The sequence below is a fragment of the Taudactylus pleione genome, unplaced genomic scaffold, assembly GCF_031769625.1.
Source record: "Taudactylus pleione unplaced genomic scaffold, aTauple2 ptg000061l, whole genome shotgun sequence".
NCBI lineage: Eukaryota > Metazoa > Chordata > Amphibia > Anura > Myobatrachidae > Taudactylus > Taudactylus pleione.
Genome location: NW_028284463.1, coordinates 1,398,564 through 1,470,652, shown reverse-complemented (window position 1 = coordinate 1,470,652; position 72,089 = coordinate 1,398,564). Strand labels below are relative to the sequence as shown.

The 72,089-nt window shown below is 48.5% G+C and overlaps 2 protein-coding genes across 4 annotated transcripts; one reads left to right on the top strand and one right to left on the bottom strand.

Moving 5' to 3' along the window:
* Positions 1 to 22,553: 22,553 nt before the first annotated feature.
* Positions 22,554 to 36,415, top strand: ANTKMT (adenine nucleotide translocase lysine methyltransferase). 3 transcript variants are annotated; one of them, XM_088464516.1, is made up of 6 exons: positions 22,554 to 22,615; positions 24,983 to 25,197; positions 25,615 to 25,719; positions 25,800 to 25,940; positions 34,634 to 34,684; positions 34,976 to 36,415. In XM_088464516.1, exons 2-6 carry the CDS (start codon positions 25,036 to 25,038, stop codon positions 35,162 to 35,164), a joined length of 648 nt encoding a protein of 215 aa, XP_088320642.1. In that variant the 5' UTR covers positions 22,554 to 22,615; positions 24,983 to 25,035; the 3' UTR covers positions 35,165 to 36,415. The 3 variants fall into 3 exon arrangements, with proteins under 3 accessions (XP_088320642.1, XP_088320643.1, XP_088320644.1); XM_088464517.1 differs by lacking the exon at positions 22,554 to 22,615 and adding an exon at positions 22,716 to 22,791; XM_088464518.1 differs by lacking the exon at positions 22,554 to 22,615 and adding an exon at positions 22,722 to 22,765.
* A 3,186-nt stretch (positions 36,416 to 39,601) lies between these two features.
* On the bottom strand, positions 39,602 to 63,602 carry CCDC78 (coiled-coil domain containing 78). Its single transcript, XM_088464515.1, has 15 exons — positions 63,495 to 63,602; positions 59,031 to 59,162; positions 58,163 to 58,249; positions 57,650 to 57,829; positions 56,911 to 57,069; positions 47,339 to 47,389; positions 46,736 to 46,824; positions 46,134 to 46,212; positions 45,043 to 45,168; positions 44,339 to 44,538; positions 42,659 to 42,833; positions 42,016 to 42,050; positions 40,573 to 40,654; positions 40,212 to 40,312; positions 39,602 to 39,886 (listed from the first exon to the last, which is right to left on the bottom strand). The coding sequence occupies exons 1-15, from the start codon at positions 63,558 to 63,560 to the stop codon at positions 39,763 to 39,765; spliced, it is 1,686 nt and encodes a 561-aa protein (XP_088320641.1). The 5' UTR covers positions 63,561 to 63,602; the 3' UTR covers positions 39,602 to 39,762.
* Between the last annotated feature and the right edge of the window lie 8,487 nt (positions 63,603 to 72,089).

Here is a 72,089-nt window from a genome sequence, read left to right as displayed (position 1 = left end):
GGACAGAGCATCCACCAGAGACGCCCCTTCGTCTCTTGTGCGAGACCCGTACACCGGCAACTTGTTGTTGTGCCGGGACGCCATGAGGTCGATTTCTGGAAGACCCCACCTGTCCACCAGTAGTTGAAAAACGTCCGTGTGCAGGGACCATTCCCCCGGATGAACGTCCTGGCGACTTAGAAAGTCCGCCTCCCAATTGAGCACTCCCGGGATGAAGACCGCTGATATGGCCGGAAGATTGCGCTCCGCCCAAACCAGGATCCGAGAGACCTCTACGAGAGCCGCCCGACTGCGAGTTCCTCCTTGCCTGTTTATGTAGGCCACGGTGGTAGCGTTGTCCGACTGGACCTGCACCGGGCGACCCTGGAGAAACCGCTGTGCCTGCTGGAGAGCATTGAAGACCGCACGGAGTTCCAAGATATTTATTGGAAGCTCCGCTTCTGTCGGCGTCCACCTGCCCTGGAACAAGTGTGGACCCGAAACTGCTCCCCAGCCCCGAAGACTGGCGTCCGTTGTCAACAGGACCCAATTTGGAACCCAGAACGGACGTCCCTTGTTGAGGTGGGTCGTCTGTAACCACCACGTAAGGGACAGGCGAACCTCCTGGGTGAGCACAATCGTCTGGGACTTCAGAGACTGAGTCAGCCCGTTCCACTTGGACAGGATCAGGTGCTGCAGAGGTCTGGAGTGAAACTGGGCGTATTCCACCATGTCGAACACCGACACCATGGAGCCCAGTAACCTCATCGCCGAGTGTAAGGACACCCGGCGGCTGTGCAGACAACTGCGCACCCTTGACTGTAAAGCAGAGATCTTGTCCTCCGTCACGAAGATCCTTTGCTGTCCCGAGTCCAATAAGGCTCCAAGATGCAGAATCCTCCGAGACGGGATTAGAGTGGACTTCTGCCAGTTGATTAGCCAGCCGTGCCGTTGCAGCAGTGCAATGGTCAGGTCCAAGTGGCGTAACAGGAGCTCTGGAGATCCTGCCACCAATAACAGGTCGTCCAAATACGGCAACATGCGGACTCCCTGCAGCCGCAGAGAAGCCGCCATGACCGCCATCACCTTGGTGAAAACACGTGGTGCTGTTGCCAGGCCAAAAGGTAACGCCCGAAACTGGAAGTGGTCGCTGCTGATTGCAAACCTGAGGAACTGTTGATGGCGCCAAAGAATAGGGACATGCAGGTAAGCGTCCTGTATGTCCAATGACACCAAGTAGTCCCCAGGTTCCAGCGCCAGAATGATGGACCGTAGGGTCTCCATCCGAAACTTCGGGACCCGCAAAGACTTGTTGAGTGCTTTGAGGTTGAGAATCGGACGATATGACCCATTGGGTTTCTGTACCAAAAATAGATTTGAATAGAAACCCTGGCCCCTCTGGGAGAATGGAACCGCCACTATAACTCCAGCCTGGAGCATAGTGTGCAATACCTTCCGCAGCTCCGTAGCCTTGTTCCGGTCTGATGGGAGACCCGTGGTGAAGAAGCGAGCCGGGGGTCTGTGCCGGAAGGAGAGGGCGTATCCGTGGGAAACCACCTCCAGAACCCAAGTGTCTGTCGTAGTGGTCGACCAACACTGGGCGAACTGTAGCAGGCGGCCTCCCACCCTGGGATCCCCCAAAGGGAGGCCCGGACCGTCAGGCCGCAGGCTTGCCATCTGGCTTGGGGGCCGGACGTCTGGTACTCCATGCCTGCTTCCGGGGCTTGACCGATTTCTTAGGGCCAGCCTGTCGAGGAAACGACTGTGGTTTGGGCCTGCCCTGGGCCCTAGATGACCGAAAGGACGATGGTCCCGAACCAGAAGGAGCAGCGGCCGACGGGAGACAGGCAGATTTGGCTGCCGCCAGCGTGGCCACAATCTTATCCAGATCCGGACCGAAGAGAACTTCTCCGGTAAACGGCAACGCTTCCAGACCTTTCTTGGAATCTGCGTCCGCCTTCCAGGATCGCAGCCACAAGGTGCGACGAGCAGCTACCGCTGCTGAAGAAATTCTAGACACCAGAGTACTAATGTCTAGAGCCGCCTCGTTGATGTAGGTGGCCGAATCACGGAGATTGCCAATCAACTCCGCCTGATCGGCCGGACAGTCGGATTCAAAAGAAGCCTCTAATGAATCCGCCCAGCGCTCCATCGCTCTGGCAACCCAGCAAATGGCCATAGCCGGCCGTGCTGCCCCCCCAGCAAGGGAATAAGCGGACTTCAGGCAGATTTCTACCTTGCGGTCCGTAGCATCCTTAAGGGAGGACATGGATGGCATCGGCAATGTGGCACTACGGACAAGACGGGTCACGTGAGAATCCACCTGTGGAGGGGATTCCCACTTCGCAAAATAATTATCCGCGAACGGATAAGCCACCGCCAGGCGTCTCTGCGGCTGGTATCTTTTGCCAGGTTGTTTCCACGCCTCCTCTAAATGGTCCACCAACTGACCCGAAAGAGGAAAGACTGTGGCATCGCCCTTCACATCTTTGAAAAAGGCATACTTAGATTTAGCCGCTGGGGGAACTTCGTCCTCAATCACCAAGGCTGTGCGGACCGCCCGAATAAGTCCAGGAATATATACTTTGGACTTAGCATCAGCGTCCTTAGTATGGAGAGGTTCCTGATCGTAAGGATCTAGAATCTCCCCATCATCAGACGTCCCTTCGTCATCCTCATAAGGAGCGGACAGAGACGCCACCGGCCTTTTATGAGACCGCATCACAGACTCCCCTTGCAACACATCCGACAAGTGCTGTACAGAACTCGTCAGGGAGTTCACCCACGCTGGCTCCTGAGAACCCGGGAGCGGGGAAATAGGGAGACTGTGGGGTACCACCAATTGTCGTGGGAACCCCTGCATGGGTGACGACACCACAGACTGCTGGGACAAACCCATCGGAGTAAACGCGGGCTGCGGAGCTAACTGGCCCACTAAAGCTGTTAACGCCTGAGCGAAACAAGCCCAGGGCGGCTCCTGTACCGGTGCTGTAACCGTAATAGGCCGCGCCATGGACAAACACTGCCGGCAAAGGCCCTCCGCGCTACCCTCCCCCTCCGCTAACGGTACTTTGCACGTGGTACACTGTAGCCGGAGGGGAAAATCACTTTCAGACATGATGGCACCACGTATGTGACCTCTCTCACCAATTAAGTATTAAATAGGCGAGAGACCACCCTGCAGCACCGCACCGCAAGGGCTTTAGCAGAAAGAACAGGGACAGTAATAAAGCTGACAGTTTAGAGAAGAAAAGATTACAGGCAGCAGCGCTAGCACAGTCACATACAATGCAGAAAAATAACAATTCCTGCACTAACAGCGCTGATCACTCAACTACACAGACACAGGGCCTGGTAGGACACAGCGCTGCATACACAGACCTGACCACAGCGGAGGAGAGGTATGCGGGGGGACCCAGACCACGATGCTTCCGTCCAGCGCTTCCAGCAGCGTTCACCATGCGTTCTGGAGAAGATGGCCGCCGAGGAGCAGAGAGGAGGCTGGCCTGGGGGAGGAGCGCTGCCACAGGACCAGTCGGCAGCATGCAGAGAGGGCTGTGTGCAGCGGGGGAGGCGCCGGCTGTGAGACAGGGAAGGCGCGCTCCCCTGGCATGCATTTAACCCCTGGGACGCCGCAGCGCTACCGCTCTGCTGCGGTCCGCTGTCCCAGGGGGTAGTGGAAGCGCAGGTTGGTCGCCTGGCTCCACGCTGCAGCCAGTCCCCAGGGAGCCCCCTGCCTGGGGACTTAGGACCATGTGATCAGCGGGGACCCACCGCGGGACCCCGCTGCTTACCTCTGTCCCCCTTGAATCCGGCCATGGTCCGGAGCATCTGGGGTCACCGCTAGCTGTGACCCCAGACGCCCACCAGCATCCCCGGATCAGTACCGGCGTTCTGGTACCGGCGGGGTGTAGGGAAGACAGCATGGACGTCAGGACTGACTGTCCATGCTGTACATCCAGATGTGCAGCCACAGCTGCATGAAGAATAAGCTTCAGGGGCTCTTCTAGCCCCCACTCCAACAGGTGCACCCGACTCCGGCCGGGCACCAAACTAAACTGAGGTGCCTTGGCCCGGGGGCGGGGTATAGGAGGGGGACCTAGTGCATCCTGGGAGGCTGAAAGCTTAACTCTTTGGTGCCCTGCGACTGACGTCACACCTATACCCAAGGTATCCTGTGGATACCCTATGGACCCTGAAGTAGAAATATATATATATATATATAAAATTCATTGGTCCATTTGTTTGTGTGTCTGTCCGGTTATGTATTCGGACACCCCTGCATCGATTGGGGTGAAACCAACACAAGGTGGTCCAGTTGGATCCAGGGCGGGTACGCTGGGCAGAACTTTGACTTGGTGAGCCTGTGCTGAGCCTTCCACTGGATAGATGTGGATGAAAGCTTCAGAGTGGTAACATTGAATCCCAGAAGACCACTGTACATGATCATAATACACTTCTATTACACTCTATACAGACATAGGGCACTACGCCCCCAACATGACCTGACCACTGTACATGACCATAATACACATCTATTACACTGTATACAGACATAGGACACTACGCCCCCAACATGACCTGATCACTGTACATGATCATAATACACATCTTTTACACCGTATACAGACATAGGACATTACGCCCCCAACATGACCTGACCACTGTATATGATCATAATACACATCTATTACACCGTATACAGACATAGGACACTACGCCCCCAACATGACCTGACCACTGTACATGAGCATAATACACTTCTATTACACCGTATACAGACATAGGACACTACACCCCCAACATGACCTGACCACTGTACATGACCATAATACACATCTATTACACACTATACAGACATAGGACATTACACCCACAACATGACCTGACCACTGTACATGACCATAATACACATCTATTACACACTATACAGACATAGGACATTACACCCACAACATGACCTGACCGCTGTACATGACCATAATACACATCTATTACACCGTATACAGACATAGGACACTACGCCCCCAACATGACCTGATCACTGTACATGATCATAATACACATCTATTACACACTATACAGACATAGGACACTACATCCCTAACATGACCTGACCACTGTACATGACCATAATACACATCTATTACACTGTATACAGACATCGGACATTACACCCACAACATGACCTGACCACTGTACATGACCATAATACACATCTATTACACACTATACAGACATAGGACATTACACCCACAACATGACCTGACCACTGTACATGACCATAATACACATCTATTACACACTATACAGACATAGGACATTACACCCACAACATGACCTGACCGCTGTACATGACCATAATACACATCTATTACACCGTATACAGACATAGGACACTACACCCCCAACATGACCTGACCACTGTACATGACCATAATACACATCTATTACACACTATACAGACATAGGACATTACACCCACAACATGACCTGACCGCTGTACATGACCATAATACACATCTATTACACCGTATACAGACATAGGACACTACGCCCCCAACATGACCTGATCACTGTACATGACCATAATACACATCTATTACACTGTATACAGACATCGGACATTACACCTCCAACATGACCTGACCACTGTACATGACCATAATACACATCTATTACACACTATACAGACATAGGACATTACACCCACAACATGACCTGACCACTGTACATGACCATAATACACATCTATTACACTGTATACAGACATATTACACACTATACAGACATAGGACACTACATCCCCAACATGTCCTGACCACTGTACATGACCATAATACACATCTATTACACTGTATACAGACATAGGACACTACATCCCCAACATGACCTGATCACTGTACATGAGCATAATACACATCTATTACACTGTATACAGACATAGGACACTACACCCCCAACATGACCTGATCACTGTACATGATCATAATACACATCTATTACACCGTATACAGACATAGGACACTACGCCCCCAACATGACCTGACCACTGTACATGACCATTATACATCTATTACACTGTATACAGACATAGGACACTACATCCCCAACATGACCTGATCACTGTACATGATCATAATACACATCTATTACACTGTATACAGACATAGGACACTACACCCCCAACATGACCTGACCACTGTACATGGCCATAATACACATCTATTACACTGTATACAGACATAGGACACTACATCCCCAACATGACCTGACCACTGTACATGATCATAATACACATCTATTACACCGTATACAGACATAGGACATTACGCCCCCAACATGACCTGACCACTGTACATGGCCATAATACACATCTATTACACTGCATACAGACATAGGACACTACATCCCCAACATGACCTGACCACTGTACATGACCATAATACACATCTATTACACTGTATACAGACATAGGACACTACACCCCCAACATGACCTGACCACTGTACATGATCATAATACACATCTATTACACTGTATACAGACATAGGACACTACGCCCCCAACATGACCTGACCACTGTACATGAGCATAATACACTTCTATTACACTCTATACAGACATAGGACACTACACCCCCAACATGACCTGACCACTGTACATGACCATAATACACATCTATTACACTGTATACAGACATATTACACACTATACAGACATAGGACACTACATCCCCAACATGTCCTGACCACTGTACATGACCATAATACACATCTATTACACTGTATACAGACATAGGACACTACATCCCCAACATGACCTGATCACTGTACATGAGCATAATACACATCTATTACACTGTATACAGACATAGGACACTACACCCCCAACATGACCTGATCACTGTACATGATCATAATACACATCTATTACACCGTATACAGACATAGGACACTACGCCCCCAACATGACCTGACCACTGTACATGACCATTATACATCTATTACACTGTATACAGACATAGGACACTACATCCCCAACATGACCTGACCACTGTACATGATCATAATACACATCTATTACACTGTATACAGACATAGGACACTACATCCCCAACATGACCTGATCACTGTACATGAGCATAATACACATCTATTACACTGTATACAGACATAGGACACTACATCCCCAACATGTCCTGACCACTGTACATGACCATAATACACATCTATTACACTGTATACAGACATAGGACACTACACCCCCAACATGACCTGATCACTGTACATGATCATAATACACATCTATTACACCGTATACAGACATAGGACACTACGCCCCCAACATGACCTGACCACTGTACATGACCATTATACATCTATTACACTGTATACAGACATAGGACACTACATCCCCAACATGACCTGATCACTGTACATGATCATAATACACATCTATTACACTGTATACAGACATAGGACACTACACCCCCAACATGACCTGACCACTGTACATGGCCATAATACACATCTATTACACTGTATACAGACATAGGACACTACATCCCCAACATGACCTGATCACTGTACATGAGCATAATACACATCTATTACACTGTATACAGACATAGGACACTACATCCCCAACATGACCTGATCACTGTACATGACCATAATACACATCTATTACACTGTATACAGACATAGGACACTACACCCCCAACATGACCTGACCACTGTACATGACCGTAATACACATCTATTACACTGTATACAGACATAGGACACTACACCCCTAACATGACCTGACCACTGTACATGACCATAATACACATCTATTACACCGTATACAGACATAGGACACTACATCCCCAACATGTCCTGACCACTGTACATGACCATAATACACATCTATTACACCGTATACAGACATAGGACATTACACCCCCAACATGACCTGACCACTGTACATGACCATAATACACATCTATTACACACTATACAGACATAGGACACTACGCCCCGAACATGACCTGACCACTGTACATGACCATAATACACATCTATTACACACTATACAGACATAGGACACTACACCCCCAACATGACCTGACCACTGTACATGACCGTAATACACATCTATTACACTGTATACAGACATAGGACACTACACCGCCAACATGACCTGACCACTGTACATGACCATAATACACATCTATTACACTGTATACAGACATAGGACACTACATCCCCAACTTCTGTCTTCTCTCACCTGCAGGTAAATGACTACAGCTCCCAGCATACTATTGCTGCATTGTATTTGTATGTCCCAGCCTCAGCTGTATTAGGTAAATGATTACAGCTCTGAACAATTAACTTAGAAGTAATGTTACCTTATGTAGTTTATCACTACAGATAGTAGCTGATGGTTTTGAATATAGTTTTTTGTGTTTTTGTTTTCTTTGTTAGCTTCTAGAATACTTGGGTCTTCAACCTTTGGCCCTCCAGCTGCTGTGGAACTACACATCCCAGCAAGCCGTGCCACCGTTTTGATATAATAGCATGCTAAAACTGTGGCAGGGCATCCTGGGATCTGTAGTTCCACAGCAGCTGGAGGGTCAAAGGTTGAAGACCCAATCTAGAAATGTAGACCCAGATGTTAGCTTAATTATTTATTACCAGTTATTTATATAGCGCACACACATTCCGCAGCGCTTTACAGAGCATATTTGGCCACTCACATCAGTCCCTGCCCCAGTGGAGCTTACAATCTACATTAATGGTATGTGCTATTTGTTTGTTTAAGGTAATTTATTGCTGGCAGTATTAGTGGGAGTGTTTTGGGGTAGTTAGCAATCAGTGGCTTCACATGCCAGGTCTCCTATGTAAGGTTCATTAGAAGGCTGGATAGCCTTGGCTGGTGTGCCCTATCTCATAAGTGCCCTATTTAAAAGTGGCAATTACATTTTAAGTCGATTATTGGCGTTATATCAGCGTAAAACAGAAGGAAACCCACCAATCTACAAACAACTCAAATTTTAAGTGGACAAAGTGGAATGAACAATTGTGAGTTCACAGTCTCCATACTACAAGATCCTGTGGACTATATAACCAGGACAATCATCACTGAACTCCCTGTTTGGTGGCTACATAAACCCGATGCCTCCTTTGCTACTATTTGTTCTGGCTCTGTGCTTTACATATAATCCTAATGCATACTTATCTGTGTTATGTCAGTTTACCTCTATAATAATGTACTTTTACCTTAGCTCTTTTTCTTTTTCTAAGTCTTATATCATCTAGCTCCAACCACTGTCTATTTTATTATTTAATTTCAGCTACTACCAAATCTCCACAAACTTTTGTTTTACTGACACATTCCTCCCACACTGTACTATTACTTGCATTTCTGGAAATCTGACTCTCTTACATTCTTTCTTCATTCCTACTTTTTCATCCCCTATTTACATCATCCTTACCATTACCATGTTTTCTTCAACTCCCACCCTCACTCAGTGTCTACCTAATCTTTTGTTCTGCAACTTGCTTCCACCTTTATCCTTTCCCCCCTGTCTCTTCCATTTCCTCTTCTCCTTATCTCCTCTCCATTTGCTTGATCTGGTCTTCACTCACCGTTGTGATATTTCTGATCACTCCAATTCCCCATTCCCACTCTCTGACCATCACCTCTCTTTTAACCTGTCCCTCTCTCCTTTCCCCTCCTCTACCTCCAAAAGCCACCATCACTAAGCGTAACATTGACGCTATCGACAGTTTCCTTTTCTTCCCTGCTTGACACTTCTCTCTCCTATCCTCTCTCTCTCCTGCCCTGACCAAGCCACTTCCCAATACAATGCCTCCCTTACTTCTGCTCTGGACTCTGTTGCTCCGGCGATCACTACTCACACTCACAGATCTACTCCTCAACCCTGCCATTCCAAATGCACCAGATACCTGCAAAAGTGTTCACGAACCGCCGAGCGACAGTGGAGAAGATCACGCTCTAAGGCAGATTTTCTCCATTTCAAATTTATGCTCTCATCCTATAGTGCTGCTCTCTCCCTCTCTAAACAGTCATATTTCAAGATCCTCATCTCCTCTCAGTCCTCTAATCCCCAGCGTCTCTTCACCACTTTCAACTCCCTCCTTCACCCAACCCCTCCTCGTCTCCCCTACTTGCTCTCTGCCCTTGACTTTGCTACCTACTTTACATCTACAATTGATTCCATAAGTCACGACATCATATCCAACCAGTCCCCCAGCTCTCCACCTCCTCCTTTCCCAGAACACCCCTCCCCATCAACTTTACCAACTCTAACATCCTTCTCCCCTGTATCTGGAGAGGAAGTCATGACCCTCATCCGGTCCTCCCCCGCTTCCACCTCCCCCCTTGATCCTATCCTCTCCCGCCTCCTCCACTTCCTCTCTCTTTCTGCCTGCTCCCATCTTGCCCACCTCATTAACCTCTCCCTCTCTTCAGGCACTGTTTCTTCTGCATTCAAGCATGCCCTTGTCTCCCCCCATTCTTAAAAAACCTACCCTTGATCCTAACCTTCTTTCTAACTACCGACCCATCTCTCTCCTCCCTTTTGCCTCCAAACTCCTTGAGCGGATTATCTACAACTGCCTTATCGCTTTTCTTTCCTCCCACTCCCTCCTTGACCCTTTTCAGTCCAGCTTCCGTTCTCTCCACTCCAGTGAAACTGCCCTCACGAAAGTCAGCAACGACCTCCTTGCTGCCAATCCAAAGGCCACTACTCTCTTCTTATTCTCCTTGATCTCTCTGCTGCTTTTGACACTGTGGACCACCCTCTCCTGCTGCATATCTTTCACTCCCTTGGTCTACGTGACACTGCCCTCTCCAGGCTGTCGTCCTACCTCTCTGACCGATCTTTCTCAGTTTCCTCTCATGACTCCTTTTCCCTCTTACAGTAGGTGTTCTCCAAGGTTCTGTTCTTGGACCTCTCCTATTCTCCCTCTATACTTCCTCATCAGCTCTCTTGACCTCCATTATCATCTCTATGCTGATGATACTCAAATCTACCTTTCCTCCCCTGATCTCTCCCCCTTTCTTCTGACTCGTATCTCCAACTGTCTCTCTATCTCTTCCTGGATGTCCCAGTGATTTCTTAAACTTAATATGTCTAAGACAGAGCTGATCGTCTTCCCACCCTCCCACATCACCTCACTTCCTAATATTTCTTTATCAATTGATGGAATAACTATCACATCTAGTCCCAAGGTGCGTTGTCTTGGAGTTATCCTGGATTAATCCCTCTCCTTCAAACCACATATCCAGAACCTTTCACAGTCCTGTTGTTTCCATCTCAAAAATATTTCTAAGATCAGACCCCATCTCACCCAGGATGTTACTAAAACCCTCATACACTCACTGGTCATCTCCAGATTACACTACTGTAACCTCCTCCTATCTGGCCTCCCCAAATCCCATCTCTCTCCTCTCCAATCTACCCTCAATGCTGCTTGGCTCATCTTCCTCTCCAAACGCTCTACATCTACCTCCCCTCTCCTACAAACCCTCCACTGGCTCCCCTTCCCTTTTAGAACCATTTTAAGGTTCTCATACTCGCTTACAAAGCCCACACCCAACCTTCTCCCATATACATCTCTGATCTCATCTCCCTTCACGCTCCTCTCCGCCCTCTTCACTCAACTAATGCACGCTACCTTTCATACCAACTGATTACTTCCTCCCACTCCCACCTCCAAGATTTTGTCCGCACTGCTCCCCACCACTGGAACTCTCTCCCTCTCCCCATCAGACTCTCCACCTCTCTACAATCCTTCAAACGGGCTCTCAAGACTCGCTACTTCATCAAAGCCTTCAGCTATCATTCTAACTCCCTGCTACATGCTCCTTCCTCCCCATCTACGTCACCCCTGTTTGTCTTCCCCCACCTTTTACAATGTAAGCTCTTACGAGCAGGGCCCTCTACCCTCTTGTGCTTCTCCCTACTTTAGATTCATCTACTTCTTACTTCCCACTAGGGCACCTAACACTTGTTTGCTTATGCTCTGTTGCTTATCTGGGTGTTATGGTCACTAATGTAGCAATATATATTATCCATGTCCTGGTCCTGTATTGTATTGTATTGTTCTATAGGTTGCTTGTCTACAATTTGTTTATGTACTTTGTAAGGCACTGCGGAACACTTGTGGCGCCATATAAATAAATGATAATAAAAACATGACCTGACCACTGTACATGACCATAATACAATTCTATTACACTCTATACAGACATAGGACACTACATCCTCAACATGACCTGACCACTGAACATAATACACTTCTATTACAATCTATGCACACATGACATAATATATAGATAATGTATAAGGCAATGGTTCCCAAACTGTTTTGAATCATGGCGCCTTAGAGTATCAACATTGTTTTCACGGCACCCTTAAGCCAAAAGTTTGTTATTGAGAAATTCAGAAAAAATGTAGTGAAGTAGTACAGTGAAGTAAATTGCGCTGACCTGGTTTGGTTATATAGTGGTGGACAGGTTTGTGCTTCTGTTTGTGCACATATTTACATTATATTGACCACAAAGAATTTGATTTGATGCTGGACCACCAACCTGGGGCACCCCTGCAAGTGTCCCGCGGCGCACAGTTTGGGAACCACTGGTAACTATAAAGCATTATTACAGATTATATAATAGGTGTAATATTTGGTCTTCATCGCCACCCAGTGGTCATACTCATGAATTGCAATATTATTACAAAAAAGCAGTGTTCTCCGATTCTCTAACAGAACTTAGAATGCATGCTTTAAATGAAGTTAAAGTAATAATGGGCCTGATCCCTTACCGATCGCGACTGCAATTACGCACGCAGAAGGCCAATTGTAATGGCTACACAGGCCTATCGCAGAGTGATGGACAGGAAGTGGACAATTTGGGGGGGTGTTAAAGAGGGGGGCGAAACGCAGGTGTGCCAGTGCGTTTGAATGCCGTTACAGGGGTGTGCTTAAATTAGCAACTGCGATGCCATGCGCAGCTCGGGCATTCACTGCATGCGATGAGGTTAGCAGTGAGAAAGGTCCAATGTGCAGATATATTCTGGTGAAACAATCATACTAAGAAGCGGAATATCACAGACATTATGTGTACATATACCATATAAAGTGCAACTTTACCATTTAAACACAAGTTTACTCAATGGGCGATATTCAATTGTTGTAGAGCACCCGATCTCGCGTCTAAACTGATGGGAGGTCGCACGGCGCTATTCAAATGATGCCAATCTTTGCGTCGATCACGGCCAAAAAGGTCGGGTTTAGCCGTGTAAAACAGCTACACCCGACCAAAGTGCTGGGCGCGATTGCGAAAAGAGCTGTTTGCCAACCCAAACGGGTGACTTTTCGCGCATTTCAGCACGTATGTGCTGGCAGATGATCGCACCAGCCAGGAGCAATAATTGAATGGCTCCGTCGGGCACGATGGGGGGGGGGGGGGGGGGGGGGTTTGAAACAAATGAACTCCGCCCAATGAGTTACTGGCTGATGTTCCACAGTTTGTGTCAATACTTTGCGCTATATAACAAGTGACGCACAACAATGTGACCGCACTGCGAAAAGTAACTAACATCGAACCTAAACAGGTCATAAAGTCATTAGTGATGGCCGGACAGCTGGACATCACAGTCTTCACCCTAGGCAATGGTCAGACATGTCCTTACTTGTCTCCTCTCGCTGGACAGATGCTTCATGTGAAGTGAAGTCATTACCTCTTTCAGATGTTAATGTCCTTTAGATGTGGTGGTCTTCCGAGCTCATATTGTCACGTCATTATTAGATGTTCCAATGAAATGCACCCAGTTACATAATATGACTAAAACTGGGCATCCACTATACAATTATCTGTCCAATCTGGCTGGTTAGAATGACAACCTGGTAATGTATGGGAGTAAATGACAGGTGATCATATGGTTTTAAACACTGGAAAATGGACAAAAAACAATTGTTCAAATTGGTTACATTTGTGTGTTTTACCCAATTTGTCTGATCAACCACTTTTGTCTGTTTTCCAGTGTTTGTGAGCAAATGGACGATTGTCATTTGCTCCCATACATTACCAGGTCTTCAGTCCAACCAGCCAGATTGGACAGATATCGAAAAGCTAATTGTATAGTGGATGGCCAGCTTTAGTAACGAAATGTTGTGAACTCATTGGGGTAAGTTTCAATTATCTCTCCCCCCCCTTCCGCGAGTAAGTGCGGCTATATACTGCACTAATAGCTCCCGGATATCTGAGTGGATGAGTTCGGCTGCCGTTGCCGTAGTTTATAGGTCATTGGAACCCACACATATTAAGTTTTCCCCTAATGTACTAAGGATCCCCAGTGTTTATTCTAGCACCCTGCACCTGTCACACTCTGTGCAGTTCCCCTTTCTTGCCTTGGGTGTCGCTCTGGTGCTTCTAGCACACTCTGGTTTGTAGCTCAGCAGTTTGTTGCATTAGCTGAGGGTGCTAGAAGCACCAGAGCAGAGAGTGACACCCCAGGCAGGAAAGAGGAACTGCACGGATTGTGACAGGTGCTAGCATGAACCCTCTTAGTTATCTAGGGAGCTGAAGTTCTGCAAATGGCGGTATCCTATAGTAACCTATGGGCTACTATTGCACAAAAATATCCGGGAGAGCGTTCTCCATGGCAATGGCGGCTGCACATATGTGGTCAGTAGACTGCGCATGGGTAGGTGCCCCGGCACAGGAGTGTAGAGAACGCTGATGCGGTCACTTCACTACGACCACACTGCTGGGTCAGTCTCTTTTCGGAGCCCCTGTCCCTGCGAGTGAATATTGATACATTTGGGTGGTAATTCATTTCTTATTGACAGCGATAGGAAAGTACAACGATTGGGTCTAAAACTCGATAATTTATAAATATGCCTCATAGTAATCTACCGTAACAAAGTTTGCGATCTTAATTTTTATGATTTAAAGTAGGGGTGAGCGGGTTCGGTTCTACTCGGTTCCGTTCGGGTGTTTTTACCGAATCTTATTGGCTATCCAAAACTCGTGACACCTGAAACCCAATAAGATTCGGTAAAAACACCCGAACGGAACCGAGTAGAACCGAACCCGCTCACCCCTAATTTAAAGCAGGTGTATAAGGGGAATAAACAGTGTGAATTATGTTTTGCGCGTGCATTTACCTGGCATTCCGCCTTTAAGTGCGACTCCATTTTCTCTTGTTCAGGTATTACAATGCCCACACCCATAATGATCATGAAATGCCCGGGCATGTGGCTGCGGCGGGTTGGAGCTTGGCAGCCTGACAATGTGCTCAGTGGTCTTTGGCACATTATTGGGGCTGATACAGTGTTGAGCGCAGCCCGTTTTCCAGAGCGCTTGCTCCGGGCCCAGGTGTATGCGAGTGCAGGCGATGTACAGTTGTGCGCATTTTAAGCAGATCTCAACCTAGGAGGCGCTGTGCTTAATCTGCGACTTTATACCCACTCCATAGCTACCAAAATATTAATCCTAAGCGCCCAGGACACTATGGGCTATATCCATTTAGCTGTGTTAACCCGCTAACAAGCTAAATGCAAAGTTTTCTGTTTCTGCAGATCTTTTCTTACAGCCCCAAGCAGGTGCAATGTCGTGAAAAACGCTATTTAAAGGTAAAAATGTCTGGACATGGATCAGAACCCCAGGGACATCCTCCTAATGATTAATTGTTTTTATTTTAGCTTAAATTTGGCTAATAATTACGTGTCATTTCTGGGGTGATATACTGGAAACTGCAGGTGAGGGACAGGTATATGGGGTGCTGTATGGATGGGACAGGTATATGGGGGTGCTGTATGGATAGGACAGGTATATGGGGGTGCTGTATGGATGGGACAGGTATATACGGGTGCTGTATGGATGGGACAGGTATATACGGGTGCTGTATGGATGGGACAGGCATATACGGGTGCTGTATGGATGGGACAGGCATATACGGGTGCTGTATGGATGGGAGGCATATGGGGGTGCTGTATGGATGGGACAGGTATATGGGGGTACTGTATGGATGGGACAGGTATATGGGGGTACTGTATGGATGGGACAGGTATATGGGGGTGCTGTGTGAATGGGACAGGTATATGGGGGTGCTGTGTGGATGGGACAGGTATGTGGGGGTGCTGTGTGGATGGGACAGGTATGTGGGGGTGCTGTGTGGATGGGACAGGTATGTGGGGGTGCAGTGTGGATGGGACAGGTATGTGGGGGTGCTGTGTGGATGGGACAGGTATATGGGGTGCTGTGTGGATGGGACAGGTATATTGGGGGGCTGTGTGGATGGGACAGGTATATGGGGGGGCTGTGTGGGACAGGTATATGGGGGTGCTGTATGGGTCAGGTATATGGGGGTGCTGTATGGATCGAACAGGTATATACGGGAGCTGTATGGATGGGACAGGTATATGGATGGGACAGGTATAAGGGGGTGCTGTATGGATGGGACAGGTATAAGGGGGTGCTGTATGGATGGGACAGGTATATGGGGGTGCTGTATGGATGGGACAGGTATAAGGGGGTGCTGTATGGCTGGGACAGGCATATGGGGGTGCTGTATGAGGGGGACAGGTATGTGCGGGTGCTGTATGGATGGACAGGTATATGGGGGTGTTGTATGAGGACAGGTATATGGGGGTGCCGTATGGATGGGACAGGTATATGGGGGTGCCGTATGGATGGGACAGGTATATGGGGGTGCCGTATGGATGGGACAGGTATATGGGGGTGCCGTATGGATGGGACAGGTATATGGGGGTGCCTTATGGATGGGACAGGTATATGGGGGTGCCTTATGGATGGGACAGGTATATGGGGGTGCCGTATGGATGGGACAGGTATATGAGGGTGCTGTATGTATGGGACAGGTATATGGGGGTGCTGTATGTGTGGGACAGGTATATGGGGGTGCTGTATGGGACAGGTATATGGGGGTGCTGTATGGGACAGGTATATGGGGTGCTGTATGGATCGAACAGGTATATACGGGAGCTGTATGGATGGGACAGGTATATGGATGGGACAGGTATATGGATGGGACAGGTATAAGGGGGTGCTGTATGGATGGGACAGGTATATGGGGGTGCTGTATGGATGGGACAGGTATAAGGGGGTGCTGTATGGCTGAGACAGGCATATGGGGGTGCTGTATGAGGGGGACAGGTATGTGCGGGTGCTGTATGGATGGACAGGTATATGGGGGTGTTGTATGAGGACAGGTATATGGGGGTGCTGTATGGATGAGACAGGTATATGGGGTGCCGTATGGATGGGACAGGTATATGAGGGTGCTGTATGGATGGGACAGGTATATGAGGGTGCTGTATGGATGGGACAGGTATATGAGGGTGCTGTATGTATGGGACAGGTATATGGGGGTGCTGTATGGGACAGGTATATGGGGGTGCTGTATGGGACAGGTATATGGGGGTGCTGTATGGGACAGGTATATGGGGTGCTGTATGGATCGAACAGGTATATACGGGAGCTGTATGGATGGGACAGGTATATGGATGGGACAGGTATAAGGGGGTGCTGTATGGATGGGACAGGTATATGGGGGTGCTGTATGGATGGGACAGGTATATGGGGGTGCTGTATGGATGGGACAGACATATGGGGGTGCTGTATGAGGGGGGACAAATGTGCAGGTGCTGTATGGATGGGACAGGTATATGGGGAGCTGTATGGATGGGACAGGTATATGGGGCTGCTGTATGGATGGGACAGGTATAAGGGGGTGCTGTATGGATGGGACAGGTATAAGGGGGTGCTGTATGGATGGGACAGGTATAAGGGGGTGCTGTATGGATGGGACAGGTATATGGGGTGCCGTATGGATGGGACAGGTATATGGGGTGCCGTATGGATGGGACAGGTATATGAGGGTGCTGTATGGATGGGACAGGTATATGAGGGTGCTGTATGGATGGGACAGGTATATGAGGGTGCTGTATGGATGGGACAGGTATATACGGGAGCTGTATGGATGGGACAGGTATATGGGGGTGCTGTATGGATGGGACAGGTATATAGGGGTGCTGTATGGATGGGACAGGTATATGGGGGTGCTGTATGGATGGGACAGGTATATGGGGTGCTGTATGGATGGGACAAGTATATACGGGAGCTGTATGGATGGGACAGGCATACGGGGGGTGTTGTATGGATGGGACAGGTATATGGGGTGCTGTATGGATGGGACAGGTATATGGGGTGCTGTGTGGATGGGACAGGTATATGGGAGTGCTGTATGGATGGGACAGGTATGTGGGGGTGCTGTGTGGATGGGACAGGTATGTGGGGGTGCTGTGTGGATGGGACAGGTATGTGGGGGTGCTGTGTGGATGGGACAGGTATGTGGGGTGCTGTGTGGATGGGACAGGTATGTGGGGTGCTGTGTGGATGGGACAGGTATATGGGGGTGCTGTATGGGACAGGTATATGGGGTGCTGTATGGATCGAACAGGTATATACGGGAGCTGTATGGATGGGACAGGTATATGGATGGGACAGGTATATGGGGGTGCTGCATGAATGGGACAGGTATATGGGAGTGCTGTATGGATGGGACAGGTATATGAGGGTGCTGTATGGATGGGACAGGTATATGGGAGTGCTGTATGGATGGGACAGGTATATGGGAGTGCTGTATGGATGGGACAGGTATATGGGAGTGCTGTATGGATGGGACAGGTATATACGGGAGCTGTATGGATGGGACAGGTATATACGGGAGCTGTATGGATGGGACAGGTATATACGGGACAGGTATATAGGAGTGCTGTATGTATGGGACAGGTATATGGGGTGCTGTATGGATGTGACAGGTATATGGGGGTGCTGTATGGATGGGACAGGTATATAGGAGTGCTGTATGTATGGGACAGGTATATGGGGTGCTGTATGGATGGGACAGGTATATGGGGGTGCCGTATAGATGGGACAGGTATATGGGGTGCCGTATGGATGGGACAGGTATATGGGAGTGCTGCATGAATGGGACAGGTATATGGGACTGCTGTATGGATGAGACAGGTATATGGGGGTGCTGTATGGATGGGACAGGTATATGGGAGTGCTGTATGGATGGGACAGGTATATAGGGGTGCTGTATGAATGTGTATGAGTGGGACTGGAATTTTAGGTGGGAGTTACCGGTGTTTTTAACCACATTTTTTGGCTTAAAATCACTAATTAACAAGAGTATTTAAATTTAATTGCTGAAAAAAAAAAAAACTTGCTTTCTATCTTGTTTCCACCGTTGGTAAAAAATGGAAAAATCAGCCATTAGAAACCTTTTAAGAGCCCCAAATACTTTGCTTTTACCCTGTAATTGAATATAATAATGTTACCCAATATTATTTGCATGTCTTTTAGGGTACAGGCTGATTTATCAAATTTTCAACATAATTAGCATGGCTATTAACAGCAAATATTGCCGAGCGAATCGTTTTTTTGTCAATTGGATGGCGTGAAAATCGGGAGCACGCATAGCCGCGTTAATCAGAAATTGGGCGTGATAGGCACGTCAATTTTAGCCGCAATTCAACAGAGATGCTAAATTAAAAATGAAATAGGAAAGTGCGGAAGTCGTTATCCATGGTGGAGCACTTCAATCGAGCCATGTGTTTCACACCATGGCGCAAAACAGATAAGTGCAGGACACATCTGGACTACATATTCAATGACATTGCATTGTAATTGCCAAATGAACAATAAATATAATTTGCTGGTATAATGCACTCTTTGGTGCTCAATGAATTCCAAGTGACCTCTGACATCCACGATAATTTAGTAATTATATCAGGGGTTGGAGATATGTGCCAGACTTTCCCAGCAAGATGTCATAGTGCGCTGAGCAACAATTTAATTGCTTTTAAGTATATAGAGCTCTTCTGACTAAAGGTGCCCATACACGGTGCGATATAGCAGCCGATCCGACAGATTGGTACGATTTGGCTGCTATATCATACCGTGTATGGGTATGATATCGGCCAGCGTGCACACCCGTGGGGCCGTACATCGCACCTCCAGATCTTACTGCCGGTTCAGTTGATCCGGGGATGCGACGTGCGATCTTATGCTGCGCTATACAGGGGGGGGGGTTGCCTGATCGTACCGTGAGTGGGTACCGCCCGATACGACGGCCGTCGGAACCCCGTCGCATCGTAAGGTGCATATCGCACAGTGAATGGGCAGCTTAACAGAAGGGGCAACATAGAATTACAATGCAAAATCCTGTACTACACAGGAAAATATTTCTGTGGGTTCAGCTACACTTTCATATCACCCATTCATAATTTTTAGGTTAAATCTTAAATTGCTTTCCCCCTTCAGCGTCACCACGGAACTTGCTGGTAAATATCCATCAATTGCAACCTCAAAAAACAATGTTGGACAAATAAACAACAGGTATATTAAAGGTTAAAAGGGGGAATATTTTCACAGATCTTATTTCCTTTTAAGTGACATTCTTAGTTAAGTATTAACACCCGAGCTGACCCTCCAGGGTGAAGTTGGGCGATACAATTTAATAGCGGACGTTTTTAAGGTACATAGGGACATCTGTGGGTGACAAGTCCCAACAAATCCCTACGTCTTTCCCTAGTTCATCCCTCAGGTTAAACAGCTCTACCCATTGTCACAGAAATCCCTTCATTGTACATCCCTGTATTTCTTCAAGGCAGAAGGATTAAGGTAAAGAGTTGTTAATTAACAAAGTAATTTGTCATTAGAACTTTGTGGCAGATTATTTAAACCCAGGAATGACAATGAAATAATAGAACCGAAAAGAAGAAGAAGAGATTTATTTATGGAGAGGATAAAGAAAAGACTTTGATGGTATATTCAATAATACGGTGACTATTGTGCATACAATTAATGATACATTTTATCTGTTCAGCTGGTTCTCAATGAGCTTCAGCAATGGCCATGTTACATAAACCAAATCCTAGCAATAAGCAATGATAAAATTAAGATATGGCTTACCTGGATTCAGTCTCAGCAGATACTGTAATAATAATCCTCTACTCTGAGAACCTAATTTAGTCTACTCTAAATTCCAGGCAGTGCAGACACTTTCACACAGAACTGAAGTTAACACAACACAGACCCACACTTGCCTACTTTTGTAAAAGCATTTCAGGGAGACTATAAAAGTAACACCTATGAGCGCGGCAGTAAAGTGGACTGTACTGCTACATCTGAGAGGCGTTCCATAAAACGTACTTCTATCCAGATGTAAATGAGCCCCATAGCAGTTAGTAATGCTAGGTACACACTAGGCGATATGCAGATATGTCACCTGATCCAGCGGACCCCAAAGCCCCGACACAGACCACAAATATCTGACGGTGACACTACACAGACCACACATTCCCAAAGGTGACACAATGCAGGCCCTCACATCCCAGACAGTAACACGACGCAGACCACAGAGCCACGACGCAGAACCCACAGCTCTGACGGTGACACGACACAGACCCCACAGCCCTGACGGTGACACGATGCAGACCCCATATCCCAAGCAGTGAAACAACATAGACCAAAGATCCCCGACGGTAACACAACGCAAACCACAAATCCCCAATGGTGACAGATCCCACAGAGACACAAAGCAGACCACACATCCCTGACGGTGACACGACGCAGACCCCACAGCCCTGACGGTGACACGACGCAGACCCCACAGCCCTGACGGTGACACGACGCAGACCCCACAGCCCTGACGGTGACACGACGCAGACCCCACATCCCCGGCGGTCTCACAATGCAGACCCCCACATCCCCGGCGGTCTCACAATGCAGACCCCCACATCCCTGACGGTGACACGACGCAGACCCCACAGCCCTGACGGTGACACGACGCAGACCCCACAGCCCTGACGGTGACACGACGCAGACCCCACAGGCCTGACGGTGACATGACGCAGACCCCACAGCCCTGACGGTGACACGACGCAGACCCCACAGCCCTGACGGTGACACGACGCAGATCCCACAGCCCTGACGGTGACACGACGCAGATCCCACAGCCCTGACGGTGACACGACGCAGATCCCACAGCCCTGACGGTGACACGACGCAGACCCCACAGCCCCGTCGGTCTCACAATGCAGACCCCCACATCCCCGGCGGTCTCACAATGCAGACCCCCACATCCCCGGCGGTCTCACAATGCAGACCCTGATGGTCACAGACCACACATCCCATCTCTAAAGCTGACATGAAGCACTTTGGAAAGATGGATACATATTTACCCAACTAACCATAGCGTCTTAGCAAATTGTAAAAGAGACATAAGTAGCCTGCTGTGGAATCCCAGTCTGGCTAGCAGGGCATGCTGGACATTGTAGTACCACAAAAGCTGGAGAGCCACACAAATCCTGCAAATTCATCATATATACTGTGTATAAAACATAATGCAGAAACCACAACGGATTATATGACATGAGACATTATTCAATCGCATGGTTAGATCCCTGTCCCATGTGTGTAGTATGTGTGCTGTGCACCGTGATGTACTTTCGTTTGCGGAACACGGGACACACGTCTCCAATTTCCTGCCGGACTGAATTGTGTGAGCGCACTTCCGGCCCAGGTAAGCCTCTGCTCTGCCCCTCTCTCTGGTTGTCATTGATAAGTATATAGGGCATAGATAACGGGCGGGGGGATAGAGCGGTCGCTGTCGGTCTGAGCGCGGAGGATTCTGGGATAGCATAGTGGTGAAGATGGGCTGTGGCGGTATAAAGTGACCCCATAGGCTTCTATAGAGAGGTGTAATGTTATGTATAGAGGTGCATGGGGCATGTCCTGTACACCTGTCCCCATGTGTCATGGCCAGAAAAGTCATTATAAATATTAGCACAGGTCATGGGGAATGGTACAGGGTTGGTTCATTAATATGTAATCATCTAAAATGTTTAAATAAATGAGTTGTTGGCTGTTATTGCAATAAGCATTATTAGTTCACATATAAAGCTCTCTGTTTTAGTATTGTTTGTTTTTATACTCCATGGGGTACATTTACTAAAGTGAGAGTTTTTAGAAGTGGAGATGTTGCCCATAGCAACCAATCAGACTAGCTGTTATCGAAGGTGCTAGTTAAATGTTAAGGAGAATCTGGTTGCTATGGGCAACATCTCTACTTCTAAAAACTCTCACTGCCCCCATGAATGTACCTGACTCTCCCACTCTTGGGAGGCGCGGAGGGCAGGTTTTCTCTTCTAGTCGGCGGGGCCACATGTGTGATTACATTAACTGCGTCATCACGTCTCCGCCCACTAATTATTCAGTGTGTATTTGACAACTTTTGAATCCTCAATTTAATCGAGGGGCGTATTTATAATGGGTGCAGGTTGTGTGGTTCACACGGGCCCCTGGGTCCAGGTGGGCCCGCACCTCACACCCAGTATCCATATTATACTTACCTCTCTGAAGTCCCACGTCGGCGCCGTTGCCATCGCGGCCATTTCTCCGTCGTTTTGTGCCTGTGCAGTACAGGGAAAATGGCGGCAGCAGCCATTTTCCTGGTGACCTGCGCATGTGCCATAAAGTCTGGGCACACTCTAGTGCTCAGAGTCTATCAGTGCGCTGCCGGCCGCCGAATAGAGAGGAGGGGGCCCGTGGCGGAGACTGCACACAGGCCCCCTCCTCTCTTGAAACGCCCCAGGATTAATCCAAGAGGGAGTTTCACAATTGCTCCATCACGGCTTCGCTCCCTTCGTATGGTGCCACAATTTGCTATGGCGAAGCGGCGGGCTATTATGAAGCTGTTATATAAATAAAAAACAGATATATACATTCAAATGGGATCATTAGTATCATTTCCCTGCATTGGGTATAAGGCACAATGATCCCTATGGCTACATGCATTTTTTGATAAGTATCAGGGTGTTTTCATCAACATGTAGATCTTGCTAACTGCTTTAGGGCTCATTTACATTTGGATGTAAGTCAGTTATATGTAAAAGAAGAAAATAAAATGTAGCAGAATGGCACTTTTTTATCATGTCTAAAAAAAAAAAAAAAAAAGATTTTTGGAAAAAGGAATCTTGCGAGTCGTATCAGCCACACAAAGTGAATGCAGCAAAGTGCCAGGAAGTGTTTTACTAAGACTAACCATGGGACAATTAATTCTGTTATAAGAACCTATTTAATGTGGACTATGACAGGATGGAAAACGATAAACAGTATATATATATAAATATATATATGTGTACATAGCAATGTGGGACTAGCTATCAAAATGGAACCTATCAGCCCCTCAGATGTAGCAGTACACGTCCACTTTACCGCCGCGCTCATAGGTGCTGCTTTCACAATATCCCTGAAATGATTTTGGGGGGTGTCACCAGCTAGCAGTGTCATCGCCGGTGGTAACCCTTTAATGTACAGGTCTAAACGAAAAATAAAAACACTTTCTTTTAAACTAGTGTCATTAAATTCTATAGTGCCAGAGAGTGGCTGTGCCTATTATCAGAGACAAACTCATATAGACCCACATGGCCATCAACAGTCCCGCTTTTCACAGGACAGTCCCAATTTTCTGAAATCAGATGGAGCACGCACAGTATGGCTTCGGTATATTATGTATCCAGTCACAATGTCGTCATTGTCGTTATACGTATCACCATTGACCACGTTGGCATTCAGCTTGTCGACACTGGTGTTATGTTGATATTGTTGAAATGTCGACAGTGTGATCCTATCCTTACGCCTAACTTAACATTAAGCTTTGATGGTGACCCTAAGTGTAATACAGATGTCGGCAGTCTGTCATTGTCATTTTTCAGGTGTCAACATTTTAACCGTGTGAATGTCATAAATGTCGGTGCCGACATTGTCACTGGGTGACTGTATCGCAGATAGAGAAGTCAGGCTGGGAGCGCTGCTGAGGTTGTGACCGTACCCTGCGCAGAAAAAGCGCTTGGCTAATAATGTCCTGGTTGTTTATTATTATTCCCAGGAATGTCGAGAGGAACGACGATGTACACTAACCGCTGATTTTTCATTGCGAGAATGGATGACGATGGGCCCCAGGAGGTGGCGTCAGAGTTAGAGGGGAGGAAGATAGGAGGCTGGGGGCTTCTACAGATAGCAGGATGTACCGGACTAACGGTCTATTCGGTTTGGGCATTTGTACTAATGCCTGGCTTCAGGAAGGTGCCTCTAAAGTTACAGGTAAACACCTCTCTTACCATATAAATGACATTATATAGCACGTTAACCAATCCATTATTGTAATGATACGCAGAATAAATGCGTGTTTGCGCCAGATGCCGGCCAACTGAGAACGAAGGTAAGTCAATCATAGAACATAGAAATAATCAGCGACTTAAAGTGCTCTTGTCACGACACACTGTGGGGGCAGCCATTTTCTGAGCTGAACCAATATTCATGAGAAGTCACCAGGGATCACTGAGGCCTCAGGCACAAACCTCAGTGACGTCACAGCTTCCTGGTGTATTGATCTCAGGGATAGTACAGGCCATAAAATGGCTGCCTCCTCTGTGCGTTGATGACGCGTAGACTTTACTCTGTTACCTGGCATGTATTGTTTGATGAACCCGTATGACAACAGCTCTCTCTTATTCCCAGGTGCCTTATATGCCAGCCAGTGCCAAGCAGGTGAAGAACGTAATGACGCTGCTGAGAGGGCGCTCTGGAAAGATGGTGGATCTTGGCTCTGGTGATGGCAGAATAGTGAGATACTTAGTTCATACCATATTATCAGACCAGCGTCGTCTCATTTGGTGACATCTGTCTCTATAATTGCCCTGCAGGTCCTGGAGGCTGCCAGGCGGGGATTCAGTCCTGCGGTGGGGTACGAGCTGCACCCCTGGCTTGTGCGTCTGGCTTACTTCTACGCCTGGAGGTCCGGCTACCATCGCCGGGTGTCTTATCTGCGTGAGGATCTGTGGAAGGTAAAAGTACTGGGTCCTCACAAAAGTGTTCCTGTTGTGCTTGTACAATGGAAGGAAATGTACAGTTTGCTGTAATCTCTATAGGGCCATATTCAATTTGAGGCGAAAAGTCCATATCGATGACGTCATTTTCGCCTGTTTCAATTATCCCCGTATTCAATTTCAAAGACTTTTCGCCGGTGTGAAAAGTCTTTGTTAAAAATCGGGGATAAGTTTTCTCCGTGTAATACATGGCGAAAAAAAGTTCAGAATTGGGGTTTAGGGGTGCAGGCTTAAAAAATATATCTGCATCCCTGGGAATGTCTCCTAAAAGTAATGTGTGTCGAAGGAAAAAAAATTAATCAGGACACACCAAAAAATGTACTTTAATTTTGGGGGTAAAAAAAAAAATAGGGGACAAACTTCTAAAATAGCGAAATTGATTCCAGAGGGGTTCCCAAGTATGCGGCAGGTGTTTTCTTCATTGCGGGTGGTAGTGGCAGGTGCATTTTTGAAGAATTTTGAAAAAACATTTTAGGGACTTAAAAATATGCTTGCATCCATTTTCATGTACCCCAAATTTGATGGGCATAGTTATTTTCCCCCCCAAAAAAAGCTAAATGCTATTCTTCATCGGTTCTTCAAAGCCGCATTTATGCACCTGCCGCGGCTACTGTATTAAAAACCCGACTTCCCTTCAGCAGGTAAAAACGGGGGTACCCATAGTGATCCCCCATGTCAGGACATCTTTAGGGGGCTGCCAGGATGATTTCCCAAAAATTGACAGGACTTTTCGCCTGTTCCAGTTTTGCTGGGTCCCGTTTTCGTGTCCTTAGAATTTGAATACGGGGATAAGCGGGGACGCGCCCGATACTTTCTACTTCAGGGTCCATAGGGTATCCACAGGATACCTTGGGGTATAGGTGATGATGTCAGTCATCGGGCACCATAGAGTTAAGCTTTCAGCCTCCCAGGATGCACAAGGTCCCCCTCCTATACCCCGCCCCCGACCCAAGGCACCTCAGTTTAGTTTGGTGCCCGGCCGGAGTCGGGTGCACCTGTTGGAGTGGGGGCTAAGAAGAGCCCCTGAAGTTTTCCTGCATGCAGCTGTGGCTGCACATCTGGATGTACAGCATGGACAGTCAGTCCTGACGTCCATGCTGTCTTCCCTACACCCCCGCCGGTACCAGAACGCCGGTACCGATCCGGGGATGCTGGTGAGCATCTGGGGTCACAGCTAGCGGTGCCCCCAGATGTTCCGGACCATGGCCGGAATCAAGGGGGACAGCAAGGTAAGCGGCGGGGTCCCGCGGTGGGTCCCCGCTGTTACATGGTCCAAAGTCCCCAGGCAGGGGGCTCCCTGGGGACTGGCTGCAGCGTGGAGCCAGGTATATAACCTGCGCTTCCACTACCCCCCTGGGACAGCGGACCGCAGCAGAGCGGTAGCGCTGCGGCGTCCCCGGGGGTTAAATGCATGCCAAGGGAGCGCGCCTTCCCTGTCTCACAGCCGGCGCCTCCCCCGCTGCACACAGCCCTCTCTGCAACACGCCGACTGGCCCTGTGGCAGCGCTCCTCCCCCAGGCCAGCCTCCTCTCTGCTCCTCGGCGGCCATCTTCCTGAACGCATGGTGAACGCTGCTGGAAGCCTGGACGGAGGCATCGTGGTCTGGGTCCCCCTGCATACCTCTCCTCCGCTGTGGTCAGGTCTGTGTATGCAGCGCTGTGTCCTACCAGGCCCTGTGTCTGTGTAGTTGATTTATCAGCGCTGGTTAGTGCAGGAATTGATTTTCTTTGCATTGTATGTGACTGTGCTAGTGCTGCTGCCTGTAACTTTTCTCTAAACTGTCAGCTTTATTACTGTCCCTGTCCTTTCTGCTAAGTCCTTGCGGTGCGGTGCTGCAGGGTGGTCTCTCGCCTATTTAATATATAATTGGTGAGAGGGGTCACATACGTGGTGCCATCATGTCTGAAAGTGATTTTCCCCTCCGGCTACAGTGTACCACGTGTAAAGTACCGTTAGCGGAGGGGGAGGGTAGTGCGGAGGGCCTTTGCCGGCAGTGTTTGTCCATGGCGCGGCCTATTACGGTTACAGCACCGGTACAGGAGCCGCCCTGGGCTTGTTTTGCTCAGGCGCTTACAACCTTAGTGGGCCAGTTAGCTCCGCAGCCCGCGTTTACGCAGATGGGTTTGTCCCAGCAGTCAGTGTTGTCGTCACCCATGCAGGGTTTCCCAAGACAATTGGTGGTACCCCGCAGTCTCCCTATTTCCCCTCTCCCGGTTCCTCAGGAGCCGGCATGGGTTAACTCCCTGACGAGTTCTGTACAGCACTTGTCGGATGTGTTGCAGGGGGAGGCTGTGATGCGGCCACATAAACGGCCGGTGGCGTCTCTGTCGGCTCCTTATGAGGATGACGAAGGGACGTCCGATGATGGGGAGATTCTGGATCCTTACGATCAGGAACCTCTCCATACTAAGGACGCTGACGCTAGGTCCAAGGTGTATATTCCTGGACTTATTCGGGCAGTCCGCACAGCCTTGGTGATTGAGGACGAAGTTCCCCCAGCGGCTAAATCCAAGTATGCCTTTTTTAAGGATGTGAAGGGTGACGCCACAGTCTTTCCTCTTTCGGGTCAGTTGGTGGACCATTTAGAGGAGGCGTGGAAACAGCCTGGCAAGCGATACCAGCCGCAGAGGCGCCTGGCGGTGGCTTATCCATTCACGGATAATTATTTTGCTAAGTGGGAATCCCCTCCGCAGGTGGATTCTCATGTGACACGTCTTGTCCGTAGTGCCCCATTGCCGATGCCATCCATGTCCTCCCTTAAGGATGCTACGGACCGCAAGGTGGAGATCTGCCTGAAGTCCGCTTATTCCCTTGCGGGGGGGGTAGCGCGGCCGGCTATGGCCATTTGCTGGGTTGCCAGAGCGATGGAGCGCTGGGCGGATTCATTGGAGGCGTCCTTTGATTCCGACTGTCCGGCCGATCAGGCGGAGTTGATTGGTAATCTCCGTGATTCGGCCACTTATATCAACGAGGCGGCCTTAGACATTAGTACCCTGGTGTCTCGAATTTCTTCAGCAGCGGTGGCTGCTCGTCGCACCTTGTGGTTTGCGATCCTGGAAGGTGGACGCTGATTCCAAAAAGGGTTTGGAGGCGTTGCCCTTTAACGGAGAAGTTCTCTTCGGTCCAGATCTGGACAAGATTGTGGCCACGCTGGCGGCAGCCAAATCGGCATGTATCCCGTCGGCCGCTGTTCCTTCTGGTTCAGGACGATCGTCCTTTTGGTCTTATAGGGCCCAGGGCAGGCCCAAACCACAGTCTTTTCCCCGACAGGCTGGTCCCAAGAAATCGGATAAGCCCCGGAAGCAGGCATGGAGTACCAGACGTCCGGCCCCTGAGCCAGATGACAAGCCTGCGGCCTGACGGTCCCGGCCTCCCTTTGGGGGATCCCAAAGTGGGAGGCCGCCTGCTGCAGTTCGCCCAGTGTTGGTCGGTCACCACGACAGACACTTGGGTTCTCGAGGTGGTCTCCCACGGGTACGCCCTCTCTTTCCGGATTTTTCACCACGGGTCTGCCATCAGACCGGAACAAGGCCACGGAGCTGCGGAAGGTCTTGCACACTATGCTCCAGGCTGGAGTTATAGTGCCTGTTCCATTCTCCCAGAGGGGCCAGGGTTTCTATTCCAATCTCTTTTTGGTGCAGAAACCCAATGGGTCGTATCGTCCGATTCTCAACCTCAAAGCTCTCAACAAGTCTTTGCGGGTGCCGAAGTTTCGGATGGAGACCCTACGGTCCATCATTCTGGCGCTGGAACCTGGGGACTACATGGTGTCATTGGACATACAGGACGCTTACCTGCATGTCCCTATTCTTTTGCGCCATCAACAGTTCCTCAGGTTTGCAATCCGCAGCGACCACTTTCAGTTTCGGGCGTTGTCTTTAGGCCTGGCGACAGCACCGCGTGTGTTCACCAAGGTGATGGCGGTCATGGCGGCTTCTCTGCGGCTGCAGGGAGTCCGCATGTTGCCGTACTTGGACGACCTTTTATTAGTGGCAGGATCTCCGGAGCTCCTTCTGCGCCACTTGGACCTGACCATTGCGCTACTGCAACGGCACGGCTGGTTAATAAACTGGCAGAAGTCCACTCTAATCCCGTCTCGGCGGATTCTGCACCTCGGAGCCTTATTGGACTCGGGACAGCAAAGGATCTTTGTGACGGGGGAAAAGATCTCTGCTTTATAGTCGAGGGTGCGCAGTTGTCTGCACAGCCGCCGGGTGTCTCTACACTTGGCGATGAAGTTACTGGGCTCCATGGTGTCGGTGTTCGACATGGTGGAATATGCCCAGTTTCACTCCAGACCTCTGCAGCACCTGGTCCTGTCCAAGTGGAACGGGCTACCTCAGTCTCTAAAGTCCCAGACGATGGTGCTCACCCCGGAGGTTCACCTGTCCCTTGCCTGGTGGTTACAGACGACCCATCTCAGCAAGGGACGTCCGTTCTGGGTACCAAATTGGGTCCTGTTGACAACGGACGCCAGTCTTCGGGGCTGGGGAGCAGTTTCGGGTCCACACTTGTTCCAGGGCAGGTGGACTCCGACAGAAGCGGAGCTTCCAATAAATATCTTGGAACTCCGTGTGGTCTTCAATGCCCTCCAGCAGGCACATCGGGTTCTCCAGGGTCGCCCAGTGCAGGTCCAGTCGGACAACGCTACCACCGTGGCCTACATAAACCGGCAAGGAGGAACCCGAAGTCGGGCGGCTCTCGTAGAGGTGTCTCGGATCCTGGTATGGGCGGAGTGCAATCTTCCGGCCATATCAGCTGTCTTCATCCCGGGAGTGCTAAATTGGGAGGCGGACTTTCTAAGTCGCCAGGACGTTCATCCAGGGGAATGGTCCCTGCACCCGGACGTTTTTCAACTACTGGTGGACAAGTGGGGTCTTCCAGAGATCGACCTCATGACATCCCGGCACAACAACTAGTTGCCGGTGTACGGGTCTCGCACAAGAGACGAAGAGGCGTCTCTGGTGGATGCTCTGTCCGTCCGGTGGACGTTCCGGTTCGCTTACCTGTTTCCTCCGGTTTCCCTTCTTCCACGGGTAATCCGGAAATTCAAACAGGAAGGAGGGACGCTTCTGTTGATAGCTCCCGCGTGGCCCAGACGGCACTGGTTCTCAGACCTTCAGGGTCTGTCCGTGGACAGTCCTCTGCGGTTGCCGCTACGACCGGACCTTCTGTCGCAGGGTCCTTGTCTTCACCCGGACCCGACTCCGCTTTCTTTGACGGCGTGGCTGTTGAGACAGCCATGTTGAGGTCCAGGGGTTTTTCCAGCTCTGTAGTGCGTACCATGTTACGAGCTCGGAAACCGTCTTCCGCGAGGATATACCATCGTGTGTGGCATACGTTCTTCCAGTGGTGTCGACCGAGAGGTTATGCACCGCGGGAGTTTCGTCTGTCTCGGATACTCGCCTTCCTACAAGCGGGACTAGACCATGGGCTTCGCCTTGCTTCTTTGAAGGTACAGGTTTCGGCCCTGTCTGTCTGGTTTCACCGTAGGATTGCTACAATCCCCGATGTGCGCACCTTTATGCAAGGTGTTCTACGCATTCAGTCGCCCTTTGTTCCACCTGTGGCGCCTTGGGATTTGGCTGTGGTCCTGAGGGCTCTCCAGGGACCACCGTTTGAACCACTGGGCTCAGTGGATCTTAAATGGCTAACAGCTAAGACTGTTTTCCTTCTGGCCATTGCTTCGGTCAGACGTGTTTCTGATTTAGGGGCTCTTTCTTGCAGACCCCCTTTCTTGATTTTTCATGGGAACAGGGCAGTGCTCCGCACTCAGCCTGAATTTCTTCCCAAAGTTGTTTCCCAGTTTCATGTTAACGAGGAAATAGTTGTTCCGGCTTTTAACTCACCTGGCCTTTCAGTGAGTGAGGCCACTTTGGATGTTGTGCGGGCCTTAAGGACTTATGTTGACCGCACTTCTTCGTTTAGGAAGTCGGACGCCTTGTTTGTCCTCTATGGCTTCCGTTAAAAGGGTTGGCCTGCTTCAAAGCAAACTTTGGCAGCCTGGATCCGTATGGCTATTTCTGAAGCTTATCTTCATGAAGGTCTGCCGGCTCCTCCTTCTTTGAAGGCTCATTCCACTAGGTCTGTGGGTCCTTCGTGGGCAGCTCGACGTGGTGCCTCTGCAGTCCAGATCTGCAAGGCTGCTACGTGGTCCTCTGTCCATACCTTCGTGAGGTATTACAGGTTTGACACCTTCGCCTCTCAGGATGCTTCCTTCGGGTGGCGGATTCTCCTTTCAGCACAGGAGCGTTCCCACCCTTAAAGGATACTGCTTTGGGACATCCCCAAGGTATCCTGTGGATACCCTATGGACCCTGAAGTAGAAAATATGAGATATGGTAAGAACTTACCTTTGTTATCTCTATTTCTACGAAGTCCATAGGGTTCCACAGGACTCCCGCCCTGTCGCACCTGTGCTGCAGATGGGCTTTATTCTGGTCAACGGTTTTCCCGTCTCCCTCTGGTGAGAATGTGATTCTTGTGTGTATCCAGATCTTCTTTCTCTCTCTTCCTTCTCCTCCTCCGGCCTATGGCTTGGTAACTAACTGAGGTGCCTTGGCTCGGGGGCGGGGTATAGGAGGGGGACCCTAGTGCATCCTGGGAGGCTGAAAGCTTAACTCTATGGTGCCCGATGACTGACGTCACACCTATACCCCAAAGTATCCTGTGGAACCCTATGGACTTCGTAGAAATAGAGATAACAAAGGTAAGTTCTTACCATATCTCATATTTTTCCGCCTGCAAAGGAGGCGAAAAGACCGGCAGGCGAAAATACCAGACTTTTCGCCTCAAATTGAATACGGGCCATAGTGTTCACTCTAGCACCCTGCACCTATCACAACCCATACAGTTCCTTAATCCAGCCTGGGGTGTCGCTCTCTGCTCTGGTGCTTCTAGCACACTCTGATCTATATCACAGCAGTTTGTTGCATCAGCTGAGTGTGCTAGAAGCACCAGAGCAGAGAGAGCGACACCCCAGGCAGGAAAGAGGAACTGCACGGGGTGTGACAGGTGCACGGTGCTAGAATGAACACTAGCTCTATCTCAAGGAGCAATAACTCCGCTTATCTGAATGTTTTTGGCTATTGTGCATTAAGGGCCTAATTTAGCACGGATCGCAGATGCGATTACCCACGCGGACGGCCGATTGTTGTGTTGTGTGCATGCGTATGCATCGCAGTGCCCGAAGGTACCGCTGCCAGTGCGTTTGGACGCCGTTACAGGGGCGTGCATATATCAGCGGCTGCGATGGCATACACGGCCTGAGCTCTCACTGCGTGCAGGAAGGTTAGCGATATCTGAGTAAGGCCAGACCTTGTGTAATTGGGCGTGAGGCTCCGATGTTACTCGCAGACGTGCAAGGTATTACGGATGTGAGTAAGGGGAAGTGAGCGTCTTTATACTGGGCTGCGACGGCACTGCGATAGCGGTCATTAGCATATTTTCGCAGCAGAACTGCGTGAGCTATTGCGACCGCGACCAGTGCTGAATCAGTCCCTAAGTCTGCAAATGGCTAGACGTGGCCGTACATTCTGTCATTGTCGACAACATGAATGTCGGCATTCTCGTGTGACCATTCCGAATATTGCCAAATTCGTATACCAGATGATGACCGTGTATAGACCAATCTTTCACTGGTTGTACAGAGCTCTCAGATCACATGGTCCATGGCCTGTTTAGGATGACTTAGGATGCAGCTTCCGAGTTGCATTGAGACGCACACTGTCTGCTGCTTTAATAGCAAGGAAGTATTTAATCCAATATTTATATATATATTTGTAGGTCTGCAGTCCCCTCCCCAACATTGCCAGTGGCTGTACTCTCGTGTGTACAGACTTTGACAGACTTCCAGACACACATAATTATATAAAAAAAAAAAACTCTGCTTACTACAGTATACTCCACTACAGTCTCTGTACATCACACTGCAGTAAAGCATAAGGGGCGAATGCGAATATGAACGTAGGAACCAGGCAGTCCCTTGGAAAACATTGAAGGAAACTAATCATGCAGCTCTTTATACTACACCCAAAAAAGGGCAATTTAGAAGAGTAGGACAGAGGGATACTGGTCCTGAAGTGTGACCTCTGGGAGGTGGTTACTAGCTACAGTGGACTGGCCTCTCTTTATAACACCAGCTTAAATTGGTAGAAGTGACTGAGTTTATGAGGGTGCCGGTATCTGGTCTAGGTACCATGATTGGATGGGTGAGGTAACTGGGTGGTCCTTCATGGTCTTAGAGCTGTGTAACACCTGAAGCATTGCAGTCTGTGTGCTGAAGTGTTTACGGCGTACCTAGACTAGACAGAGACGGGGCGGTATGTAGTCTTCTCCAGTTTCCGCTCAACCTTTTCAGGACACCAAAGAAAACACTGAGATGAGCAGAACTGAGGACTGAGGTGGTTTACGGTCATCGTCAAATGACATTTATAAAAAGCTCCTGCCATCCAGAGGCTAACTCTTCAGCAGCCAGGGTCCACTAAGTGATAAGAGGGATTCAGCTGATCCCTAGGTTGTGTTACCCATGTCCTTTATTACATCTAAGGTGACCCTATTAAGTGGTGGTTTGTGGAAGTAACTTTGGATCTACAAACTGGATCTTGGTTGCTTTACATTGCAGATCTAAACTACTTGATTTCCACATACAGGTGAAACTACAAAACTGCAGGAACATATCCATATTCCTGGCCCCAAGTGTGGTGAGTACCAAGTTCCTTCTGTCACATGTAAGATAGATGTCTCCTCACCTCTGTATTGAAAGGTCCATCAGATGCCTTCACAAGTTCACAGCCAACCCTATGACTTTCTCACCTCACCCATATTCCTGTGCGTCCCAAATAAAATTCTGTGGACCTGATAGACCTCAAAAGGGCAGACACTCAGATTAATCCTATAAACGCCAGATCATTTTCCTGTAGACCGTGCAAGGAGGGACAACTTGTATGGCGATATAATTTGCACATGGCTTGAAGTTCTGTCTCTCCTCACAGCTGGCGTTGCTGGAGACAAAGATGCTGTCGGAGCTTCCCGATGATGCCCGGGTGGTGACTGGTCGCTTTCCTCTCCCAACATGGGTACCCAGCGACATCATTGGAGAGGGCACAGACAGGGCCTGGGCTTATGATCTCAGGGCTGTACGGCATTCTGTACAGACCAAACTGGTTGGGACTGAGGTGTGACTACGTTTCATGCTGGTTAATACTACCTCCATGGGTCAGGAGAAAGGTGCTGATAGCTTAACTCGGAGGTTCTCAAACTCGGCCCTCAGGACCCCCACACAGTTCACGTTTACCATGTCACCCAGCAGGTGCACAGGTGTAGTCATTACTCACTGACACGTTTTGAAAGATCCACAGTTTCAGCTAACTATTTCACTAGTAATTATGTGAGGAGTTCTGCAAAACATGCACTGTTTGGGGTCCTGAGGACCGAGTTTGAGAACCTGTGGCTTAAATCATTGTCAAACCCTGGAAAAAGCTACATGTTTGGGTGACTTCTGATGGATATCATTGGTGATTGTGCCTTTATACTTTATATACTGTATATAGCCATGTGAGTAGATGGCTTCGGTGGATGTGCTTTTATCATTTATTTATTTAACCGTGTGAGGACGTGGCATCGGTGGATGTGCTTTTATACTTTAGATAACCGTGTGAGAAGGTGGCATCGGTGGATATGCTTTTATACTTTATTCACATAACTGCGTGAGGACGTGGCACCTGTGGATGGCCGAGTCCTGCTGAGCTGACGTTTTGGTCCAGCAGACCCACTGATCTGACAAGATGGTGACACTTTCATGGACATTTCTGATAGTTGTTCTGCAGGGAGCTGTGCAGAAAAAGTGATGTTGTCTATAGCAACCAATGAGATTGTCATTCTTCTAGTACAGTTGGAGAAATGAAACCAAACATCTGATTGGTCACTAAGGACGGTACCACCTTCCCGGCATAGTTCCTAATAAGACAGCTTTCACAAATGTCTCCTTCATGGAGACCAACGCCCAGTGATATGCTGTAATCCATAGCGACCCATCAGATATCTTTCAGCAGCCGAGTGGTGTGGACCAGTTTTGAAACTAGTTGTGATGGGTTACAGCACATGTCTTACTTTTACGAGCAGCGATGTCACTAGTTTATAGAGAATTGCAAGGCTTCGGTTCTTCCACAAAATGGCCGCCTCAACCGTGTGTCATCAATGGGAGTACTTACCGTCACTGGTACACCTGCAGGATTCCCGCACAGTGCCCAAAACACAACACACATAAATACTGTACATATATATTTATCCAATGTGTAATGTCTTAATTTCCTTTTAAATAATAATATTAATATATGCATGAATGATTTTATCATTTTAAATTCTATTCTAAAATACCTATTTCAACAAGAGAGGACATTTATATTTAAGCCACCAATAAATCTGAAAGTTTAGATCTGTCTCGGTCTCATTTGTTACTCTGTACTTGAAGAAAATACAATAATAGGTTATCTAGTCAACTATTCGACATTCGGAAAGTCACCCAAACATGACAGACTCTGAATGTCGACAGTCGGAGTGTCCACACGGTCAATAGGTAATGGATTTACGTTGATGCATCCAGACTGTCAAAATGTAACATGTCGACACTAAAATGTCAACTATGTTTTTTTTGTTGATTTTTAGGGTTAGGATTACACTTCGTTTAAAGGTTAGGCTAATATAAGCAAATAACCATATGTCAACATTTTGGTGTCGACATGTTAAATGACGTCTTTCAGAAAGGGTCAACATTTTAACCTTGTCTACCTACATACACGTCGACATTTTGGTTGTCGACCTATTGACCACAGGGCCAGATTAACAATGGGGCGGATGGAGCTACAGCTCCAGGCCTCCACATAAAAATAGGCCCATTGTCATGACAACATGATGTTGACTGGTCATCTGCGCTCCACACGGTCAGCCATAAATCATAAAGTAGTAAAATTGTATTTCTATTTACCTCACAAAATTAAGCATTTTTTTTCTTTTACATATTAGGGAGATATTTGGGCTGGGAGTATAGCGGTGTACACGCCCACATGGCACTGGCCACACCCACACGGCACTGGTCACGCCTCCTCTGCTTCTCATAATAGGCCCTTTGTCATTTTCAGCTCCAGGCCCATGTGGCCCTCAATCCGGCCCTGATTGACCACGTCAACATCCTGAAAGTCGACCTACTGAGTGTAGACTAGTCATGTCACACCCGGTGGCAGAGTTGGGATCAGTATTAGGTGATGAGATTCACCTAATACTAATACTCAGTAATTCTGGATAAAACACAATAAGCCTATAAGACTGGATTAGGGCACATTTGTGATCCCTGGTTCACAGGCAAATGTATTAAATTAGTGTTTTTAGGTGCAAATCTTAATAACATATCCTATTGCTCGGGTAGGTTTGAGAAATACCGGTACTTAGATTGCCAGACTAGACTGATGAAAACAAAAGCTGCCATCAGTAACAGCGCATTTCGCTATTGGTACATTGTTCTAGCCTTCTGTAATTCTGGTTCCATAATACCATGCAGCGAGGCGAGTCTGTGATCATGATGCATCTGGAATAGTCACCTGGAAGCCGCACCTTGTATGTACTTTTGTTTGTTTTTGATACTTTGTTTTTGTTTGAAATTAATATTTTGGGAACAACACATTGGGGACACTAAAGAGATTTTGGGGTTAATCCAATTTAGAACCAGTGAGTACGAAGTGCTATATGCCGCACTTACGGTACCTCCGGACTCACCCATAGGGCTGCGAGCACAAATGTGTGAATCCGGGGCGAGATCGGGCCCCGGGGGGGGCCGATTGCAGTGCCGTCACGGCTAAGTGGATTGACCCCTTTGATTTTATTCATTCAACCTTCAACACTCTGATGAATTTAAACTGTATGGTGCCTCAGAAGTCTGTGATTAAGTTTTCATATGGTGTGAAATGCGTTAGAACAGTGTATCCATCCCTATTCCCAACTTTTCTGCATGTCGAATTATCCTGGAGTAAGGTGCTTTCAATTGCATCGGACATCCACATCGTCACAATTGTTACTTACTGTATATGTGAGGTTGTCACTTACTGACGGACACTACGTATTCCCTAATATTCCCCAGGTGAATATTGGCGCAGAGTAGACCTCTCCCTGATCCCTCCCTTCCCATCTCGCTCATGCACCCCTGAGGCTGGTCTGCTTATTTGTTCCTGAAATAAAGCGATTGATGTGATTATTATTACATTAAGTCTGTTCACACATTACTGGTAAGTGCAGCACAGAGTAAGACTGCACCAATGCTACCTCACTGTAACAGGATGTAAGGGTTTCCCTGATCTGTGGTGCAGACATGACACGCTGCGTTACTCTGTCATTTGATAAGTACTCCTATGAGATACCAGCGCTGTAAAGTATTTGTTTTCAAAGCTGAATAAGGGCCTGATTCAGACCAGCTCGCGTGCGCATATCGCTTGCAAGCGGGTCGATGGTCGGCCAGTGTGCACGCGCGGCATGTGCAAGCCCCGAAGCGACCGAGAACTTCACTCGCTCCGGGGGTCGCTACAAAACGGGGCGGCTGTCGATGTTGATCGACAGCTCGCCCCGTTTTGTAGGCGGGGAGGGGGGGTGGCTGGACAAACGGAGGCGTTCCCGAAGGAACGCCTGCCGTTTGTGGGCGGCCCTACTGGCATCATTCGTGATGTCAGTAGTGAACTTCCTGCTCTGTTAGAGCAGGAAGTTCACTTGGGCTTGCGGGAACCGAGACCCTACCACAAGGATCTCGTCACAAGCCCGATGGTCGCGATAATCGTGACCATCGCCAGGCCGCTCGCAAAAGCTGTGGGTGGTCACCCACAGCTATACAAGCGGCCTGGAGGCGGATTTAAAAAAAAAAAAATCTGCCTTGATTCAAAGCTCTAAGGGTCTGATTCAGACCCGCTCACTATCTGCGTAGGCTCGCTGGATGTGTATGCAAATTTGTGAAAGTGACACCACGGGAAGCGAACGCTCGCAAAGGCATAAGCACTCCCACCATGTCTTGGCGAGCGGCCACTTTGTCTGAGCATACGCCCAATCGCACAGGCAGAGCCGCCCACCAGCACACGTCATCTCCAGGAAGTGTATTAAAACATTGGTACATCGAGCACCATCGGATGCTAGCGCAGTGCTTGCGGTTGCTTTACCCTACCACAAGCATTGTAAAGGAAATGAGTGTAAAAAACAGGCATGTGACGTGTACTATGACGCTGCCTGTTAATTATTCACGCCTCTAATTTTAAAACGGGTTGAAACACTCAGGCACGCGTGTTCGCATCTCCAACCCCCCCGTTATTAGTGCCCTGCCCCTGTTACCACCCACAAACGGCCTCTCCTGTCACTCATTACCCTGGGCTGCCTTTTCTGGGCGAACGAGATGGTTGCGATCGCAGTGTGTAGTTCGCGCACGCGCAGAACGAAGCGTGTGCATGCGCGTACGCAGAACATCGGACCGCTTGCGAACGCACAGCGCGAGCGAGCGGCTCTGAATCAGGCCCTAAATCCAATATATATATAAAAATAAATAAATAAAAAGATGTATGTAAAAATAAATAATTTAATGATTGTTATCCAGTTTCCAGCCTCCAACACACGTCTCTAATGACAATAATATAAATGTGAGACCTTTCTTATACAGTTTGAATCAGATGTGATTGATGCAAACTGCGTTCTCAGCCTATGGCTGTGAGGTTATAGTGTCCAGTCTGCAGTACTGACGAAAGCCACTAGAGGGGGCTCACATCTCGTGACTAGTTCTCCTTACAGCTTGAGATAGAAAAGACTGTGGAGAATCAGCGCTGAAGGCTCTTTGACCCTCGTTGCCCAGGAGTTTCCGCAGGCGCATAATCTCCTGTTTGTACCTACGGAAAAAATATATACAGCCGTATAAAAATTCCAAAAATCAAATATATTCTCTCCTGCCATACACGTTCTGCAGCCAGTGGGGATGATCCGCCACGTGACTAGTAAAGACCATAGAGTTCTGCTCATCTTGACTAGTAAAGACCATAGAGTTCTGCTTACCTTGTGTAGTAAAAACTATATAGTTCTACTGACTTTGACTAGTGAAGACCATAGAGTTCTGCTCACCTGAACTAGTAAAGTCCATAGAGTTCTGCTCACCCTGACTAGTAAAGACCATAGAGCTCTACTCATCTTGACTACATACCATAGAGTTCTACTCACCTTCCTAAGTGTTTATCTACATACTCCTGTAGTTCTGCCACCTGTTCCTCTGCTACCACTGCCCTCGACAGCAGCTGACTCCTCTCCTTCTCCAGATCCTCCTTGAGGGCACAATAAGAAGAAACGCAGGCATATTATCAGTACCACCAGAATAATAATATTAGGATACAGCTTTCCACCTCCCCATGCTACTGCGAGCTATATAGATAACACAAAGTGGAAGATTTATACATGAATAGCACAATATAAAATCCACTTTCTGATCTTGTGTGATATCACAACACTACCATATCAACTTTGTGTTACTATTCTGAGTGGCCTGGAGAGATTAGGCAGAGGTGTCGTTGGCACTAGTACATACCTGGGTATTGTGGGTGAATTCTCGCAGCTCTTTCCTGATCTGTGCCCAGCTTTCTTCATTCAGCCGCCCGTATTGCCCTGCACTGGGGAATGAAGGTGGGCGTAACTACGTAAGCCCGGTGCCGTCATGTTATACACAGTATCCTAGGCAGTCGTCGTAATTTAGACGCAAGTAATGCCATCTTGAAATCTAGGAGGCATTGCCCCATGGTATATAGCTTTGTATATTTTGCAAGGTATTTTGTGCTTAGAAACCAGCAGCGAACACCAATCTGTATTTAGTTTTTTTTTATCAGTAGTATTACTGTTATTGACATAAATTTATATGGCAGCAGCAGCAGCATTCTCGTTGTGCTTTACCACAAACACTGCAATGAAAGGAGATAGATAGAGAAGGAGGAAATAGCACTTTGGTCTCAAGCTTGCGCTTTATAGGATAACAGCAGTTTGATACATGAGCTAAGTGCCACATATTGCACATTGGTCCAGCCAGATTGCGATGGGAAACCGTGTTGCTTATACCGGAGGTTCCCAAACACGGTCCTCAAGGCTCCCCAACATTTCAGGTTTTAGAGATATCCATGGTTGAGCACAGGTAGTTAAATCAAATTGACTGAGGCACTAATTAAGGCACCTGTGGTCAAGCATGGATATCCTGAAAACCTGGACTGTTAGTGTGCCTTGAGGACAGAGGGCCTGATTCAGACCCGGACGCTAAGCCGCGAACGCACGCTATAGTCGCCCGTCTGCGTATGTGTCAATATTGCCATGCGCGAGTCACTCACTGCACTGGGGAATTGTGCGCTTGTAGTACACAGACTGGACGCTACTTTGAGTGACAGCGCCGTTTGTGGGTGGTAACGGGAAGGTGCTTGTGAATGGGGGGAGTGGTGCTGCGAACACAGGCGTGTCTGGGTGTCAGAACAGCGTGTTATGTGCATAATTAGCAAAGAGGCGTCATTGTACACGTCACTTGGTCATATTTCAGCCTGCAGTGATCGCAGTGTTTGCGGTGGGGCAGGGTCGACCTCAAGGGCTGCGAGCAGCTCCGATGGCTCTCGATGGTTCAGATTAATCACACACTTCCTGGAGATGACGTGTGTTAAGAAAGAAAGGTGGGCGTCTTTATAACGGTGTGCGTACATAGAGGGCGTCCTTAAGCCTGGGCGTGCGAACGCAGAATTTGCATAACCTGCCCCTAGTGGCAGCAAAAGTGCGCTGCTTTGCGTCCAGGTCTGAATCGCCACCTGAGTTTGTAAACCTCTCGCTTATACCATTCTTTCCTTAACATTTGCTTTGGCACAGCTTGGTTCCTGGCAATAATTCCTCACAGTAACTGCTGCAGTTCTAGTACACGCCCCTTTTCCAGTTACTCCCCCGGTCCTTGCTCCCTGGTGCCGCTGGCCTCATTGCTATAACAGTATCACTGCCCTCCGTTACTTACTGCTTATTGGGTGCTGTGTCGTCATGTAATCTTCGCTGCAAAGTAAAAGAGTGCGCAGTTAGAAATGGGGATATTTAACCCTCTGATAACCTTTTCTTCCTGTCCCACAGTGCCTTTGCCTTATACCAGAGGTTCCCAAACTCCGCCATTACAGTCCAGGTTTTAAGGATATCCATGCTTGAGTCCAGATGGTTAAGTTAAAGGGACTGAGGTACTGGGTCACCTGTGGTCAAGCATGGATATCCTTAAAACGTGGACTGTAAAGGCGGATTCTGGGAACCTCTGCCTTATACCATCAGCTTGTAAGACTGATAAATGCAGATTTCTCCATAAATTATATATATATTAAATCCCACTCATATGTACTATCCTGTCCTTATTTGAATGAGAAACCAACTCCAATAAACAAAGAAATCAATTAACAGTTGCTCCCAACACCATGCCACACCACTGAGAACGTCCACTCCATGTCCTGTCTGTAGAAAGAGATGGACCTTGCTCTGGGAGAATTGGTTCCCTGTGTAAGTGATCCTGTATTTTATATGTAGCCCTTCCTGCATGGTATCTTATCCTATGGCAGTGTTGTTATTGTAGGCTAGTTACTCTTTAGGTCTTACTGATGATCACACCACCTCCTACCAACCTTCTCCTTTAGGTCCTGGATCTGAGATTGCAGTAGGGCCTTGTCCTCTCGCAGTCGGTTTAACTCCAGTGTGGACTGAGACTGCAGCTCAGGGTCGGTGATGGTGAAATGATGTTCAGGGGGTCCGGGGTCCACATCGCTGTTGCCCAGGGCCAGTATTTGCTCTCTCTGCATGCTGGAAGACATAGGGATGTACCTGTCACTCTGCGCTGTGTGCGATGGGCTCGTTCCTCCAGTACTTCTCTATGATCTATGACATTGAGATGTAGTTATGAGCCACCGGTCTCAATACCGACATCGGAAGCCCGACAAGGGACTTAAGATAGGCGTCGCAATACCGACGTCTATCTTAATCTCAACGCCGGAATGCAGAAGGACGCCAGCCCGAACAAGGTAGGTCCGGGACGCCCTTAGCGTTAGTGGCGGGGGAGGAGGGTTAGGTTTAGGGAGCGTAGCGGGGTTAGGTTTTAGGAGGGGAGGAGGTTAGGGATAGGCACCCCTAGGGGGTAGGGTTAAGGTTAGGCACCCCCGGGGAGAGGTTAGGGTTAGGTTTAGGGAGCGGTAAGGGGGGGTTAGGGTTATGCACCCTCGGGGAGGTTAGGGTTAGGCACTAGGGGGGGGGGAGGTTAGGGTTAGGCACCCCCCCCAGGAGGGATAGATTTAGGGAGCGTTAAGGGGGGGTTAGGGTTAGGCACTAAGGGGGGAAGGTTAGGGTTAGGCACCACCAAGGGAGGGAGAGGGGTAGGGATAGAGTACTTACCTGCCCAGTCGGGATCTTCTCCCTTCAGGCTGCCGGCATCGGGATATGAACAGGCGGCCAGGACTTCATACCCATTCCCTGACATTGAGTTGGACACACAAGGTGCGACCAGGCTGCTCGGCCCGTGCCATGACCGACAGGATCAGAGAACATTTTGGCCCCGCAACTAAGTGGCCAAATTGGACGAGATCCAACTGTTCGGCACTCGGGCCCGGCAACGAGATGGCTTTCAGCGTTACAGGGGTCTGTTAGTGCACGTGGAAGACAACCACAATGACAGGCCAATCGGGGTGTAACAGTCACAGGGGTCTATGTACTAAGCCTTGGGGAGAGATAAAGTGGACGGAGATAACGTACCAACCAATCTGCTCCTAACTGTCACTTTACAGGCTGTGTTTGAAAAATGACAGTTAGTAGCTGATTGGTTGGTACTTTATCTCTCTCCCAGGCTTAGTACATAGACCCCCATGGCATTACTCATCTTGTCACCAGGAAAGTAACTAATGCAAGGTGGGTGCAGCACATGGAATAATGCAGCCAGATGCTGTCAGAGGGTCACGTGTGACTCCAGCGCCACCTGTTGCCCATCACTGGTGTAACATCTCCTGCCTCAGAGATAAAACAGTCTTATGTTGGTGTAGCTCACTCAAGAGGAAGACATTGTAAAGGGTGGTGTAAGTCCTCCTGTCAGTCAGAAATAACACTGTATAGCAGTGATTCCCAAACTCTGTCCTCACGACTCACCTGACTGTTCAGATTTCAAGGATATCATGCCTGAGCATAGGTGACTTAGTATCGCAGTCATTTCATTTTACGATCTATGCTCAAGCATGGATATCCATAAAACCTGGACTGTTAAAGGAGCGTTAGGACAGAGTCTGGGAAACATTGCTGTATAGCGGACACCATGCCGCTCTCACCGGTATGCAATGAGCAGGCTCTCGTGCTTCTTGACCAGGTTCTGCATTCGCTTCTTGTACTGCCGCGTTGCGTTGGCCAGCTGCTCCTCTCTGGACCTGTGAGAGGCTTTGATGTCACTCATCATACTGTCCACAAACTGCTTCATTCGAGCCGGGTCCACTTTACCGCTCGTCCCTCTCAGGCTCCCGTCCACATACTCCTACAGACAGCACAGCATGAACCTAATTAACAGTACTCAGCCAGCAGGGTTACTCTCTTACAGTTATGTACCAGCCTATTATAGAGAAGCCTCAGGCCTGGGCATAGCAGGATGACCCCATGCATATATCCGCAAACCTGTACTAACTTCTCTACTTCTAATATTTACATTACAGCAGGCGTATGATTAACCCGAGGCAGCAAGTCCAATGTCACACTCTCATCACGTACCCAAATCTACACAGAATTGTATAATCATGTAAAAACGTATAAAATGTAATTAATCATCATCACTATAGGGTAAATTCCACACATGCTGGCCTTTTACTGCAGTTTTAATCTATTTCCCTAACTTTTGCTGTTCTCAGAACCTGCTGCTCTGGACAGCTGCCCCACAGGTAGGCATGCTTTATTATCCTCTGGAACTTCCATATTGTTCATTGAGCGATGATGTGAGCCACCCTCCTGAGTAACGGGCTATGAATGGATTAGGGCAAATGCTTACGGCCAGGTCCTGGATATAGCGGTTGAGCCGGGAGCGATATTCCTCATTGAGCTCCTTCAGCTGTAGTTGGAGACGGGAGTTCTCTGCCTCGATTTCCTTCAGCTGGCCCTGAGATGTCAGGAGAACCTGAGGAACAAGCCCAGGGGTTATTGTTGTGCGCATTTCCTGATTAACAGGCCTGCACGATAAATAAATCCAACCACCGTCCGCTCTGGATGACAGCCGGCAACCTACAGACTGATTTATAGACCCATTTCTAGCGATGTCTGAGAAATTTCCAATTCACCTCAGCTAGGATGCAAAATGGCTGCTGTCATTCACGGAATGGTGGAATTCCCACCTAAGTACAGCACAGCACCCAGGCTGGCTGTAAGTTGGGTCTGTAAAATCACAGCTGTCCTGACATAACTTTAGAGTCCTCCAGATGGACAGAGTAGATAATACGAAAAAGCAAGGGGGTCGTGCGGGTAGCGGCAGGATCACACTGGACAGGCGCAGCCGTACGGTGTATTCTGATAACAGATAGATTAAGCCAAGCTTGAATAAGACCGCATGGGGCCCTGGGAAAGATTCCAGCTTGGGGTCCTCATCCTCCTAACCATTTGTAAAGTAAACACACACAAAACATTTCTGAGTACTCTGGGGTCTTGGCAGGAGCCTGCGGTGATTATAGATCAGGGATGGGGAACCTCAGGCCAGTATAAGACTCCCGGAATTGTTTGGTCAGGCCCTCGGAGCTTTATTCTGCTAACCTCATCAGGCTAGCAGGGTGCTTAGAATGGCACCCTGCAGCCAGAATCTATGCAGCAGTGCCGCCTGGAGCATCTTTAGGACGCTTCAGATGGTCACACCGCTGCCCTTACAGCTCCCCGGAGCATCCTCAGGATGCTCCGGCCATTGCTGTAATCACCGGCGATTGTGGCCCCGCCCCGTGTGACATCACTCAGAGGGGTCGTGGCCTGAACCAGCCCCGCAAATTTATAAATCAAAATGGTCCTCAGCAGGAAAAAGGTTCCCCACCCCTGTTATAGATGATTCATCTCTAAGCTTAAGCTGAGGAAGTCTTCTGGCACCACAGACAGGACACTCACCGCTGACTGTTCGGCCATCTTGTGCTGGGTGTTGCGAATGGCTCTCTTTGTCTCCTGTAGCTCCTTACCCATAGCCACCCTGCAAATAGCAATAGCTCATAGTTATATTAAATATATTGGCCTGATTGTGAGTGAAATATTGTGAAGCATATAATACTTCCTGTCAATGGCCCCCCTTGTCAGGGAATGGGGGGGTGGGGGGCATTGACAGGAATGGGGGCTACTAGAGAACAAAAGTCTGCACTTAGTGGCACAGGATATATAAATACAATACAGAAGACCAGGCTCTAGCTCAGCCGCTCCCATGTGACAGAGGGGCAGTGTATCCCAGTTTGACCACTTCACAATGGTGCGGTTTGGTGGCTGTAAAAATTCCAAAGCCCCCATGTGACACCACAGCCCCTCCCAACAGTCCCTGTTTTATTGGGACAGCAGTCCCGTATTTCCCCATTTGCGAAGGGTTGTGCCCTAGTGTACTAAGGAGATGACTAATATCAAGACCTGTGTGGGGCAAGGGTGCGGCTTAGTGGGTCCGGGTTTATAAACCAGTATGGATGGTAGTGGGCATGACACTACCCTTATGGTCTGTGGGTGGGACTTACACGCGCTCCTCTAGTCTCTGTTGCTGGGTGTTGTGGATCTTTTTCATACTCTCAATCTCTTCTTTGATTTCATCCTGGTTGCCGAGAAGCTGAAATGACATTGCCTGGTAAACGAATATAGATGATGGGGAATGTGAACCCCAATACTGCAGCTGGTCATAGGCAAGGAGACGATTGGCTTGATGTGCTGGATAATTGTGCACTATAAGCATTGGAAGAAGTCAATGGGGTCTATTTACTAAACAGTGTTAGGAGACAAAGTGAAATGAGATAACGTACCAGCCAATCAGCTCCTAACTGCCATCTCACAGGCTGTGTTTGAAAAATGACAGTTGGGAGCTGATTGGCTGGTACCTTATCTCCTTTCACTTTGTCTCCTAACACTGCTTAGTAGATAGACCCCAATGTATCTACAAAGTCATGGCAGACACAGCATTACAAGGCAGTGCACCATGTGATTAGGTCATGTGACTGCACTGAGGGGGCGACAGTCTGCCATCATTGTATGGGGCGCTTGCCCTGGCATTGACACACTTTATTACACTCTGCGTGTTATGGTGAAAATAAGCATTAGGTCAGAATAGGCTAGATCAGACAACTTACATTTCTCTCTAATTTCCTGCGCTCGTGTTCAGAAGCCACAAGCTCTTCTGGCTGAAAATACAATGACTTTTAAAGTTAAATACATTAGTACACAAAGTTCAACAAGCTAGCTTACATGCACGTGCAAAGGGAAAACGTATATGGCATATGTGCATCAGATGTCATGAATGCTAGGCTTACGCAACCTGTTTTATAGCACTACAAGCTCCAGCATGGTTATAGGACTACAAGCTCCAGCATGCCCTGCCAATCTTTGAATGTTAAAAAATGGATAATATCTTCTGCGTCATATTAGTTTTACAATCATTCACTGAGTAGAATCCGGGCCTGATTCAGAGCCGCTCGTAAGCAGCCGCTCGTTCGTTCCGAGCGATGTTCGCACATCTGCGTATGCGTATGGGTTGTAATACACATGCGCGAACCAGTCAGAGCGGTCGGAAATCATGTGCTCGCAAAATAGCGAGTGGCTGCTAATTTGAGTGACAGGATGAGGCGTATGTGGGTGGTAACAGGGGAAGGTGCTTGAAAACGGGGAGTGGAGATCAGAACGCAGGCGTGCCAAACGGTCAAAACGGGCGTTTTAAGGGTGTGCATAATTAACAAAGCAGCGTCATTGACCACGTCACTTGGTTGTCTTTTAACCTGAACTGCTCGCATGATTGCGGTAGGAAAAATGCTACCACAAGAATAGCGAGCAGTTCATACGCCGTTCGATGTACTCGATTAATGTAATAAATAGCGGACATGACGTATGATGCGAGCGGCCAGGGGGCGTCTTTACAAAATAGCGAGCGCATGTTTTGTTCGCTCGTTCAGACATAGAGGCGTCAACAGACCGCAAAGAGCGAACGGTCAATTTAAATAGCTAGTCACTTTTTCTGAACGAGTGAGCGCAAATAGCGTCCGGCTCTCAATCAGACCCTCCGTTCGGACGCTGCTGATAAAGTAAGTGACAGTGGTCTGAATATACGAATAAGAAGAGAGAACTTTATATTGGAATTGGATTGCTCACATTATTTCTATAGGTTAGAAAACGACGTTTACACTGGTAACAAGATATAAAATGATCTGATTTGTCATTCAGCTCTTTATACTGGGAGACCTTAAGTTAGTGAGATGAAATGTGGTGTGGAATAACTCAGAAATATGGCAGCGCTCAGTCAGGAAACAGAGATATACTTCTGATAACCTGTGACAGGTTTTATCTATTAGAACATGTCCAGGTACTGTTTAATCCTTGTACTTTTTTAAGGGGTGGAAATAAGGACTTTGTATGTGTAAATTAGGATGGATATGGTATGACCCATCACCCACACGTTATCGTGGTGGCAGCCATTTTGTGGGCTGGACCAATAATTGTGACAACTCATTCTATAATTTCATAAGAAACCATTCACACCACTGAGCCATGGGACACCACCTTGCCTCGTGCCTCCAGTGAGGTCACGAGCTCTGAGAGAACTGATAGGCTACTGGTCCATCCCCCACAAAATGGCTGACTGTCTGTGTTGGTGACACTAGGCCTGATTCAGGTATGTACACAAACCTAATGGTTTACGTACTTCTCCGATGGTTGCTGATTGGCGCATGTAGGGCCGTAACTAGGGTGATGGGGCTGGTGCGCCCGCACAGAGCGCACATGCCATGTGGGCGGAACCGGACGCCTCCACCCGCGATCACCCCCTCTAATTGCTTTTCATCTACAGCGGCTGCAATGTATAATAGTGACTGTGTGCCCGGCTCCTTCTGTGCCGGGCGCACCGCTAGTACGCTACTAATACACATTACAGCGGGCAGCGAAGCAGCTCCCTGCCCACTGAGCTCAGCCCCTACCCCATCTGCTGTAGTGTCTTCAAGGACTGGGAGAGACATCATGACTGAGACTGCGGCTTCCCCCGGCTCCCACAGTGACGCAGGGAGGAGCAGAGAGACTGGGGGGGGGGTGCTTTGTACTGTGTAGCATAATGGGTAAGGGAGGGGGGGAGTTGTACTGTGTGATGTAATGGGGGGGGAGTTATAATGTGTGGCATAATGTGTAAGGGGGGTGGAGTTGTACTGTGTGGTATAATGTGTAAGGGGGGTGTTGTACTGTGTGGTATAATGTGTAAGGGGGAGGGGGGTGTTGTACTGAGTGGTATAATGTGTAAGGGTGGAAGGGGGAGTTGTACTGTGTGGTATAATGTGTAAGGGGGGAGTTGTACTGTGTGGCATAATGTGTAAGGGTGGAAGGGGGAGTTGTACTGTGTGGTATAATGTGTAAGGGTGGAAGGGGGAGTTGTACTGTGTGGTATAATGTGTAAGGGTGGAAGGGGAAGTTGTACTGTGTGGTATAATGTGTAAGGGGGAGGGGGGTGTTGTACTGTGTGGTATAATGTGTAAGGGTGGAAGGGGGAGTTGTACTGTGTGGTATAATGTGTAAGGGTGGAAGGGGGAGTTGTGCTGTGTGGTATAATGTGTAAGGGTGGAAGGGGGGAGTTGTACTGTGTGGTATAATGTGTAAGGGTGGAAGGGGGAGTTGTACTGTGTGGTATAATGTGTAAGGGTGGAAGGGGGAGTTGTACTGTGTGGTATAATGTGTAAGGGGGGAGTTGTACTGTGTGGTATAATGTGTAAGGGTGGAAGGGGGTGTTGTACTGTGTGGTATAATGTGTAAGGGGGAGGGGGGTGTTGTACTGTGTGGCATAATGTGTAAGGGGGGAGGGGGTGTTGTACTGAGTGGTATAATGTGTAAGGGGGGAGTTGTACTGTGTGGCATAATGTGTAAGGGTGGAAGGGGGAGTTGTACTGTGTGGCATAATGTGTAAGGGTGGAAGGGGGAGTTGTACTGTGTGGTATAATGTATAAGGGGGGAGTTGTACTGTGTGGCATAATGTTTAAGGGTGGAAGGGTGAGTTGTACTGTGTGGTACAATGTGTAAGGGTGGAAGGGGGAGTTGTACTGTGTGGTATAATGTGGAAGGGGGGAGTTGTACTGTGTGGTATAATGTGTAAGGGGGGAGGGGGAGTTGTACTGTGTGGTATAATGTGTAAGGGTGGAAGTGGGAGTTGTATTGTGTGGTATAATGTGTAAGGGGGGAGTTGTACTGTGTGGCATAATGTTTAAGGGTGGAAGGGGGGAGTTGTACTGTGTGGTATAATGTGTAAGGGTGGAAGGGGGGAGTTGTACTGTGTGGTATAATGTGTAAGGGTGGAAGGGGGGAGTTGTACTGTGTGGTATAATATGGAAGGGGGAGTTGTACTGTGTGGTATAATGTGTAAGGGGGGAGTTGTACTGTGTGGTATAATGTGTAAGGGTAGAAGGGGGAGTTGTACTGTGTGGTATAATGTGTAAAGGTGGAAGGGGGGAGTTGTACTGTGTGGCATAATGTGTAAGGGGGGAGGGGGGTGTTGTACTGTGTGGTATAATGTGGAAGGGTGGAAGGGGGGAGTTGTACTGTGTGGCATAATGTGTAAGGGGGGAAAGGGGTGTTGTACTGTGTGGCATAATGTGTAAGGGGGGAGGGGGTGTTGTACTGAGTGGTATAATGTGTAAGGGGGGAGTTGTACTGTGTGGTATAATGTGTAAGGGGGGAGGGGGTGTTGTACTGAGTGGTATAATGTGTAAGGGGGGAGGGGGTGTTGTACTGAGTGGTATAATGTGTAAGGGGGGAGTTGTACTGTGTGGTATAATGTGTAAGGTGGGAGGGGGAGTCGTACTGTGTGGTATAATGTGTAAGGGGGGAATGGGGGAGTTGTACTGTGTGGCATAATGTGTAAGGGTGGAAGGGGGAGTTGTACTGTGTGGTATAATGTGTAAGGGGGAAGTTGTACTGTGTGGTATAATGTGTAAGGGTGGAAGGGGGAGTTGTACTGTGTGGTATAATGTGTAAGGGTGGAAGGGGGAGTTGTACTGTGTGGTATAATGTGTAAGGGTGGAAGGGGGGAGTTGTACTGTGTGGTATAATGTGTAAGGGGGGAGGGGGAGTTGTACTGTGTGGTATAATGTGTAAGGGTGGAAGGGGGAGTTGTACTGTGTGGTATAATGTGTAAGGGGGGAGTTGTACTGTGTGGCATAATGTGTAAGGGTGGAAGGGGGAGTTGTACTGTGTGGCATAATGTGTAAGGGTGGAAGGGGGAATTGTACTGTGTGGTATAATGTATAAGGGGGGAGTTGTACTGTGTGGCATAATGTTTAAGGGTGGAAGGGTGAGTTGTACTGTGTGGTACAATGTGTAAGGGTGGAAGGGGGAGTTGTACTGTGTGGTATAATGTGGAAGGGGGGAGTTGTACTGTGTGGTATAATGTGTAAGGGGGGAGGGGGAGTTGTACTGTGTGGTATAATGTGTAACGGTGGAAGTGGGAGTTGTATTGTGTGGTATAATGTGTAAGGGGGGAGTTGTACTGTGTGGCATAATGTGTAAGGGTGGAAGGGGGGAGTTGTACTGTGTGGTATAATGTGTAAGGGTGGAAGGGGGGAGTTGTACTGTGTGGCATAATGTGTAAGAGGGGGGAGTTGTACTGTGAGGCATAATGAGTAAGGGGGAGGACGTAGTTGTACTGTGTGTAAGGGCGTTTCTAGAGAGGAGGGGGCCCGTGTGCAGTCTCTGTCATAGGCCCCCTCCTCTCAGTCCGGCGGCCGGCAGCGCAATGAGCTAGAGTGTGCCCAGATTCTATAGCGCATGAGCAGGTCACCGGGAAAATGGCCGTGGCGGCTATTTACCCTGTACTGCGCATGCGCAAAACGACGAGAAAATCACCTGCCGTATTTACAGCGCTGACACCAGCACCGACGCGGGACTCTGGAGAGGTAAGTATAACATGATAGCAGGGTGTGCACCCATTATAAATACGCCCCTGACTGTGTGGTATAATGTGTAATGGAGGGAATTTGTACTGTGTAGCATAATGTGTAAGGGGGGAGGGGGTTGTACTGTGTGATATAATGTGTAAGGGGGGAGGGGGTTGTTCTGCATGGCATAATGTGTAAGGGGGGAGGGGGTTGTACTGTGTGGCATAATGTGTAAGGGGGGAGGGGGTTGTACTGTGTGGCATAATGTGTAAGGGGGGAGGGGGTTGTACTGTGTGGCATAATGTGTAAGGGGGGAGGGGGGAGTTGTACTGTGTTGCATAATGTGTAAGGGGGAGGGGGGAGTTGTACTGTGTGGTATAATGTGTAATGGAGGGATTTGTACTGTGTGATGTAATGGGGGAATTCATACTGTGTTGTGTAATGGGGAGAGTTGTACTGTGTGGCATAATGTGTAATGGGGGAGATTTGTACTGTGTGGCATAATGTGTAAGGGGGGAAGGGAAGTTGTACTGTGTGGTATAATGTGTAAGGGTGGAAGGGGGAGTTGTACTGTGTGGTATAATGTGTAAGGGTGGAAGGGGGTGTTGTACTGAGTGGTATAATGTGTAAGGGGGGTGTTGTACTGAGTGGTATAATGTGTAAGGGGGAAGGGGGTGTTGTACTGAGTGGTATAATGTGTAAGGGTGGAAGGGGGAGTTGTACTGTGTGGTATAATGTGTAAGGGGGGAGTTGTACTGAGTGGTATAATGTGTAAGGGTGGAAGGGCGAGTTGTACTGTGTGGTATAATGTGTAAGGGTGGAAGGGGGAGTTGTACTGTGTGGTATAATGTGTAAGGGTGGAAGGGGGGAGTTGTACTGTGTGGTATAATGTGTTAGGGGGAGTTGTACTGTGTGGTATAATGTGTAAGGGTGGAAGGGGGAGTTGTACTGTGTGGTATAATGTGTAAGGGTGGAAGGGGGAGTTGTACTGTGTGGTATAATGTGTTAGGGGGAGTTGTACTGTGTGGTATAATGTGTAAGGGTGGAAGGGGGAGTTGTACTGTGTGTTATAATGTGTAAGGGTGGAAGGGGGAGTTGTACTGTGTGGTATAATGTGTAAGGGTGGAAGTGGGGAGTTGTACTGTGTGGTATAATGTGTAAGGGGGGAAGTGGGAGTTGTACTGTGTGGTATAATGTGTAAGGGGGGAGTTGTACTGTGTGGTATAATGTGTAACGGTGGAAGGGGGAAGTTGTACTTTGTGGCATAATGTGTAAGAGGGGGGAGTTGTACTGTGTGGTATAATGTGTAAGGGTGGAAGGGGGTGTTGTACTGAGTGGTATAATGTGTAAGGGGGGTGTTGTACTGAGTGGTATAATGTGTAAGGGGGAAGGGGGTGTTGTACTGAGTGGTATAATGTGTAAGGGTGGAAGGGGGAGTTGTACTGTGTGGTATAATGTGTAAGGGTGGAAGGGGGAGTTGTACTGTGTGGTATAATGTGTAAGGGTGGAAGGGGGGAGTTGTACTGTGTGGTATAATGTGTAAGGGTGGAAGGGGGAGTTGTACTGTGTGGTATAATGTGTTAGGGGGAGTTGTACTGTGTGGTATAATGTGTAAGGGTGGAAGGGGGAGTTGTACTGTGTGTTATAATGTGTAAGGGTGGAAGGGGGAGTTGTACTGTGTGGTATAATGTGTAAGGGTGGAAGTGGGGAGTTGTACTGTGTGGTATAATGTGTAAGGGTGGAAGTGGGAGTTGTACTGTGTGGTATAATGTGTAAGGGGGGAGTTGTACTGTGTGGTATAATGTGTAACGGTGGAAGGGGGAAGTTGTACTTTGTGGCATAATGTGTAAGAGGGGGTGTTGTACTGAGTGGTATAATGTGTAAGGGGGGTGTTGTACTGAGTGGTATAATGTGTAAGGGGGAAGGGGGTGTTGTACTGAGTGGTATAATGTGTAAGGGTGGAAGGGGGAGTTGTACTGTGTGGTATAATGTGTAAGGGGGGAGTTGTACTGTGTGGTATAATGTGTAAGGGTGGAAGGGGGAGTTGTACTGTGTGGTATAATGTGTAAGGGGGGAGTTGTACTGTGTGGTATAATGTGTAAGGGTGGAAGGGGGGAGTTGTACTGTGTGGTATAATGTGTAAGGGTGGAAGGGGGAGTTGTACTGTGTGGTATAATGTGTAAGGGGGGAGTTGTACTGTGTGGTACAATGTGTAAGGGTGGAAGGGGGGAGTTGTACAGTGTGGCATAATGTGTAAGGGGGGAGGGCGTAGTTGTACTGTGTGTAAGGAGCGGGCCCGTGTGCTGTCTCTGTCATAGGCCCCCTCCTCTCAAAAAAAATGGCTGTGGCGGCTATTTACCCTGTACTGCGCATGCGCAAAACGACGAGAAAATCACCTGCCGTATTTACAGCGCTGACACCAGCACCGACGCAGGACTCTGGAGAGGTAAGTATAACATGAGAGCAGGGTGTGCACCCATTATAAATACACCCCTGACTGTGTGGTATAATGTGTAATGGAGGGAATTTGTACTGTGTAGCATAATGTGTAAGGGGGGAGGGGGTTGTACTGTGTGGCATAATGTGTAAGGGGGGAGGGGGTTGTACTGTGTGGCATAATGTGTAAGGGGGGAGGGGGTTGTACTGTGTGGCATAATGTGTAATGGACGGATTTGTACTGTGTGATGTAATGGGGGAATTCATACTGTGTTGTGTAATGGGGAGAGTTGTACTGTGTGGCATAATGTATAAGGGGGGAAGGGGGAGTTGTACTGTGTGGTATAATGTGTAAGGGTGGAAGGGGGAGTTGTACTGTGTGGTATAATGTGTAATGGGAGAGATTTGTACTGTGTGGCATAATGTATAAGGGGGGAAGGGAAGTTGTACTGTGTGGCATAATGTGTAATGGGGAGAGTTGTACTGTGTGGCATAATGTGTAATGGGGAGATTTGTACTGTGTGGCATAATGTGTAATGGGGAGATTTGTACTGTGTGGCATAATGTATAAGGGGGGAAGGGAAGTTGTACTGTGTGGTATAATGTGTAAAGTAGGAGGGGGGAGGGGAGTTATACTGTGTAGCATAATGGCCCTCATTCAGAGGCGGTTGGAGGATGCAAGCGGTCGCTCAGAAACTGGGCGGCCGCTTGCATCCTGACCGGCTGCCTCTGTTTCGGTCGTTAGGCTGTGGGTTTACACCCACAGCTCTAACGACCGCTAGGGTGATGATTGCGATGGTCATAGGCCATCGCGACCATTGGGGCTTACGACGAGACCCTAGGGTAGGGTCTCACTTGTCGTAAGCCCCGGAGAGCTTCTGGCTCTGTCAGAGACGGAAGCTCTCCACTGACATCACTAGTGATGTCAGTGGGGCCTCCCCAAACGGCAGGCGTTCCCATGGGAATGCCTCCGTTTAGGCTGCCACCCGCCCGGCCCACCTTCCAAACGGGGCGAGCTGTCAATCAACATCGACAGCTCGCCCCCTTTGGAAAGAGACCCGCTACGACCGTCGCTGTCGGTCATAGCGGGTCTCACGCATGCGCACGAAGGAGCCGGCTCCATCGTGCGCATGCGTACTGGACAAACATTGAGGCGGCCGTGCGGTCGTAGACCGTATGGCCGCCTCTGAATGAAGCCCATTGTGTAATGGGGGGATTTGTACTGTGTGGTGTAATAGGGGGGATTTGTACTGTGTGGTGTAATAGGGGTAATTTGTACTGTGTGGTATGGGCAACATCTCCACTTCTAAAAACTCTTGCTTTAGTAAATTTACCCCTAAGACTTTTATAGCTAGTGTATTGTGGGCCTGATTCAGAGCCGGACGCTATTTGCGGACGGTCGTTCTGAAAAAGGGGCCGGATATTTAAATGAAGCGCTCGCTCTTTGCGGTCTGTTGACGCCTCTATGTCTGAACGAGCGAACAAAACATGCGCTCGATATTTTGAAAAAAACGCCCCCTGACCGCTCGCATCATACGTCATCTCCGCTATTTGTTAGATTAATCGAGTACATCGAAAGGCGTCTGAACTGCTCGCAGTGCTTATGGTAGCATTTTCCTACCGCAATCATGCGAGCAGTTCAGGCTAAAAGACAACCAAGTGACGTGGTCAATGACGCTGCTTTGTTAATTATGCACACCCTTAAAACGCCCGTTTTGACCGTTTGGCACGCCTGCGTTCTGATCTCCACCCCCCGTTTTCAAGCACCTTCCCCTGTTACCACCCACAAACGCCTCATCCTGTCACTCAAATTAGCAGGCATTCGCTATTTTGCGAGCACACGATTTCTGACCGCACTGACTGGTTCACGCATGCATACTAAAACTCATACGCATGCGCAGATGTGCGAACATCGCTCGGAACGAACGAGCGGCCGCTTACGAGCGGCTCTGAATGAGGTCCTGAGTTAATTACCTGTGAACTCCCATCTGTGTGTATTTCCCACACAGACACCAGTTCACAGGTAATTGTGAGAGTTCACAAGGAAGGTCACAAATCACGGGAAACCATTCATGGTGGACCCAGAGGTCCAGTTCCTAACAGTAACCACCCCCTGGCCTATCACCTGTGCGACTAGTTCACCATCAGGAGCACTGTTCCCTCTGTCTGACACCTTCTTAAAACTTGCTGACAGGTGTCTGCAATCAAACTAGCCGTTTCCAAACCTGATCCAAAAGATTTATATATATATATATATATATATATATATATATATATAATCCAAAAACATTGAGAGCTACCGGAATATTACACCCCGAGCGGGCATGAATCTAGCTCTATATCATCATCCCTGGCTCAGCTTCCCATACCTTGATCTTACGTGCGGACATTTGGTTGACCATGGCCCGAACCCTCTCCAGCTCGGCGGTGGCCTCGCTGACGAGAGCCTGCGACTGCGAGTAGTTTTCGTGACGTCCTCTGTTTGCAAGATTGAGAAGTTCCATGCTCAGCTCATCATTCTTGGCAACCTATAGAAAAAAAATGGGTCGGGCGGGTTGAAGGCTTCTTGGCATACAGATGGGAAGTAGACTTTTTTATATGTCTGCTGAAAGTGAGGAGATGCCTAGGACAGTGGTTCCCAAACTTCCTTGGATCACAGCACCCTAGACTATCAGCATTTTTTTCACAGCACCCCTAGGCCAAATGTTTAATTATTGAGAATTGCATTAAAAATGATTCAATTAAGTAAATCGTAATTACATGTCCTCCTTGGGTTCAATTATGTGATGGTGGACAGGGTTGCACTTCTCTCTGCCCACATATTTTATGATTGGCAGCCTCCAACACTGTTTTTTCTTAAAGCATTGACCATGTCCTGGACCACCAATCCGTGACACCCCTGCAAGTGCCCTGCGGCACCCCAGGGTGCAACAGTGCCCAGTTCTGGGAACCACTGGTCTAAGAGATAGAAGGTAGAGAAATGAAAGACTAGAACAATGTAGTTAAAGAAATGTGTCCACAGGAAAGGGACAGATAACAGATCCTTCAGAGGTGGAACTTGCCTTTCAATGTTATTGACTTGTAGAGCACACAGGACACTATCCTTACCTCCCGCTCATGCTCTTTGCTCAGTGCCAGGTAATTACTCTTCAGAACAATGTATTCGTCTGCCAGCTCCTTGCGGTTGGTCTCCACAGATCGCAGACGTTCTTTCACAGCCTCGTACTCACCACTCAGCTTCTCCTTATGAAGCTCCACAGACATGAGTCGGTTCTCCAGGGCCAGGATCTACAGGGACGGAGAGGTCATGTTCCTAAGAACCTCTGGACACCAAATGACTGGAGACCGAGCTTGCTACTCAAGTTCCCAGGTCACATAAACTCTTTGACTCTGTCTTTAGCTCATCAAAGGATACAAGAACGTTCATAAAACCAGTTATAGTGTAAATGTGCTGATTTACTGTAGAAGATATTTTTCTTTTGCGATCTACGCTTTTTGGCACTCTCTGATCTTGACTGATACTTGGCCGGAACTAACACTGACATTGGCGGTAGAGTGAGGCTGAGCTGATATTACAATCCACCATCTTTTGCTAGGTCCAACTCCTACAGTCCAACCTACCGTGTTCTTCAGCTCAAACGTTTCAGCCTCGTAGTGTTCCCTTATCTTGTTGGTCTCAATCTGTAGCTCAATCAGATCCTTAGAAATCTGCAAAGATAGGAAATATAATACAATACTGAAATGTATAGTGTACTCTAAAGTCTAAGAGCTAAACCGCTAAAAAAGTAAGAGGACTCTTCTGAGAGCAGCGAGTATTCACATTAAGGGCTCAGTTCAATTACTGTTGCGCCGGCGTATAAACGCCAATAACGGCAGCGGAACGCACCCCCCCTCGACAGCGCCCTGGACTCGCCGAATTTTGTACGCAGCTCTATAGGGTTAATAGCAAATAACAGTGAGTCCGAATTTATCTTCATTGCGGTATATAGTCGCACAGACTCCCGGGGGGTGGGCAAGTTAATTGAATCGACGCCTATGAGTATATACCAAACAGTATTTAAACAACAGAGTCAAAGCTTGAATAATGTTAATGGGGAAGATGTGTCAAGAAGCGAGAAGAAATGGACCAGTGGAGAAGTTTCCCATAGCAACCAATCAGCTATTACCTATCATTTCATAGACTGTACTTGATAAATACTACCTCAAAGCTGATTGGTTGTTATGGGCCACTTCTCCATTGGTCCACGACTACACTCTTCTCACTGCTTAAAGCATCACCTCCATTGTCACTGAAGGAATTGTGGGCGGGGATATGCAAATTCCACATTATTTGCCCCAGCTATAAAAGAAAATCAGCAGTGAAGGTGATATTGTAGTAACGTCCGGCAGGGTATGCTGGGACGAGTCCCAGAAAGCCTGTTGGGGCCCACAGGTTTGCCAACGCCTGCTCAGTACTGTAACTTCTACTATAGAACAGGCGTTCGTATACCTTCAGCTTCTCCTCCTCACTCAGCACAAGTCTGGATGACAGATCTGTTTTGGATCCTGCAAGCCTCCCCATCTTGTCCTGCAGGTCACTCAGCTTGGCGTACAGCCTCTCATTGCGATCCAGCAGCTGCACCTGAGAGGGCAGAGAGTCAGTGCTAGGCTGTATTGTATATGAGCATCAAGGCAAACACACTGTAAGGTAGAGCAGTACTGAGTGCATACACACAACGCAGTGCCCAATGCCCCCACAGATCATTGCAAGGTGTGCGACCATCTGAAACATGTTTATGTAATGTTACAGGGGTTGTTCATGTCTCCAACCCCCTCTACCAGGCCCTGCAACTGTATATATATCTTGTTTAAGACTCCGAGTACTGCAATGTATTGGATCAATTATACTCTGGCAGATTTATATTTTTTCCAGCTAAGTCCCGGATCTGCCACGAGATTTGGAACACAGGGCCTGATTCAGAATGGTTTGCAACCGCGTACGCAAATCGGTCGACGGTGCGCACTGCGCAATGCGTATGAATCGCCGTGCGCGTGCGTAAGATGGCATTGTGATCACGCACGCAGAAAGAAAGCCATTGCAGATTGAGTGACGGGACTTCAGCATTTGCGGGTGGTGCTGCTGGAGTGGTCAGAGAAAAGCGGGCGCGCCAATCCGTTTGAACGAGTGTTGTAATTGCTGAGACAGGTCAGGGCTGCTGTAATTGTGCGTGAGGGTCCGATGTTACTGCTATGTACGCAGGACTGCGAGGTATTACGGATGTGAGATAGCGGTAGTGGGCGTCTATGCTGGCTGTGCCATTGCAAACATTAGCATATTTTCGCAGCAGAACTGCTGAATCAGACCCACAGTTCCAAACCGGGTCAGACCAGGACAGGCTCCTTTTCCACTGTGGCATTGATCCGGGTTCGTCTTGGATCGGCGCTGTTCACATTGCACACGGGTCCAGTGGAATACTTCTCCTGGCGCTTGGAGATGACATGGTTGGCGCTTGGTTTTAGCTGTGGTGTAAAAGGGGTATTATTTACTTAGCAGGAGCTCCAGTCTGTTATATACAGTATAGGCTTTGCCATATCATCCCTTTAATCCGGGACACATATGAATAATACCCCTTTTACACCACAGCTAAAACCTGAGTTATTGCAGGGTTAACCCGGGTTGCTGCTAGGTGTAAAAGGGGCCAGGGTTGTATCCCCAGGTCGAACGATCCAGCAATCCAACCCAGGAAGTTTGCAGGGTTTAAAAACGGGAACCACCCATGTAACCCTGCAGTGTAAACGCGTAACCCGGGTCGTTCGACTCAGATCCCGTTTACAAGATTGTGATTTCCGGATTTTCCGGCACTTGGAGATGCGGTCATTTCCAAGCGCCGGCAGGCCAGGGCCACTGCACCTGTGTGCAGTGTGAATGGAGCGGTCTGAAGGGGAGCTGTCCCGGGTCTGACCTGGTTAGGAACCGTGTCCCAAATACTGGGTCAGACCCAGAATTTAGTGTACACAGATTCTGTGGCTGGCTTACTTCACGTCTCTATTTCTCCTGGTTTTTAGTCAGCTTCAGAAGCTATGTATTTCACGTGTCCCGAATTAAATGGAAGATATGGCAAACAGCACCCTACCCTCCTTCTGGAAGCCTGCAGGTGCCGTCTTCACCAGCGGGTCCCGTGTCCCGCGAGTGGGGAAATGTGGGGTGACCCGGTTACCGCCAGTGAATAGACGCTGGGCGCATGTGCCCGGCATCTGTTCTACCTGTCAGCAGCGCTTGGGGGCTGCCCGGCGTGTCCGTAAGTGCCTGGCACGCCCCCAAGAGTGACGAATAGGTGACGCATCTTATAGACATGCCCCCTTTTCGGGTGCACGGAGAAGAGCCCTCTCTAGCTCCGACGCCCTGCCTGCCTCGGGAGCTAGAGTGAACACTACACATATACATATATCACTGACAATTTGGAGTTTGCATCACATGGATCTCGCTGTTACTGGTGGCGACATTGCATTTTCCAGCTGACGTTGGCTGCAATATGGATGCAAGGTATTCCTGGGGAGAGATTGCACCATAAAGGCTACTGGAGCAGAGGTTCCCAAACTCAGGACCTCATTCAGAGTCGGTCGAAGCGGCCGCACGGTCGTACGCAGCCGATGCTCGCTAAACTGCGCATGCGTACAGTTCGCAATGCGCGTGCGCAAACTAGCCGCTACGATCAGAAATTTCTCTCTCCTTGAACACCGCCAGGTCGGTAGTTTGAGTGACAGATTGCGGCGTTTGAGGGTGGTAACAGGGGAAGGTGCTTGAAAACGGGGGTGTGAAGATCCGAACGCAGGCGTGCCTCATTTTGCGAACGGCGTTTTAAGGGAGTGCATACGGTTTATGGGAGTGCATAATTAACAAAGTAGCGTCATGGCACATGTGACAGGGGAGGTTTTACACTGACATGATCGTAGAGCTTAAGAGAGGGTATGGTCAACCTTTAGCTCTACGACCAGTTCCGATGGTATACGATGCTCGCGATTAATCCTTATGTAGCCGGAGATGATGTGCTATGCGTACGAGATGTGGGCGTATTTTTAGCGATCCGACCGCATACACCCCTTGGTCGGCCAGCTAACGATCCGACCTTAGGGACGCAACATGCGTGTGCATCATTAGCATATCCGGCCCCTTTTTCTATACGACCGTGCGGCCACTTCGACCGACTCTGAATGAAGTCCTCAGTGCTTAAGGCACCCTAACAGTCCAGGTTTTAAGAATAACACTGCTTGGGCACAGGTGACTTAAGTTGTACCTCAGTCTTTTGATTTAACAATCTGTGCTCAACCATGGATATCCTTAAAACCTGGACAGATAGGGTGCCTTGCGGACCGCGTTTGGGAACCTCTATACTGGAGTGAAGTGCATGGAGACTGGTGGGAATGTAGTTCTAGGACCTAAACCCAATATACCCGTGGTTCTCAAACTCGGTCCTCAGGACCCCACATAGTTCACATTTTCCAGGTCACCCAGCAGGTGTACAGGTGTATTTATTACTCACTGACACATTTTTAAAGATCCACAGGTGGAGCTAATTATTTAGATCTGGAAAACATGCACTGAGTTTTGAGAACCTGTGCAATATACTGTAGGCTAATATTAATGTTTTGAGGAGATATGGTAAAGAAACAAACAAGAGCCTGTGTCGCAGATGCACAACAGTATTATCCCTTTTCCACTGCTGCAATAACATAGATTATTGTTGGGTCTTCCCTGATAGTGTCTCAATGGAAAAGGTTCCCTGTAAAATAACCCGGGTCAAGTGACCTGGGAATCCAACTCAGATAGCTACCAGGGTTGAACCTGGGATGGACCTGGGTAGTGGTGCAGTGTTAATGGCGCAACCCGGGTCATGCCTAAATGAGCTGATTGGTTGCTGTGGAGCAGTCACCTCCCACTTTTTATGACCTCACAAGTTTAACAGGGTAGACCCGGGTTCAGTGTGAACGGGGCTGACCCAGGAATAACCCGGATCGAAGGTGCAGTATAAACAGGGTTTGACCTGTGTTTTTGGTGGAGAATGGGTATAAGGAAAGATATATAAATATAAAACACACTATCACAATTTATAAATCATCATTTAACAGCGCTGGCCACCTACTGGAAAAAGTGATAGAAAAGGCAGCAAAAGACACAGGGAAACTTATAATCAGGTGCTGTATTTATTTACAGCTGGAGAGTGGAAATAATCAAATATAATTAATGACACAGATCAAATCACACCTAGAATGTTATATGTAGTATGTACGGTATGTATAGCTCACATCACCCATTAGTAGCGTATGCTGCAAAGTTATGGTGAACCTCATTTATTTACAAGCAAGATGACTGTGGGCTTCATTCAGAGGCCGCCTCGATGTTTGTCCAGTGCGCATGCGCACGAGGGAGCCGGCTCCTTCGTGCGCATGCGTGAGACCCGCTACGACCGACAGCGCCGGTCGTAGCGGGTCTCTTTCCAAAGGGGGCGAGCTGTCGATGTTGATTGACAGCTCGCCCCGTTTGGAAGGCGGGCCGGGGGGGTGGCAGCCCAAACGGAGGCGTTCCCATGGGAACGCCTGCCGTTTGGGGGAGGCCCCACTGACATCACTAGTGATGTCAGTGGAGAGCTTCCGGCTCTGACAGAGCCAGAAGCTCTCCGGGGCTTACGACAAGTGAGACCCCACCCTAGGGTCTCGTCGTAAGCCCAGATGGTCGCGATGGTCTATGACCATTGCGACCATCACCCTAGCGGTCGTTAGAGCTGTGGGTGTAAACCCACAGCCTAACGACCGAAACAGAGGCGGCCGGTCAGGATGCAAGTGGCCGCCAAGTTTCTGAGCGACCGCTTGCATCCTCCGACCGCCTCTGAATGAGGGCCAGTGTGTTTCCCTGTTACACAGTAACTGTGTAGATATTTGCAGGCAGATGACTGTCTCCCTGTCCTGATATACTCACATTCTCATTGCTCAGCTGCCTGACCTGCTCCTTCAGAGAGAGATTGCTGTCTTTAGAGGCGTCCATGACTGCAGGATCCCAGGCAGGAGAGCTGGCACCAGGCGCTGCCTCTGTGTACAGCAGGGAGAAGGGTTGCTATGGAGGACTATTGTGTATACACATGCAGGGAGGAGCTGGGGACAGCATATGGGAATAGTGTGAGCTCCATAGAGGTAACAGGCAGCGTCTACAGGAGCACAGGGCTATGACCTAAGATCACTTTATACTGATTCACTCAATTGGTTTAAATAAATAGATGGCAAAAAAAACAAAAATTAGATTTTCAAACATTCTACCTAGTCCCAGACTTTCATTTGCAATTGACATTATTTTTTTATGAATTCATCATTTTATTCATTATAGTTCTTCTTTTCAGTGCTTTGTGCAAATGATTGATGTTATCTACAGATTGATATGTAATCCATACATGTCCTTTCTGGGATGTAGCGTATTATATTATGTGTAGCTCTGTTAAGCAGAGGTAATGACGAAGGATGGGGTTAAAAATAACTTGATCAGTATGTATTATATGGGATATGCAGGGGTGTATCTAGGGATCCAAGCGCCCCTGGCAATATAATGGACTGGCGCCCGCCTCCCCCCCTATGCAGTGCTCTCAGCCTCCCCCCCCTATGCAGTGCTCTCAGCCTCCCCCCCTATGCAGTGCTCTCAGCACTATGCTGCATTGCCCCCAGTAGTAGTCCCCCCTATACAGTACCCCCAGTAGTAGTCCCCCCTATACAGTGCTCCCAGTAGTAGTCCCCCTATGCTGCATTGCCCCAGTAGTAGTCCCCCCTATACAGTGCTCCCAGTAGTAGTCCCCCTATGCTGCATTGCCCCCAGTAGTAGTCCCCCTATACAGTGCCCCCAGTAGTAGTCCTCCCTATGCTGCATTGCCCCCAGTAGTAGTCCCCCCTATGCTGCATTGCCCCCAGTAGTAGTCCCCCCTATACAGTACCCCCAGTAGTAGTCCCCCCTATACAGTGCTCCCAGTAGTAGTCCCCCTATGCTGCATTGCCCCAGTAGTAGTCCCCCCTATACAGTGCTCCCAGTAGTAGTCCCCCTATGATGCATTGCCCCCAGTAGTAGTCCCCCTATACAGTGCCCCCAGTAGTAGTCCCCCCTATACAGTGCTCCCAGTAGTAGTCCCCCTATGCTGCATTGCCCCCAGTAGTAGTCCCCCCTATACAGTGCTCCCAGTAGTAGTCCCCCTATGCTGCATTGCCCCCAGTAGTAGTCCCCCTATACAGTGCCCCCAGTAGTAGTCCCCACTATACAGTGCCCCCAGTAGTAGTCCCCCCTATACAGTGCCCCCAGTAGCAGCCACCCCCCCATAAAGTGCCCCCAGTAGCAGCCACCCCCAATACAGTGCCCCCCCCCCTGCTGTGCCAGGCTTACACACACACACACAGAAAAAAAAAATACAACTTACCTGATCCCCGCTCCTGACTATGGGAGAGACGTCATGACGTCTCTCCAATCACCCGCTGCGGGGGGAGCCAGAAGACGGAGCTCATGAGTGAGCTCTAGCCAGCTCCCTCTGTGGACGACGCAGCAGCAAATGAGAGTCTGTCTGACTGTCATTGGCTGGCTGCTATAGCAAATACACAGCCGCCTGTGTGTAAACTGTGTAGGGCAGACCGCTCTCACTGCGGTCTGCCCTACACTTGTCGGGCCGGGGGACTAGCAGGGGTAGTCCACCCCTTAGCTGCTGGTGACACTGCCGGATGGCGCCCCCCCTTTGGTCGGCGCCCCTGGCGAGTGCCATCCTGGCCAATGGGTAGATACTCCCCTGGGGATATGCCATCAGGGCAGCAGGTATCATGAATAGTGCAGCTACTGTCAGGGGCGCCGAGAGGGGGGGGGAGCGGATACAGTTTACCCGGGCCCGGGCTTCCAGAGGGGCCCGGCGGGGGCCCGGGTCCGGCGCCCCCCCCCCCCTCACTTCCTCCGTCTGCAGCAGCCCGGCACACAGCGTGTGCTGGGCTGCAGCGGGAGATTGCTTGCGGCTGCTAAGTAGCAGCCACAGCAATCTCCTATGCCTGAAGGGGGGAGCAATCATACTGATCGCGCCCCCCACTGGCTTTGCGCCGGGCTGACGGGCTCACAGCGCCCCCTCCCCGGCGCGCAGCGACACTTCGCGGCGCTGCAAAACTCTTTTTTTTTTCAGGGGGGCGTGGCCACGCCTTCTGAAATTAGGTCACGCCCCCTCTTTACCGGGGCCCGCGCGTGGCTCTCTACGCCACTGGCTACTATGTGAATGTCTTGCACACATTACCCTTCATATTGTATGTTTGTAAACAGAACCATTATGCTACACTGTATGTAAGTGTTATGATTACTGTGTACAGTGGCTGGCTTATTACACTAGTGGAGGGGCTGACACACATGTGCCAAGCAGTATACAAGTTGTATGTGTGCAGCCTGACCATGTAAGCTCTCAGACTGTCAAACTGAGCTTCTGGTTTCCAGGCAACGGGGGTTTCCGATTACAACTCGGAAATGGAAGAATCTTGCGTTCCACAGACACAGGCGTGCGTGTCAGGCTGAGCCGTTGCCTAGGCAACGCAATCACGTCTTCTAGGTGATTGTGATTTCAGGTCTGGGCTGTTGCCTGGCAACCAGATGCAGGAAAACACATATGTACCAGCCCATAGCTAAGATCAGTATTATTATACAAATGATTTACAATATAGAAACAGATGAAATGGGCTTCCCTACACTCCTGCTGACGTGGAACTACAAGTCTCAGAATACCTTGGCTGCATACAAATATACTGGGACTTGTGTAGTTAGTACACAACAGCTGGAGAGACACACAGTTTGTCTGATTGCAAGTTCTGATACAGACTTACAGAGTTATATATGTCAGCTGGGGACTTTGCATCAAGCAGACCCTGAGATACATATAGGGTCGTATTCAAATGCCGGCGAAAATTTTCCACCGATGATGTGATTTCGCCAATTGGAAACATCCCCGTATTCAATTGCAAAGACTGTTTGCCGGTGCGAAAAGTCTGCGCCTTGTATCCAGCGTGAAAGATTCGCCTTTAAATGGAGGCGAAAAAAAAGTGCAGAATTGGGGGTTTGGGGTACAAAGTTGCGGGAACACACCTGCAGCCATGGGACAGTCCCCCAAAGGTAAACTGCGTCAAGTAATGTTAAAAAATTACTTTAGATCACCCCCAAAAAGTACTTTCGTTTTGGGGGTGAAAAAAGCAAAGTTGGGGGACAAACTTAAAAACTAGCTAAATAGACCCCCCAGGGTTCCCCAAGTATGCAACAGGTGTTTTTTTGTTTGCAGGTGACTGCTGAAGGTGCGTTTTTTAAAACCTCACTTTAGCGATTTTTAACCATGCTTCCACCCATTTTCATGTACCCCAAATTTGCTGGGACTACTTATTTTTGCCAAAAAAACCTGCTAAATGCTATTCTTCACCACTTGTGTAAAGACGCTAAATAGCAGCAATTGAGAGCATTTAAGCACCCCAAATACCTTCAGCAGGGCTATTCGGGGTTATCTATAGTGATCCCCTATGTCAGTGCATCTTTTGGGGGGTGTCAGGATGATTTCCACAAATCTGACAGCACTTTTCGCCCGTTTTAGATTCGCCGGGACCCGGGAATTGAATAGGGCGAAAAGCGGTCACGCGCACGGAAAGTGTTTTCTCCAAAAACACGCGATGTAGGCGGAAAGTCGGCAGGCAAAAAGTCCGGGACTTTTCGACAGCAATTGAATGCGGCCCATAATTGGAAACCTTCTTCATTTATCACATCCTCCATTATTAATGTGGTTCTGATGTGATAACAATGACTAAATTAGCAAAGCGAAAATTCACATTTTTGCTCAAATTTAGCAAATATCTCTTGCTGGGCTCTGATAAGAACCCGTCCCAGTAAAGATTTGTAAGCACGGTATGGAATAGCTAACGCTATCGCTTTGCTTCCACGTTCGGAGCCGGCCAGTCTGATGCGCAGCTTTCGGAGCTGCGTATGCATCAGTGGGGGTCCGCAGAGAGGGATCTGGAAACGTAGCCCACAGGGACGGCTTCTGTGATTGTAACCTGGGGACCGTAACAGATATTGCTGATATATCTGCTGTGTTATTCCCCTCTAGGTATATTGTGGGAATGCTTGAAATTTGCAGCTACCTGTAGCACTCGAAAAACTGGCGTTTTCATTAAATATCATGCAAATTTATGTTTGATAAATATGCCCCATAACCTACCTAATATTTCCTGCTAACTTTTAGTTCTATAATCTGTATTTATTGTTCCCTCACTGTCATAGGGAGAAGTTAATATTATTTTAAGGTCTGAAATAAAGTCATTGAATGGGTTTAGGGGTGTGGAACAGGGTCAGTGGAAGAGTATTAGGCACTCGCCTAGGGGCGTAACAAGACCTATAGCGGCCCCATAGCACTACTGAGAGTGGGGAGGGTACTCATCTTCCTGAGCCCCGTGTGCAGCTTTTAATTTCCAGCACATCTGCTGTATTGCATACCACCTAACATTTATTTTTATGGAATTGGGTACCTGCGTGACCCCCCCTTAAAGGGGGCATGGCCTATCGGTGAAAGGGCGTGAACCATCAACACTCCCTCGTATTCATCAGTCTGGCGCCGAGCCCAGCACTTTAGGGGTGACCATCGGTGTGGTGTCCATCGATGGTTGCCATCGATGGACCCATCGGTGATTACCATCGATGGCATACAAACCATCTATGGTGAACCATCAATGGTTTGCACTCCCTCGATGGTCACCTCTGCTGCAGGCACGCCATGCCGTGGGCCAATCAATAATGGGGACGGGGCTTAGCGGCCCCTGGGGGGCGGGGGTTAAGCTCCATCTGTCACCAAGAAAAACAAAACATCGGCTTCTGCTCATCCATCGATGGCAGAGAACCATTGGTTCTCTACTATCGATGGCGAAAGTAGTTAACATTACCCAGCAACCATCGATGTTTTGAAAACATCGATGGCCAATGGCCATCCCTACAGCACTTCTGGAGATGGGCTGTCTTCATGCTCTCTCCGCACAATGAAGAGATGCTGTGTGCAGCCAGAGCAGTGGTGAGAGTGATCTCCGCCAACTTCCCCTGCAGCGTGGAGCCACTGCGGCCTGCGGGTGGGACAGTTCCTGAATAGAGGGACTGTCCCGCCAAAAGCAGGACAGTTGGGAGGTATGATAATGTGTCCAACCAGTTCCATCTATCCCCACTGGGGCGGTGAGGAAATATATGAGAGTTCTGAAGAGAAACCAGAGCATTGATGTAGTCAAAGGTATAGCCATGACACCAATTAAACATTAGGGTTAGGGAGATTATATATATATATATATATATATATATATATATATATATATATAATTCACCAATTATAATACTTACTATATGCTAATCACCATTCATTTAGCCCTGTATGTCAACTTGGCAGACAAATGGTGCAAACATTAGATCATACCTGCCTGGTGAGTTGACATCAGTAATGGGGCCCACAGATCCAACCCCATCTTCTGAAAACAGGGCCTCAATAACTAATAGACTCATAAGTTGGCCAGAGAACAAGTGTGGGTTAATACACATACTAACAGTGTACAGCTGGCACTTCACAGAAATATAATTTCACATTCAATAAACAGGTCATACATTGCGCACAGATACATACTAGACATGAATCTGCAATATTAACTATTTTGTACAATAATTTATTACTATAACCTCACTTTGTAACTGAACTCTAAGCTCCACATGTGATAGGCCTAGTGTGTACTGCTTATAAATGCCAGGAAGGTATGAATGCAGCACATATTTCTTTGATGTATAAATTTCCTATATGAAACATAAGGCTGAAAGTTACCACAAATTAGGGCTGATGCAGTTGCTAGTGTGTAAATTCGCCCTGCGCATGCCCAGAACATTGTGGGTCTGATTCAGAGCCGAACGCTCTGACCAGAGCGCTCGCTCTGAATCAGGGCCCTCCTCCCTAAAAATGGAGCGGCCACCCACAGCTATAGCAAGCGTCCATGATGATGGTTGCGATGGTCACGACCATCGCGACCATCGGGCTTGCGATGAGACCCTGTGGTAGGGTCCGGCTGCCGCAAGCCCTGGAGTGATTTTGGCTCTATCACTCCCACTGACATCACTACTGATGTCAGTGGGGCCGGCTCCAGACGGTAGGCATTCCCATGGGAACCAAAGGGGGCGTGCTGTCACTCACCATCGACAGCACGCCCCCTTTGGTGCGAGACCCCGAGCGACGGATTCCTCGTCGTTCGCCGGGTCTCGCGCATGCGCACGACGGAGCTCCCTCCGCATGCGCATTCGGGCACCATCGACCCGCTTGCGAGCGTCCTTCGTCCTGAAATGGATGATGAACGATAACTACAAACGGGAACGCGCATTTGTGATTATCGTTCATCGTTATAACTCATAAACTGAACGATTTTTTTGAACAATTCAACGATAACAACGTTATCGACAAATCGTTCAAAAACTCGTTACGTGTGTATGCTATGCAGCTTTAGAGTTTGCTCACGCAAATGTGCTCCTATGCAGAGCTTGAAAAGAGTGGGAACAGATTGCACGTGGTTGTCGTGTCTAGCGAGCCGCATGTGATTGGCTGCTTGCAAACACCCTGCTTTGCACTTACTGGTGCTGCTGTAATCTCCCAGGCACAGACTATGCCTCTGCCAGCTTTTGTGAATGTGGGCAGTTCCTGCTATAGGAGGAGGGTTTCAGCGTTCAGAATGACGTGGAAGCTGCGCATTTGTTACGTGTAAGAATGGGCTGGGTACGTAAGAATAGCAGTGTATGATGTGGACACATTTCGGTTGTAAGGGTCTGTGATGACTTTGTGTCATAAAGTGAGCACATATGCATGAATTGCAGGAAGGAACACAGGAGCTCATTCAGACCCGCTCGCTAAGATGCATACTCTCGCTCGCTCGCTAAGATGCATACTCTCGCTCGCTCGCTAAGATGCATACTCTCGCTGCTGCCGATAGTATGCAGTGTGTATGCATTGTGCGCGTGCGCATACCTTAGCGAAAGTTCACAATGCATTCGCTCGCTGCACACAGACAGCCCAGCAGAGTGAGTGACAGGAGAAGCCGTTTGTAGGTGGTAACAGGGGCTGGCCATTAAAAACAGGGGAGTGGAGGTGCAAACGCAGGCGTGCCTGAGCATCTCAGCGGCGTGTTAGAGGTGTGCATAATTATAACAAACAAAACAAAAAATCAATCTAGCAGTACTAATCAGGTGCATGAAAGGGAGGGGTCATACTAAGTAGAAAAAGGAGGGGGTTTAACCCCTATTGTACCTCAGCACACTGAATAATACCTGCAACAATACATGGGATGCTGCTAGGCCACGTCACGGCTTCTCTGTCACTAGCAGTCCCTAACACTAAGGGGTTCACATCCAGGGCGCAGTGCACCCCAAAAAACGTCCAGCCCAGGACCTCTCCAGGGCATCACACAAAAAATGGATAAAGAGTGACAGTGCAGTATAAAGCATAGATGTATAAGACTAATTAATAAGTGTTGGAAAAAGGGGTTAAAAATATATGTGAAATATTACATGAATAAAATTCAAACATAACATGTATAATTATAAGACAGCATCATAGTACACGTCACCTGGCTTGTTCTTACACTGACGTGCTCGCAGTGCTTGCGGCAGGGTATGGTCAACCTCAAATGCTGCGATAGCATCCGATGTTACCCGATGTACCGATGGTTGCATACACTTCCTGGACATGACGTGCACAAATGGGCGTCTTAAAACAGGCTGGTGGGTGTCTGCATACACTGTGTGATCGCTCTCTAAGAAATAATGGGCGTGCCAATGCATTTCCTGTGTGGTAGCACTGCCTGCGCAATTTGCATACACATTGTGCGAGCAATCGCATCTAGCGAGCGGCTCTGAATCAGGCCGACTGTTTTGGATGCAGCTAAAATCTTGGCATATGGAGGGAAATATGCCCACATGACCTATACCTGTTTTTTAGGTTTATGCATGTGATCAGTCAATAAAAATGGAGTCATTTATTGTACTAAATGACTAAAACCACCTGAAATCTGCTGGCCGACACAAGATAGAAATATAAGAACGTTTGTAGCCGTCCGACTCCAAACGTTCTGGGCAGAGAACACAGGAACAGTCAGGTAAAGGTGCCCACACACATACCGATGTGCTCACGGTACGATTTTTTGGCCAATTTCCTCATGAACTTTCACGGGAGCTCCCTTGCCGTCGTGATCACGATTTTGGAAAAAAGACACCCAATCTGTCTTACGATCTCACGATCTATCGGATCGTACGCATCGTGAGATTGGACATAACAAATCGTGAGTTTAAAAAAAAATAAAACAGGCTCTTAACTATTGGTGGGAAATTTAAATAGCCATAACAATGGGAGGGGCTATCTAGGGAGTATAAAAAGCAGGCACCTTTTAAACTCTGTGCACATTCTGCTCTGCTACTAGATGAGGCTAGGTGTATTCCTGCTGAATTCTGTACATTGCTACTGTGCTCATTATATTTGGCTTGCCT

Excerpts from the sequence above, each read along its gene's own strand:
- ANTKMT (XM_088464516.1), top strand. The coding sequence starts at position 25,036 with ATGGATGACGATGGGCCCCAGGAGGTGGCGTCAGAGTTAGAGGGGAGG. Across the intron at positions 25,198-25,614 it reads AGGTGCCTCTAAAGTTACAG|GTGCCTTATATGCCAGCCAG; the intron begins GTAAACACCTCT and ends TCTTATTCCCAG. Across the intron at positions 34,685-34,975 it reads TATTCCTGGCCCCAAGTGTG|CTGGCGTTGCTGGAGACAAA; the intron begins GTGAGTACCAAG and ends CTCTCCTCACAG.
- CCDC78 (XM_088464515.1), bottom strand. The coding sequence starts at position 63,560 with ATGGACGCCTCTAAAGACAGCAATCTCTCTCTGAAGGAGCAGGTCAGG. Across the intron at positions 42,834-44,338 it reads AGCCTGCTCATTGCATACCG|CATGCAGAGAGAGCAAATAC; the intron begins GTGAGAGCGGCA and ends TATGTCTTCCAG. Across the intron at positions 40,313-40,572 it reads AATTCACCCACAATACCCAG|GAGGATCTGGAGAAGGAGAG; the intron begins GTATGTACTAGT and ends TGTGCCCTCAAG.